This window comes from Carassius carassius, chromosome 7, assembly GCF_963082965.1.
Source record: "Carassius carassius chromosome 7, fCarCar2.1, whole genome shotgun sequence".
Lineage (NCBI taxonomy): Eukaryota > Metazoa > Chordata > Actinopteri > Cypriniformes > Cyprinidae > Carassius > Carassius carassius.
In genome coordinates, this window is record NC_081761.1 from 34,495,757 (window position 1) to 34,567,845 (window position 72,089).

The following is a 72,089-nucleotide window of genomic DNA, read 5'->3' on the forward strand; positions in this document are numbered from 1 at the left end:
TTAAATCCTGCCGTGGATACGCTTCAGGATTATACACAACGAAACGCAGCGAATGTGACGCATGCGTTTTTCCTTCATGTTTGCCAAGGACTGTGCCCGCCTCCAGAGAGCGCTGTTGGACTGCTAATGCACATCTAAGCCTCTCACTGCAGTTTCCACACTCTAACATTTGACTGTCTCGCAACAAGGGCACCTCGAGCGTCATTTAACTGAGCTATCATTTGAGCGCCCCCTCAGACACTCTGCACAATCCAGCCTTCAGAGTTTGAGGGACGGCGCGGAGGCTGGCAAAGATGGCCAGCGGATGACGGTTCACACGGCCGCCGCATTCTCGCTAGCGGCGTGGCCCGATGTTTATCTTGTTTGATTAAATCCTGCCGTGGATACGCTTCAGGATTATACACAACGAAACGCAGCGAGTTTGATGCATGCGTTTCCTTCATGTTCTCTAACATTGACTGTCTCGCAGCAAAGACACCTCGAGCGTCATTGAACTGAGCTATCATTCGCGCGCCCCCTCAGACACTCTGCATAATCCAGCCTTCAGAGTTTGAGGGACGGCGCGGAGGCTGGCAAAGATGGCCAGCGGATGACGGTTCACACAGCCGCCGCGTTCTCGCTAGCGGCGTGGTTCGATATTTATCTTGTTGGATTAAATCCTGCCGTGGATACGCTTCAGGATTATACACAACAAAACGCAGCGAGTTTGATGCATGCGTTTTCCTTCATGTTCTCTAACATTGACTGTCTCGCAGCAAGGGCACCTCGAGCGTCATTGAACTGAGCTCTCATTCGCGCGCCCCCTCAGACATTCTGCACAATTCAGCCTTCAGAGTTTGAGGGACGGCGCGGAGGCTGGCAAAGATGGCCAGTGTATGACGGCTCACACAGCTGCCGTGTTCTCGCTAGCAGCGTGGCCCGATGTTTATCTTGTTGGATTAAATCCTGCCGTGGATACGCTTCAGGATTATACACAATGAAACGCAGCGAGTTTGACGCATGCATTTTTCCTTAATGTTTGCCAGGGACTGTGCCCTCCACCAGAGAGTGCTGTTGGATTGCTATGCACATCTAACCCTCTCACTGCAGTACCCACACACTCTACATTGTCTGCCTCGCTGCAAACGGTGCTTCGAGCAGCATTGGATTGAGCTGTAATGCCAAGCGTTCCCTCAGACACTCTGCGCAATCCAGCTTTCAGAATTCGAGGGGCGATTCAAGGGTCCTGCACAGACGACCCATTTATGACGGCTCGCACAGCCGCCGTTTTTCGCTAGCGGCAGAGCCCGATGTTCAATCTGTTGGCCTAATTCCTGCCGTGGACACGTTTCAGGATTATACACAACGAGACGCAACGGCTCTTATACATACACTTCCCCTGTGCACGAACGCCACAAGCTTTTCGTGCCCGGACATTTTAACATGTATGACAGCGTTGCAGGAAGCGGAAATTTTGAGACCGCTAGTATGGTCTCGGGCCGTGTGTGAACGCTTGCCGACATTTCTCTATGGGTGTTACGCACGATTTGTCATGGATACACCATTCAGTTTCAATAAGGCCCGCCTCCTTTCCGCAGAATTCTTTCCACGGCATGGAAATAGCGGTGCTACGACAGGAGATGTCAACTCTGCTGAGCAAAGGGGCTATAGAGGAAGTATACCCCTCTCAGATGGAGGCGGGGTTTTTTACAGCCGTCATTTAAAAAAAAAAAAAACACGGTGGATTACGACCCATTCTGGATTTACACCATCTGAATCTTGCACTCAGGCTGAGGAAATTCAAGATTTTGATGATCATCAGGAGACTCAGGAAGTTCCTCAGATTCGCTTTAGAGAGCAAAGTGTATCAGTACTTCTCAAAGTGCATGGATGGATCTCTGGCCCCGTTGCGGCTCCAGGGCGTTCGTGTTTGAATTATTTTAGGCGATTGGCTGGTGTTTAGCGCAATCGCAGACTCAAGCACACTCTCATGGGGATCTTGTGCTGAATCATTTAACTGCCTGGGCTTACGCATGGAATGTTTCACCCCGTTGTCTCCGCATCGGACGATTCCGGTGACACGGCGATGTGTGATGTCGCTAAAACTATGTATGTCAACCGAATTCTCCTGACCGGAGTCCGGCTGGGGATTTGCGCTTCCCGAGAGACTGTCACGACGGATGCGTCTTTGACCGACTGGGGAGCTGTTTGTCAAGGGAGTTGGCACATAAACAGGTTGGAATTACTGGCTGTTTTTCTGGCTCTCCAGTATTTCTCGAATCTGCTGATCGGCCGTCATGTGCTACTCAGATCAGACAACACAGCGGTTGTGTCATATCTGAATCATCAGAGAGGATTATGCTCTCGCCCCCTGTGCAGGCTGGCGAAACATGTTCTTTGTTTTCAGAACTAAATTCTATCGATCCGAGCTGTTCATGTCCCCGGACGTTGGACTTTGGAGCGAATTTGCTATCCAGGCAGACTCTGGAGCAAGCGGAGTGGGGATTGCACCCCCAAACGGTAGTCTCCTATGGCAGATTTTCGGGGAAGCGAAGTGGTTTTGTTTGCGTCAAACACGACTACGCATTACCCGCTTTGGTTCTCCCTATGCCCTCCAGCACCCCTGGGCTTGGATGCATTAGCCCACAACTGGCCCAGGACCAGTTTGTATGCGTTTTCCCCCAATCTGTCTGATTTCGGCGGTATTATGCAGAATACGGGTGGACAGGGTGGAACAGCTGCTGCTGGTGGCTCAGCGGTGGCACACACACAGCCGTGGTTTGTGGATCTGATCAATCTGTTAGCAGGCTCTCCATGGGAGATTCTCCTCAGACAGGATTTATTATCACAAGCACAGGGACGGATTTGGCACCCGAGGCCAGATCTATGGAATCTGTGGGCGTGGCCTCTGAGCGGAGTGAGTTCATATGTCCCGGTCTTTCTGCTGAAACTACCGAGACTATACTGAATTCTAGAGCAACTTCTACGAGACGCTTATATGCTTTCAAGTGGAGACTGTTTACGGCCTGGTGTGAAACTCATAATATGGATCCAGTTTACTGCCCAGTGGCGTCAGTACTGGAGTTCCTTCAGGAACGTTTTTCGGATGGAGTGACACCAGCTACCCTAAGGTTTACGTGGCAGCCATTCAGCTTACCACGAATATATAAATGGTGCCTCAGTGGGCCGTCATCCACTGTTTCTCGTTCATACGACGGCTGAGGCCTTTTCCGCCCCGTGCGAGTTCCTTCATGGATTTTCCATTGTGCTGCATGGTTTATCAGGGCATCTGTTTGAGCCCTTGGAATTTGTTCTGGATAAATCCTGACTTTATAGCACAGACTCTGTGGAAGTGTTGTTGCGACCAAGGCCTAATTATGTCCCTAGGTCGCATCTATCTCTTTCGCTTTCAGCAGGTGGTCCTGGAGGCTTTTTCCCCTGCTGTGGCGAAGTCTGGAGATCTAAGTCTTGCCCTGTGAGAGCTTAAGACTTATTTGGATCGTACTACCCCATGGTTAAGTCTGACCAGCTGTTGTCTGTTTGGACAAAGGAATAAAGGCCATGCGGTTACAAACAACGCATGTCCCATTGGCTGGTGGAGGCAATATATTTAGCCTATGAGGCGCGCGGGCTCGCTTCGCCCTTAGGAGTAAAAGGTCATTCCACGAGAGCAGTGGCTTCTTCTCAAGCCTTTCTCAGTGGATCTTCTATGGATGATATCTGTGCTGCGGCAGGCTGGTCCTCACCGAGCACTTTTATCAAGACTTACAGTCTGGATGTGAGGATGGCTCTTGGCTGCCGGGTTCTCTCCGTTGAGCAGATGCTTCCTTGGATCCCAGCTATCAGGTACGTCAGGCGTGATGGTATAGCGTTCCCATAGCGGTGACGTCACCGCAGCATTGAAGTGACCTATGAAAGGGAACATCTCGGTTACGTATGTAACCTTGGTTCCCTGAATAGGGAACGAGATGCTGCGGTTCTGGCCGTGCCGTACCTTGATAGCATTCTTCTTCAGTCATGAAATCTGAGTGAAATGGCGCGCGGCACCAGGTATATATATGCGTACGCATGCATGGGCGGTGCCACGCGCTATTTGGCCAATAGGATTGGCGGGATGGTATAGGGCTTCAGACATTCGTCACACCGAAGGTGTTCCCATAGCAGTGACGTCACCGCAGCATCTCGTTCCCTATTCAGGGAACCAAGGTTACATACGTAACCGAGATGTTTTTTAAGGATGAACCGACTCATTAGAATGAACGTCTGCTCTGGTCTTTACAGATGCTTCACTGCATATGTTATGGCTACTGTTCAGAATATTAGTCCGAGTATTACCCAAAGACATACTGCCCTCTGGTGGAGGCACAATATGCATAACTGTCTCCCACTTCACATCGTGTTATATTGTGAAACTAAAACAAATCAAATAGTTTGTGAATAGATGCCAACAGATCCCATATAACCGAAGTGTTCAAGATGAAATACAAATGAAAGAAAGACATTTTTATTTCATTTTTTTATATACCAAAGCATGTAAAAACTTAAACCATATATATAAAAAATAAATAAAACTGATTTTTTTAATTAAGTTCTAACCCTAATCCTAACACTAACCCTAATGTAAAAAATGTAAATAGATAAAAGTTCATTCAAAAATATGAATACATAAAATATAGTATTTCAAACTACATAAACTAAAATTACAACTGACAATTTTAAATTAAAATACATAAATACAAGCTATACATACAAAAACAGATTGTAAATAATACTAAAATAACACAGATTTAACATGTCCCTCGCATGTTAAAATATATGTAAGACATGACGTTTATTGCAGCATAGCAGTAACAATGTAGCAGCTGAATTAACCTCAAACATCCTAAACTCAAGCCTTTAATCATGTCTCAGTTTACATTCCCGCAATAAAACCAGTTTTTTCCTGTCATGTCTGTATGTTAATGAAATCCAGACATCTTATTGTCTGCGATGGCTCTGTTTCACACATCCGTTTCCATTCTACATGAGCATTTGCTCAGGATGTGATCATCTCGAATGGTGTAGAAACACTGAAACTGCTGACTTTGTTCTTTTCTATGATAATTCAACCATTTGGGGGGATGGCCATGATTTAACACCTATCTACAATACAATGAGTAAAATGTAAAAGGCACCCTGCTCCATTCACCAATTAAAGGGTCTCTTGCCTTATCGTATAGGCCTATGTCTGATTTTCTCAGGGTTCCCTGTAGCAAAACATTTACGCCTGGTTTCTGTTGATAATGTGAAGTGTGTGCTGTCATACTTCTGCATCTGCATGAGTTTCTCCAGAAGTGAAACATCCACCGAGCCAACACATTTATTGTTGATATTAAAGATGTGCAAAAACAGGAACACTCTGGTTTAACAGTCAGACTGTGAGGATATTTATGATTCATATATTCTTATAGATGACTCACACGAGCAAAAATAGAAAAAAGTAAAGATTTCATCGTTTTGCGTTTGGTAATGTAAAGTTGTTGTGGTGAGCAGACATTAGCAGGGGAAAGTCATTAGTCATCAAGAAAACCCTCAAAACACCCCCTAACCTGATGTAAAGACTTCAATCAAAGATTTTCACAAATTAAGAAGCATTTCATAATGACACAGAATAGCATGTGTGTTAATATCACTGTAGGGTGCCTTTTGGGGTCCTGTATAACTAACTCAATTACCATAATAACAGAAAAATTACTGTGAAAGGGTTTGTCATATTAGGCTAAGTTTTTATATTCATAACAAAAGCATTATTTGGCTCTTTCGATACATTTTATAGATTTTTATTTTAGTTTTGTGTAAAAGAATGCATGTTATTTTTCTATGTCCTATGCACCACTCGTTAAACTTGAATAATAGTAGAAAAGTCCAATCATAATTTATTTATTTTTTTCTCCTAATAATATTTTGTTAAATAAGAGATTACTCAATTTGAGTGTATTGATCACTTGGTAATGGAAACTATATTTTTATTTAATAAAATAAAATAAACATTTGACCCATGTTTGTCCATGTCTCTTGAATGGCTGTCCACCCTTTCATATTAGGGATACCGCCTCTTTAAGAAAAGGCCACCCGCTTTAGTGACATCAAGACAATAGATTTTTTGTCTCTTCAGTGGCAGGAATTTCAATAGCTGAGGTGAATAAGTTGGTGACTTTTCAGTTGACAAATTTTCTTCGTCTGAGTTTAACATGTCCACCCTGTTGGCATAAAATATGCCAAAAGTGATTATAATACAGTATTTTCAAAATATGCAAGCTTAAATATACCAAATTCTCTAGATAGTTATCAAGTCGCAGTTTGTTGGAAGCTAGTATGCTAATTGAAGGGTGGACATAGCATTCATTTGTAGTAAGCCTAATATTATTGCTGAAATCTAAAATGAATAGGTGGGAGGGGGTATATCATTGTGACTGAGGATGTACTTGTATTATTTATTATTTTTATTATTTTTTATTTTTTCAAAGTTGAATTGTCATATTTTGTCATGCTATGTGCTCTGCATTATGTGTCCGTCCCGTCATGTGCTGGTCCACCCTGTCATCTTGATATTTCACACTAATATGATTATAATAAAGTTAATACATTATAGTACTTGAGTGTCTACTGGCTATTTATGATATGACACAAAGCAAATGGGAAATTAAAACCAACATTTTGTATACTGTGTTAATATGCCAGCTGGGAAATAAGTGGCCTAATATAACCCTGTAAAGCCTATAATAGTCTCAAAAAGTAAATAAGTGAAATCTTTATAACAGTCAAGTGGACTGCTAACATCAAATACATGTAAATATTAATTTTCACTCTATATCTCCCAATAATGTCTTTGTAAGGTGACTTCAGTGGTTAGTTTTATGATCAAAAGATCTGTAGTTTTCCATGTGGGGGGAAATATATATAATCTGATCTAACAAATAAATGTTCCTCAAAGATATTTGATACTCACATTTTAATATAATGTTTCTAAAATGGTTATTTCTGTATGGATAATTAAGTAAACCAAATTGCTTCAGTTCAGTAAGTGTTCATCTTGAAATATTGCTAAAAGTTATTCTGACATTACAGGCCTTTTAGAGATTCATGTACGAGACATAGGCCTAGGTTAATTTACTGTAGGTCTAAATAAAACCTTTCTTGTTCTGTTCTGTTTCTGATTTGACGTTATGTTGATGTAATGCTTGCAATGCGTCATTTAGGATTTTTTTGATCCGTTTGTCTCTGAAAATTAAGTTAGTTTCACATGCAACACAGAAAAGTCCCACATTTTCTTTATGAAGTGAGAAAACGAGTGAGAAATGCAACACAGATGAGTCATTCAGAGCTGACTGAATCTCCACAGACTTTACTATTGAAGGGTATTTTGTAAGAAATATTTGTATGATTTGATGGAATTATAAAACTGTCCGAGTTGACGTGAGCACACAGAACATCTGCTGTATAATTTATTACACGGCTCTCTGGAATACTAAATTCTGATTGGCTAAGTTGAAACAGACTCTTTTTCTGATCTTTAAGCTATAATGTAAGCATGACAACACAACGCCATGTGACTGACTGTACATAATCACTTATTCCAAGATCACAGCACTTTCCAGTTGAGTTTCCTCTACACCCCCTCAGTGCCGCCAACACTAGCTTGTTTGTTTTCTGGCTGTGGTCTGGTTTAGGAAAGTCTGGTTTGCTCTCACCAAGCAGCGGCTGACAAACCACCAGAGTAGCTGTGCAGTAATGGATGACCTCTGTTTTCATGCTGTGAAGCTGTCGCTGTGGGTGTTTATGTGGTTGTTTCGCTGTGTTCTTTTGAACTTCAGCCTGTCCCACCTGTGATGCTGAACAGAGCTGTTAAACCTACCGACAAAGCGGTTAGCCACTCGCAACAACACACTGCATCTGATCCTTCACAGCCGACCGATGGGGAAACACCTCATGCAAACATCAGCTACTGCTTTATTTACTTGAAGCATATGGGCTTCACCTCAACCCGATGAACCTCATATAAAGTCAATTACAAAAATAGAAATTGTGTCCCTTTGTTGTAAAACTTAAAACCAGATGACAAGCATGATATGATTGTTTATTTGAAAATCAGCCATTAGCCAAAAATGATATGTTTACTTTTATATTATCCTGTAAATGATATATTATAATTAAAAAATGTATTTTAAACATTGTATTTTAAGTATAGAAAAATATTATATTGTTTATATTTTAAAAATAATGTATGTATGTGTGTGTTTCTTATGATTCTAAATTATATAACCATCTTGTACATCTTAGACAGATAGACAGATAGATAGATAGATAGATAGATAGATAGATAGATAGATAGATAGATACTCTTGTAATTCTATATATATATATATATATATATATATATATATATATATATATATATATATATGTTTGTGTGTGTTTGTATATATATATATATATATATATATATATATATATATATATATTATTTTTTATTTTAAGAATACTTTCAATACATACATAAATAGTATGTGTGTTTTCATTATTATTTATTAAACATGATTGATGGTGACAACTTAGTTGAACCCAGTTTTTAATCCTAAAACACCAAAAATATATATTTTCAATTTATTTTAGTCAAATTTTAGTCAAAATTTAGTCAATTTTTTTTTTGTTTATGATCAATCTTCTCCCCGCCCACAGCCTTGACGTCACAGTGGCCTGCCCGTGACGTACGCTGCAGTGGCGCTAGTGAGTTAAATAAGCATGATTATAGAGGCACGGCAGAAATGTCAGGCATTGTTTATTTTGCGTGCTCGTTTAAACGCTGAAACTATCCTCGCCGTTCATTATTAACCCCTGGAATACGTCAGTCCTGCTCTTCGCAGCCTCTGTCAGTCATCGCTAGGCACTAGAGCTGCTGTCGTCCTTTAAGAAAGGTGTTAATGCTGTTATTTGTGTAGAGTGAGGTGCGCGCGCGTCTCAAGAAGCCCCAGGAGGACTGTACACATTTTTAAATGGAAATATTTTAATATTGATCTATATGCACGGTACAGTAAGTGTTATATTCTACTGACAGCTGATACGTTTGCATTATACCGCCGCCGTCGCTTCCCAATATCTGGAAAAGCTCCACACTGGACCACGCATCTGAGGTGTGTTTGATGTCCTCGTGAGGAAGCCGAGCAGAAGATGTGGGTGAACCCTGAGGAGGTGTTGCTGGCCAGCGCGCTGTGGATGACAGAGAGAGCGAATCCCTACTTCATCCTGCAGAAGAGAAAGGGCCACGGAGACGGCGGAGGAGGGCTCGCTGGTAAAGCCGTGTTTACTCAGTCAACCGCATGTTGTTTATGATGACAGCTTATTAACACACAGGTGTGTGTATGTGTTCATTCATGCCTGCACACTCAGGTGGACGCCAGCTGTTATTGGTCACGCCGCGTGCAAAGAGACGCACCTGTGCGCGCGAGCCCGCTCTTACCTGTGTGGACGGGTCACTAAATAAAATAGGATTTACTTTGAAACAGTTTTCACTCAGATATTGCTAGTGAATTCCACAAATAACTACATAGAAACGAAATATTTCTCACAACATATTTTTTCTGTGTATTATTAATTAGCAATTTTGTTCTCAGCAAAATATTAAAATAACAGGAATTTCAGTGTTTCATGTTTAGAATGTCTGCATGGACAAGTTTGTGTCAACTTGCTGATTCATGTTATCCAGCATTATTTGAGCATTTGTACAAAGAAGTTCCTTTTTCAAAATTTAAAATTAAAAAAAAAAAGTCTAAATGTCTTTTGAATGGACAATAAATATCCTGATTTGATATTGATAGAAAGTTGGTTTCCATTCAGATCTACCAGCCAGTTCCCCTGGACAATATCATGACTGATCAATCAGAGTCAAGTATATATTTGATGATTGTGTGTATGTATGATTGTACATAACATAGACTTACATGGATTATACGGCCTCATATTCATATCATTTCTGTTACTGCTGTGAACAGGCCATGCAAGAGATGTATAGATGCATTCAAGAACCATAGAAATGGCTCATTGTTGTTTCTGTGGAATGTTTTTAATGTGGCCGTGGTTGACCGATGGGGTTTTTTCAGTGGCTGATACTAATTTTGAGAGTTTTGGTTGACTGGGAAAGCTGCTGAAATTAACATTCATTTTCATGTTCTCAGACTTAGTTACAGTAAACCTAAATATCCCTTCTATTGCTTTGACCGCATTAAAATGGCCAAATATGGTCCAATTAATCAGTCTGGCTTATATATGCATCCAGTAACCAAATATAAAAGTCCTAGCTTGATGTCAGTGACCAAACAGGCTCAATAAGGTTCAGTTTATTCTCAATGCCTCAGGACAGGAAACTGAGCTGGTCTGGTGTTGTGAAATACCCTTTACTGACCTCACCTGGTGAGCTGACCTGTATTTATAGCTGGACAGGTGCTGATTGACAGATATTGTGCTGGAGCCGAAACGGTGCCGGTATTTGTGCGTCTACCTCTTTGTGTCTGTCAGTGAGAAAAGACAGACACAAAGCATACACTAGCGAGGGAAGATGATGTCATTGTTACATAAATGTGCGAGCTGTGTGCCAGTGAGTCGGTGAGCCTGGCACGGCCCAGCAGACTGACCCACAGAGTCTTGGGTAGCCGGCGTTCGGCCAGAAGTACTAGGAAAAAAGCAATGTATGTGTTTGTGTATGTGCCTACAAACGTCAAACTGACCTAATATCCTGTGAAATTTTTATTCAGACATGAATTTTTAACAGAAGAAAAGTGGAATAGGCAAAGACGATGTAGTTGTGCATAATGATTAGCCTATATGGGTTTTGAAACCTTTTCCTATTTTTTGATTCTTTACATGTGTAAATATTTTTCCATTTATTTACACATGAGCACAAAAAAATCACACGAGATCTCCCTAATGTCTCACGTTTCTCATTGAGAACAAATGCTTTTGAACAGCGACTTTTGTTTTGGTATTATTACCTTAATCTTACCAGAATTTTATTCTCAGTGGTCTCCATAGAAACTCATCAGATTCTTACAAGAAATGTATCGAGCAATAATCTATGTGCCAACTCATTTGAGTCTATTTTGAAGGCAACATTTGAAACAAATGCCAAAATGATACATGCTTTAAAAAATAGTCGTGAGCTATTAAAAAGGGCAACTGAAGGTAGCATACTTTAATCCAATTATAGCATTAAGACGTCCAGAACAGTTGCATCAGATTGACCGATAATCGGTTTTACCAATATTTTCCCTGACATTTATGCATTTTTCCATAAACGGATATCAGTTTTCTAATATGGAAACCAAAGATAAATGGAGAATTGCACGCTAGACCTCCATTACGAACCTGTTCAAATTCGAACTTGCTTTGCTTTATTTACTAAACTTTATTTAACATAACTGCCGTTAATGTAGAAATGAAAATAAATGCCTGATCTATAGTTTAAGCTTGGCGCTATGAAATGCTCAAGTAATCTGTTAAATCATGTCCCAAAGACATAACTTTACCTAATATGGAAAGAAAAAAGGCTTCAATGAGTGCAATTATTATAGGTTCTGCATATCGGTTATCAGGCACATAGACATGCAAATTATCGGTTAAAAAGCAAATATCAATTTCATTTTCATCTATTATCCACAGGCCCAGTGGTCTGCATGCACCCAGAAGGAGCCTAAATGTCTTTTCTAAGGCTAAATACGGGTGAAGTCAACAGCTTCTTTGTGTTTTTTTGCTATTCAATACAGTTGTATCAGGTTGATGCTGTTCAGGAGAATATTGATTTTGTCCATGTGCTGGTAAGGCTGTTTTTGTCAGAGCGGAGATGAATTCAGTTGAGAGCAGAACGTTCTATATTTAGAATGAGAAAAGACAACAATGAAATGTTCCTCCCACGAACTCCTTATCCAAGCATCCTTACAAGAATGAATTGTGTTCCCAGGATTCACATATATGCCAACAGGGAAACATAAGCATATCTGTAAAAGGCTAGTGCACACTGCGTAGTGTCTCCCATGATGCAGTGCACTCGACTGGACCTTCCACGTGCAAGTGGTTGAAAAGCATTGGATTAAAAATGCAGAATTTTTCTATTTTATAAACACAACAACTGGATGCCACTTGCTGAATTAAACACGTTCCCAAAGATGTCTTGTGACATTAATATAGAATACTACTATTGAAACAATTATTGTTTCTTTTTTTTTTTTTATAGTAGGCAATGTGCGGTGCAAACTGAGCAGTTTGGCCAAAAGAAGATCTAAACGTTGCAGATTGACCACAACACAAGGAATACAAACATCCAGTCTTATTTAAATATTATATATATATGTATATGTTATTATAGTATTTATTAATATTTTGAATAGTTTAGTTTAATTGGAGTAGTTTTATGTAGGCCAACATTTTATTTTTATTTTTTTTTGTAGTAGTAGTTTTAGTGTAATTTAAACAATTGTAGTTCTTTAACGTCCACTTATTTAGTTAGTTTTTCTTCTGATATTTATGCTTTTGGCTTTATTTAAATTAACAGAAACATTAGTTAACAGTCATTAATGCTGCTTGCTATAGATGGTATGTTTAAACTTTGCATTCATTATTACCTATTATTTTTTTATTGTTTTTATTCATTATTTGTTAAAAACCAAAACCCTAGCGTATGATTTCATATCCTGTTGCTCGTATTCGTTGTGGAGTGTGAAGTGATTTTTCTTGATGGCAATCTAGTGTGATTTCACCCTAATAGAAAATAGAAAGTGTTCAACGACCTTGCTACTGTGTAACAGTGTGAAATTGAGCCTTATCAATTCTGGCAGTCGTTGCTTGGAAACCTTTTGGGACTGTCCAGTCATGCAGCTTAATTAATATTCATGATCCAAGAATAGAATATTTAATATTTATTGCAGAGCAAACTCGATTAATATAATTGAATGTGTCTGTAATATAATTCCCATCAATCATATTACAATATATCAATAATAATAATAAATAAATTAAAAGAGGCTTATGGAATGCTATGTCATGAAATATGTCAAGTATTTGACAGATAAGGCAGTTGCTGTCAAAGGAACTTGAAATACTGGAACTGGAAACGGTTTGTTTAAGAATGAACTGAGTGTTGTTGATGTGCACTTAAACAGCGCTCAACGCAGGGCTCTGCCACTGAATAGATCACGTGATCCTTACAGTACTCTCAAATCTCTGCTCTCTTGTTTCGCAACCAAGGAAACCGTGGCTCATCCGAGCATATGAAAGCAGGAACGGAAAGTCATGTGTTCAGGAGGGGGGTGTTAGTTAGTGCACATATGAGCTCCAGCAGAAACAGGAAGCCAGATTTGTTTGGAGGTTCATGATTCACACATTCAACTTTGGCTAAATCTGTGGTGTCAGAAACAGCTTCATGGGTGTTTACTTGCGTAATGCACATTCCTGGTCTTACTGTGCATGATCGCTCTGTTATTCCAAATAAACGAATTCCAACTAATTCCATTTTTTGCTCGTGCATGTTCAAACTGGCTGAACCTGCCTGGTCCACACTGGATTGTAAAAGCATTGGAGGTTTTGTGCTGGAGATGAGTAGCTCCTCCTCTGATCTGCATGTTTTACAGGTGTCTGATGCTCTGATAGCGATGCTAGCGCTAATGCTCCTCAGGTGGATTCTTCAAAGCCTACACCTAGTTAGAGCTAAACTACACCTTCTGAAGCTGTATGTCAGTATGCTAAATGCAAGGCTGCATTTAAAATATAGTAAAAACTGTACTTTATTCCTGTGATGCGCAGCTGAATTTTCAGCATCATTACTCCAGTCTTCAGTGTCTCGTGATCCTTCAGTAATCACTCTAAAATGCAGATTTGCTGCTCAAGAAACATTTATTATTATTATTATAAATGTTGAAAACAGTTGTGATGCTGCTTGTTTGTATTTTTTGTGGATACGTTTTTTCCAGATTCTTTGATGAATAGAAGGTTCAAAAGAACAGCGTTTATTTGCTTTAGAATCTTTTGTAACATTCTAAATGTGTTTACTGTCAATTTTGATCAATTTAAAGCATCCTTGATTAATAAAAATATGGCATTCTTTAAAAAAAATCTAAATAAACCCAAGCTTTTGAATAGCATCTTTAAATAAAGTATATAAAAATATAATACAAAAATTATATTTTTGTATGTTTGCTTTGAATTTGCTTGAAAGATTGATGATTATAATGATCAAAGGAACCATCTTTTTGACCAAACAGCCACAGTTTACGATAAGAGACCAAAACAAGACGCAAAACTAAAATGAATCAATTCATTGAAACAAACATTCTGAACTGACTCGCTAAAACTTAACTTTACCAACTGTAATACCATTTTTGTTGCTAATACTTAAATCAGGGATGATATATTAAATAATCTCTTTCTTAACATTCTCATGTTTGCAAGTCCCAAGACAAGGATCACAAGATTACAACACGAGTGAATCTATTGATGTGCTCATTAGGAAACATTAGATTTTACAAACAACTCTGGAAATATTCCCAAATATATACAACCAACATGAAAAACTGAAACTACTGTAATTCATAAATGAAACTAGTTTTTTTGGAAAAACCGATATCTTGTTTTCTGAGTACTGTTGGTTTGGTCAGTTTTCTGCAGTGGTCATTCTGAGCGTGTGGTCTGTTTTCTCACAGGTCTGCTGGTTGGTACTCTTGACGTGGTGCTGGACTCGAGCGCCCGTGTGGCCCCGTACAGGATCCTCTATCAGACCCCCGATTCCCTGGTTTACTGGACCATCGCCCATGGTAACACACTTCCTCCGACCCGTTCTGGAGTACTCTGCTCCCTGATGGCCGGAGCATTACCTCATGCTCTAGTGCCTCTAAAGTGCAAGCTGAAGTCAGAAATCAATCTCCACTTCTCTTTCAAATGAAGCCGGATGAACATGATGTTCACTCACTGTCTCGCTGAAAACGTCAGTGCAGGAATCAATGTTTTAGATAACATGGCGTTTGTTAGGGATCAGTATTTGTGCAGGACTACGAAGGGTTTTGTAATGCAGGGCAGTGCGGTTAATGTGCAATTAAGAGCACTTAAGATGAGATGAACAGAAGATCTGTTTAGAGTAACACAGACATTAGGCAGCAGGACATCACACACTGAAACCCAAATGTTATAGCTTTTTTACTGTGGTAGATATATTTTGCACAGGTCTGCATTACGCCAGTTGCACGTGAAGACACATGATATCAGTTGTCACAATAACAAAGTTTTTGTAGTTGGAGCAATACCAGAAACATTTCTCTAAAATTGAATACATTTTCAGTAAAGTTTCTCAGTACCAGTTTCACAACTATTGATATTGCAACATAATTTTTCAGTAGTGGACTATTTTTATTTTATTTTATTTTATTCATTAAATATTTTAATTTATAATTCTAAATACACATACATTTGTTTATATATTACTACAAATTAATATTTTTTAAATAAGTAATACATTAAAACAATGGCAAGTAGCCTTCAGTGTTTTTTCAGTTAGAAATAAATAAAATCTAAAATCTACTATACAATTATTAAGAAGGTAGATATATTTGTGCAAGAGTGATACCGTATATTATGTATATGTTATTTACACATACTGCTCAAAATTAATAATTTTAACTAAATAATGCATTAAAACAATGGCAAGTTGCCCTCAGTATTTTCAGTTTTTTATCAAGTAAAAATGGCTATAAAAATGAAAAAAAAAAAAACCACTAATTAAATCAAACCTGTATAGATTCTTCTGTGCAATTATTGGCATGGTAGATGTATCTGTGTATGTGTGATTTATGTTATTTACACTTAAAGAAATAAGTAGTTTTGTCAAAATACCAAAATGCTCATTTTTGTAGTCAAGTAGCAAAGCTAAAGAAATTTCATGATTTTTGATGCTAATTTCAGTACCACTACAAAAACTAATTTGATATTGAGCCTCAAATATTTCACCATTTTATTGTAAAAAAAAAAACCTTTAATTATAAAAAAAAAAATACAGATTTAAATATTATTGCAATTTTTTTTTAAAGAATAAACTATGCTTGACAAAGACAAATACACATTCAGTAATAAAATGAAAAAAAAAAAAGATTCAAGCAATATGTGGAGACATACTGAGAGTGAAAATACAGAGCTGAAAACAGTCAGACATCAAAAGAAAAACCACGCTATTAATGGATGGCACAACATGAGTTGAGTTGAATGCAAGATGACTGTATCAGTAAGATTTGTATGGTCGCCTCACAGTATTTACGGTAAGAGTGTCCAGCCCCAGCCCAGAAGCCGAAAGAGAGAGCTGGCTTCCCAGAGGAGCGGAGAGTGCTCTGTTTCTCAGCTAATCTGGTTTACGGGCCACTGCGAATCCTGGTTCATATTTCACAAGCTGTTACATTGCTAGCTGCAAGCCATTTGGTAAACCTCTTTATTTAAGGCGAGAAGCCCATGAGCCTGCTCTGATGTGTGTATGCTCTGTGAAACGCTTCAGCTTGACTCTACATAGGGACTTTTTATTGAAAGATATATTTTCTAGAAATACTCCTAGGCTTCATTAACAGTGTAAATTTAAGTTGTGAGAAAATTTCTAAAAGTAAATACATTTATAAATACATAATTTAATAAAAGTTTGGTATTACTTTTCTGTCTAACTATAAAAATATAGTTATAAATATAACATTATAATATTAATAATAAATGTTTACCATTTAAATATGTATTTGGTTGTCAGACATTATAAAAAAATTATGTATTAATAAATAATTGTGTGTACATAAATTATAATGTTAATTTTAAATGAACTATAATATTACTATAGACAAAAACAACTAAATTAATTTCATGTTATTAATATTTAATATTAAATTCACATGTATAATATATAAAATAATATTCAGATTAAATTGAACATTCTATATAAATCGTTGGTTTTCAGACATTAAAAACAGTTAAATTAATATAATATTATTATAACATACAGATGTCTTAAATTGTATTATTTTTTTTTTAAATTAATAATATTTATATTTTAATTTAAGCTTTCATATACATATATGTGTGTGTATATTAAATGTATTTGTTTGTTTTTGTGAGTTGTGGTTAAATGGCAGATAGAGCGTCGATAGTTTATTTTTTGAATAATTGTGTTTTCCATCTTTACATAATTGCGGGCCACTCGTCACAGAGCGCTCTTAATGAATCATTTGGCTTGCCTGTAATGTGTTTGATGAATTGCCTGAGGAGAGCTGTGCTAACACAGAGCTAATTAAACCAGGAACCCCAACCCATCTGCTGTTCAGCTCTGAGCAAATGAAGTCGCTGCAGATAAAGACTTCAAATGAAATTCATTATCCTAAACGCCTGGATGAGTATTATTTGACTTTTGTTTCTGGCAGGGAGCTCTCGTAAGGAGATCACGGAGAACTGGGAATGGCTGGAGCAGAATCTGCTGCAGACGCTCTCCATCTTCGAGAACGAGAACGACATCACCACCTTCGTCAAGGGCAAAATACAGGTGACACATTAGCATTTCTAACACAGATTGGTGCTTCACTATAAGACAGATTGCTAATAGGGGTGTATTTGTGTTCAGGGCATTATAGCCGAATACAACAAAAGCCATGATATCAGAGAGGATGACGACACGGATAAGTTTAAGGAGGCCATCGCTAAGTTTCGCAAGCTCTTCGTCATGCCGGAGGAGGAGAAGCTGGTCAACTATTACTCCTGCAGCTACTGGAAGGGCAAGGTGCCGCGGCAGGGCTGGCTGTACCTCAGCATCAACCACCTCTGCTTTTACTCCTACCTGCTCGGGAAAGAGGGTGAGGAGGATTTTTCTGATTCTGATGGCAACCACATTTACAGAAATTCTGCACATTGTGAGCAAAACTGCACTGAACAAGTAGTTGTTAAGGATTTATTTAAACATATCACAGTTGTGCTGCAAGAAATCACAGGGAATGATGTACATCTCGACTCAGTGTTGCCAGATATTGCTATAAAAAAATAAACCGAAATTAAGATCCAGATGTGTCATTTTTACTAATAGGTATACCACATACCAAAATATCATGACTTGCACCTGCCTACTTCATTATCTCCATAAGATGGATCGCATTATGAGCCAAGTCGATCCTAAACAACAGGCCCAAAGTCATTTAAGAAGTATTGTTTATAATAAGAGGACTTGGCAACCCTTCAAGAGCACACTCTGCAAAGCAGCCTTCCTAACATTCCCACTTTTAACCCAAACACAGTGGCTCTGGCGACAGCGGTTTAGTTAAAATTAGCAAACATAACAAGTCCTTGGTCATTGTATTTTTATATACTGTATATAAAAAAATAGTGGATACTGAAAGCATTAGAAGGCAAACTGTTTCTACAACAATGATCAGTGAGTTCTGTTCCATACTCACACAAAGCAATACCGTAAGAGATTTACCACTGTATGTTAATGTGGTTGTCACTCCTGAAACTTTACAGTGTGTACAGTGTGGCTATTGAGTATGTATGCTGAATAAATAATATTTCCATTGATGTATGGTTTGTTAGGATGGGACAATATTTGGCCGAGATACAACTATTTGAAAATCTAGAATCTGAGAGTGCAAAAAAATCTAAATACTGAGAAAATCATCTTTAAAGTTGTTCAGATGAAGTTCTTAGCTATACATATTACTAATCAAAATGTAAGTTTTGATATATTTACGGTAGGAAATTTACAAAATATCTTTATGGAATATGATCTTTACTTACTATCCTAATGTTTTTTGGCATAAAAGAAAAATCAATAATTTTGACCCATAAAATGTTTTTTTGGCTATTGCTACAAATATACCTGTGACACTTATGACCAGTGTTGTGCTGCAGGATCACAAACAGATTTTAATGATAACTCTTCCTCTGTGTGTGTGTGTGCGTGTGTGTGTCTGTGTGTGTGTGTGTGTGTGTGTGTCTGTGTGTCTGTGTGTGTGTGTGTGTGTGTCTGTGTGTCTGTGTGTGTCTGTGTGTGTGTGTGTGTGTGTGTGTGTGTGTGTATGTGTGTCTGTGTGTGTGTATGTCTGTGCGTGTATGTCTGTGCGTGTGTGTGCGTGTGTGTGTGTGTGCGTGTGTGTGTGTGTGTGTGTGTGTATGTGTGTTTGTGTGTCTGTGTGTGTGTGTGTATGTGTGTTTGTGTGTCTGTGTGTGTGTGTGTGTGTGTATGTCTGTGCGTGTGTGTGCGTGTGTGTGCGTGTGTGCGTGTGTGTGTGTGTGTGTGTGTGTGTTGTTTCAGCTAAGCTGGTGATCCGCTGGGCTGACGTGACTCAGCTGGAGAAGAGCGCCACGCTGCTGCTTCCAGACATGGTGCGTGTCAGCACACGCTGCAGCGAGCACGTCTTCTCCGTCTTCATCAACATCAACGAGACCTTCAAACTCATGGAGCAGCTCGCCAACATAGCCATGAGACAGCTGCTGGACAACAAGGGCTTCGAGCAGGACCGCTCTCTGCCCAAACTCAAGAAGAAGTCGCCCAAGAAAGTGTCGGCCCTCAAAAGGTCTGTGACTGCAACACTCGGGACGATAAAGTAGATCCATCAAGATCCAGTGATGCTAGAAAACTGGTGTTAGGAGGTTAAGACGTCTACAAAACTATGAAGAAATATTCATCTTAATATTCTCTCTCTCTCTCACTCACTTGTATATATATATAAAATAAATTTAAATAAAAAGTCAAAATGAAAATTAATTCATCAGTGTTAATAAATTTAAATTCAATTAAATTCCTATTGTGATGAGAAAAATGATTTTCGAAACAAGTATTTTTGTCATTTTAATGTATTATTTATTATATTTATAAGCTTATTTTATAGCCTATTTTATTAGCTACATTTATTTTAGAAGCTAAATTACTTAAGATATGACGTATATAATAAAGAAGTATATATAAAGATATAATAATAAATATCTGCCAATGAGATAAGAAAAATAAAACATGTTTTTTTTTTTTTACTAAGTGAATTTTTTTTCTACCCCATTTGCAGATTGTTTTTAAATTTACTTAATTTTGCAAATTTGTTTCAGAAAGCAAGGCTTAGTACCTTTCAGGAATACAGCTTCTCAAGAAAATGCTTCCTGATTTTAGATATTTGTGCTGTAAAAGAAAAAAAGGTTAAATAAATGCTGAGCAAGAAAAAAAAAATGTCACAGAACTGTTGCTTATCGAATTTATTAAATAATTGTAATTGCTTTTAAAATGGGAGCTGAAATACTGTGTGAAACTGAAAGGAGCAAATCTGGTTTTCCTTCAGAGCGCGCTGAACACCGTCTGAGCAAACTAAGAGGATTAATGCTCTGATGTGCAGAACAGTGACAATACTGTAGAGTTTAGTTCGCTGTATGCATTTAAAAGGAGTTTAGGAAACTTTCAGAGGCCTTTTTCAATATTATTTCTGTTTTTGTGACTTCAGGGATTTGGACGCCAGGGCTAAAAGCGAGCGATACCGTGCACTTTTCCGCCTGCCGAAAGACGAGAAGCTGGACGGTCACACAGACTGCACACTATGGACCCCCTTCAACAAGATGCACATCCTCGGACAGATGTTCGTCTCCACTAATTACATCTGCTTCACCAGTAAAGAGGAGACCACCTGCAGTCTGATTATCCCACTCAGAGAGGTAAAACACAAAAACAGTCAAGTTTAATTTGATTTTTGTTTAAGCATTTATCATGCATTCTCCACCATCTTTCACAATGCCGTCAGTTCCTGCAGCATAAAGACTTATTTAATTATTACACTTTGTGGAAGTAAAATGAGTTGTGAGTTGCATTTTGCATCGTTCTTCACCAGGTGACCATCGTCGAGAAAGCCGATAGCTGTAACGTCCTTCCCAGCCCCTTGTCAATCAGCACCAAAAATAAAATGACCTTCCTCTTCGCCAACCTCAAAGACCGGGACTTCCTGGTGCAGAGGATCTCAGACTTCCTGCAGCAGACCTCCTCCAAAATCTACTTTGAGCGGGAAATCACGGGCAGCCTCAGCAGCTCAGACGACGAGGTGGGAACAGATCTGTGGATTAATCTACCTGTATTTATTACTAATATTCTTTACTCAGCTTTTGCTCAATAAGCACACATGAAAATTTTCAGTGATTTCAATTCTATCGATCAAAGAATCTTGAAAATAATTTTTTCTTTTATCAAAAATGCAGCAAAACAGTAACATTGTGGAGTATTATTGCAATTAAAATAACCATTTTCTATTGTAATACATTGTTAAATGTCATGATCAAAGCTGAATTTTCAGCATCATAACTCCAGTGTTCAGACTCACATGATTCTTCAGAAATCATATGCATATATTTGCAGCTCAAGAACATTTATGATTATTATCAATGTTCCGTTTTTCAGGATTCTTTTCTGAATGGACCGTTCAGACCAGAAATCTAAATCTTTTGCAACATTATAAAAGTCTTTACTGACATATGTTTAATGATTCTTTCAGAATATATGTCTTATTATTATGTATTAGCTGTATGTGCTGTGCTGTGTGCAGGTGTGCTCTCAGCAGGGCAGTGTGTTGTCCTGTAGTCCCCAGCGCAGTGCTCTCGGCTCTGAAGGGGACAGTGACAGACAGTTCAATCTCAATGATAACAGGGTTCCCACTGCGACACAGGCCCTGATGACCATGTACCGCCGGCGTTCCCCCGAGGAGTTCAACCCCAAACTGGTACACCACCGACATTCACAGATACACTCAGCTCACAAATCAACAGGATTAGTAGAATAGAAATGTGTCCTGACGAATTCTGTAAGAGGCTGTGCATTATAGTGATTTGACCATGATTAAGAGCTGCCTTTCCCCATTAAAAAAAACACAGTTAAACCATTGCCATACATGAGCTTGAGTGGCTTTTTGCTTTTATAAGAAACATGAAGATATCAACAGTTATATTTGTGTTTATAAATTAATCTTAACAAATCGTATGTGAAGCTACACAGTTTTTGAGCTTAATTATTAGCATTTTACAAATAACACAGCTTCTTGGTTCAGTGTTGTTTTAGTATTTTTTATGTACTCTTATAGTTTTAGTTAAAGTATTTTAAATTACCTCTTTTGTTTTCATTTTCATTTTAGTTGTATCTTTATTTATTTTTGTTAAATGATAGGTAAAAATAAGTAAAAATTGATGATTGGTGCCTGAATGCACTAAATGTCTGCTAAATGCACACATTTTATTTAAATTTAAATGTAATTTAATTTAATTAAAATTTAAATGTCTGTGTAAGTTGTATTCATTTAAATTTTTAGTGCTAGTTCATTTAGTTATTTAAAAAAAAAAAAAATTCAAAGCGAAGATGTGCTACTTGATTTTATATATTACAAAACATAGCCATTTCTAAATATTAATGTAAAATAATATACAAAATATTGTTTTATTTTATCTTGTATTATATTAATATTATATTATTATTATATCATAAATAAAATAATTATATAAATATAATAATATACAAATATGAAATAAATATCTATATATACTTTTTTATTATTATTATTATTATTCATTATTTTCATATAGTATTTCAGTTAACGTGTATTTTATTTAAAGTCAAAAAAAGGTTTTAGCCCTGGTGCGGTCCCAGGTGTGTGGTTATCAGCATTTGAACGCACCTTGTCCAGTCAGAGGTCAAAGCCTGAAGTCAGATGCAGGTTATTGAGTTATTTTAGTAGGATACACACAGGAAGTGCAACTGACGAGAAGGCCATGTACAGTACATTTAGTTTGCTGACCCTGCAACAAATGACCTGAAAACCTGCTTATCCAAGTCATTCGCTTTAAAACTACTAGACTGTGTTCATTTAGTCACAGGATCAGTGCATGAGAGAGAAATGCATGTAAATCTTGCAAAGATTTAAACAATTTGCATTCAGAATAATATTCTAGTCATTTTTGGGGTGGATTTTGCTTGCAAGATTGTCTAATCTAAAGCTTTTGTATACATTAAATGCACCACATTTAAAATTTGAGAATAGAAAGTTAATTAAGTTCACGGTTCATTGGTTTCGCTTCTTTGCCAGAGCTTATTTTTTAAAGTCCAAGTCTCCTACATCAGCACTTGTGAAGTTGAAGTCAGGGCGGCAGATGAGTCGTTCTCTTTATACTCTTTATATGTTTTCAGGCTAAAGAGTTTCTGAAGGAGCAGGCCTGGAAGAATCACTTCACAGAGTTCGGCCAGGGAGTGTGTATGTACCGCACAGAGAAGACCAAAGAGCTGGTGCTGCAGGGCATCCCGGACAACATGAGAGGAGAGCTCTGGCTCCTGTTTTCTGGTGAGTCATGCGTCCCACAACAGACAGACAGCAGGGAGAACAGCTAGACTGGATTCAAGCGAATAAATACAACTAACAAACCAGATAATTAGTCTTATCACCTTCTGTCTACTGATATCTGGTGTTGTTGATATCAGAGAGCCTGTGGCCAATTAGTTTCTACACATTTATCACTTGGTTGAAGCTAGTCAGATTAGATAGATATGCCAAGATGAATAAACTGTGTTAACCTCATTCTTCAAAAAGTGAGCAAAATATGATCCAGACTACATTAAATATGATTTGCATGGAGCATTATGTATTTTATGCAACCAATTATTGTTCAAATATATATATTAAATTGTACTACGTATTATTATTTATGATTATTTATTTTTTTTTAAATAATGAAAATAAAGGGTTTGAATTTCAAGAACATATTTTATTGCACTTTTATGCAATAAACCATTATCAGCACACAAAAATCTGAGCATGTTGAAAGGTGTTTACTCTCTTTTGCATGTGCATGCACCTGTTGTCTTGTGGTTCAGCGCAGTGAGCGCACGTATCTGTATCTCTAATACAGTGCTGGTTCCTGTTTGTTAGAAATGAGTGCCTTATTCAGACGAGTCACACATGCACACTTCAAAGCTGTCTAGACCAGTGCAGGAACTGAAACACATGACTACACAAGCACACTTCTGTGCTAGTAAACAAATAGCTGCTTTGTTTCCTTCACAGTTTAGCAACATTACAATGTGATGAAATCACGGTATTCTAGTAACTTTGAAACTTGCGAATTTACACGCTTCCCATGATTTAAAGCAGCTCAGCTTATGTGCAAATTCTCACATATATCTCTACACGCACATGCATGTATATATTTAAGAAAAAAATGTTACGTTTATACATTTTCAAATATTTATATATAATCTCAATTATATTACTATAAATATATGCATGGAAATATTTTCAAAATATATAATGTATGTGTGTGCACTTATATAAACATAATAAATATACACACATATATTATGTAAATAAAAACGTTTATTTTGGATGTGATTAATCGTTTGACAGTGCTGCTGTTAAGTGTGTATATCGGTGTGTCTAGGGGCGATTAACGAGATGGCCACTCATCCTGGTTATTATGAGGATCTGGTGGAGAAGTCGATGGGGAAGTATAATCTGGCCACCGAGGAGATCGAGAGAGACCTGCACCGCTCTCTTCCAGAGCATCCAGCCTTTCAGAACGAGATGGGCATCGCTGCCCTGCGTCGAGTCCTCACTGCATACGCCTTCCGCAACCCCAACATCGGCTACTGCCAGGTGCGATGCACAACCACACACCGTCTGCAATAAATGCAGCCACAGCTTGCTCATAATGCCAGTCTGTCGTCCTCCGCAGGCCATGAACATCGTGACCTCCGTCCTGCTGCTGTACGCTAAAGAGGAAGAGGCCTTCTGGCTGCTGGTGGCCTTATGTGAGCGCATGCTTCCCGACTACTACAACACCAGAGTCGTAGGTGAGCTCCTGCTTCCTCCAGCTTCTCCAATGCATCAGCGAGCCAATGACTCAAATGACCACATGGACTAGTATCGGTGAACGTTAAACCACAAAAGACTGCTGTGTAATTTTAAATCTGCATCTTCTGCACATATCTGTGGTGCAGTTACATCTGTTAGACTCTTACTCATAAACTCATAAAACTATCGTCAGATACACACACAAACTCAAAGGTCTGAAAGGACATATATATATATATATATATATATATATATATATATATATATATATATATAAATGAGACAAATATATTATGAAATAAATGAGAAAAATAGAAAAATGTAAGTAGAAAGCACTGAATTTAGGAAAAGTAAAACAATTTTAGAAAAAAATGTGTGTGTGTGTGTGTATCTAGGGGCTCTGGTGGACCAGGGTGTGTTCGAGGAGCTGGCTCACGTCTACGTTCCTCAGCTGTACGACTGCATGCAGGCCCTGAGTGTCATCTCCACCATCTCTCTGTCCTGGTTCCTCACGCTCTTCCTGTCCGTCATGCCCTTCGAGAGCGCCGTGGTGGTGGTCGACTGCTTCTTCTACGAGGGCATCAAGGTCATCTTCCAGCTAGCGCTGTCGGTGCTTGACGCTAACATCCATCAGCTGCTGAGCTGCAAAGATGACGGAGAGGCCATGACCATCCTGGGCAGGTAGGAGAACCGCATACTAATGTGGTATACTTCATAATGAGTATGTTGTAGTATGCATAGTATTATGCATAAAGTATGTACTGTTCTGCAAAGTCATAAGCTGCATAGGATATACTAGTGTTGTCAAAAGACCCGGTACTTCGGTACCAAGTCGGGACTAAAAAAATGAAAATGTCAGGGTACCAGGTTTCTGTAAGTACCGGTGGTACCGAGGACCCGTCCAAACCCGGTTCTTGACGCATACAGCGCTATGATTTCCGCAAAGCAGAAAACGCAGACGGAATCTCAAAATGCAGTCATGAAAATGAAACTTACATTTTAATATGGACAGTCACGAAATTTGTCAAAGTTAGCATAAATTAATCAAATCAAATCTCCATATGGACCAGTATCTGTAAATGTTAAGCCGCAAAAGTTGTTTGAAATATGAATCCGTGTTCTGTTCGTCTCTGTGTGAATGAATGAATGGCAGGGATGTGTGGGTTTGTTTACTACATATAGACTGAAGCGCGTGACGCTTGCAGTAATTTCAGCATCTGCCATCTCAATGAGGACATTAATACATAAACAACATCACCAGAACTGTTCTGCGTCACTTCATAAGCATTTTACCATTTGCATTTGAGTAAAACCAGTGTCAATTTAAAGGTAATCACGGCAACCCCTCAAAACAGCTTCTACATTGCTAGTAAATCACTCGCATATGTGAATAAATTTTACTCTGGGTGACTAAATTATGTCTATTGTTAGCCATTGGCTAATCAATTAGATTTTACTCGCCAGTGTGTGTGTGTTCGAGGCTATTATAAGATTGGCGCAGATATATTTTCACTCGCTGAACACTGAGCGCTTCAGAGTTCTCTCTCCATCAAGCGATCTGTACTTTTCAATTCATCTCAATGGACGCACAGTACACCTGTATTTGCCTCTTTTACTGTCTATGGTATTTGCCGAACTGTAAACTCTGTGTGAAGGAGCACGACTCGCCGTCGCTTTGCTGATAGCTCTGTTTCTCACACATGCAAAGAGAGAGAGAGCGAGAGTCTTACCACGCTGAATCGACATGCTACATGTAAACTATATTCTTTGTCTTCTCCTGTCAAAATAATGGACTTCATTTAGAATTATTCATATTTTCGAACAAGCAGAAGATATGCCGGTTTCTCCTGGTAGTGGGCGGAGCTAATGCGCAAATGACAATTTCATTGGCTGGCGCTCATCTTTTACCGTCCCTGTATTGATTTCAGCAAATCAGTTCGACCGAACGCAGACAACGTGATTAATATTCATGAACCAGCAGCTCATCAATCCATAGTGCATTGTATATATATATATATATATATATATATTGTATAATACTGTTAGTATGGTAGTAGAATTTGTAGAAGTATTATCTTTTAATTATAATTAATATGATCTATTACAATATTTATTTTTTATACAGAAACCCTCAATGACCAAAATATCTTAAGCATCACCACCAGTCTTAAGTTCAGTTAATATGACAAATATGCATTAAATGCATTAATGCATTAAAAGTTCATTTTTACATAAAGGCATTGTGCTAGAAATATTACTATTATTTAGTAAAATGTATGTGATACTGCTACTACTGTTAATTAAAAATTAATCACACAATATTTCTTCCATGTTTTAATTTTAATAGCAAATCCCCTTTATTTACAAAAAAATAAAATGGTTAAATTTCATAAATTAAAAGACAAATTAAATTTGGGAGAAACTCGTTTACTGTTTTTCATAATTATATTATATTACTATATTTAATTACTATATTTACACAATTGTAAATAAGTATAAAGAATGGCATTGGTTTTATTTTTTGTGATAAAAAGTTATTTTTTTTTAATTAGCATATTTTTGTGTTTTACTTTGGTACCGAAATTGGTACCGAGAACCGTGGATTTTCACTGGTATCGGTACCGAATACTGAAATTTTGGTACCGTGACAACACTAGGATATACCATACTGCGAATTAAGTGAATGTGACAGTATATACTACATAGTGAGTATATAGTCTGTAAGAAGTTCATGTTCGTAGCATACTGCATACTAGTATACAGTATATTTCAAATGTATTGGATGTAATACTATAAAAGGAGTATATTTAGTCTGTAAGCAGAGTTTTTTGTGTACTACAGAGTGGTTTTATGCTGGATACGACGGAGTACACATTGTACAACAAATTAAGTTTGTATTATACTACGTATTATGTAAATCATGTTTGTTGTGTGATTAAATGCGATATGATTATATGAGTATACAGAATGCTGAGTACTGTGTATATAGCATACTATATAGTGAGTATGTGTACTCTGTAAGCACAGTTTGCTAATGCTTTGTGCTGAAAAGTGATAAATATACTGCACACCACATAGAATATACAGTACACCGGGAATTGAGTGTTTCTAGTATACTGCGTAGTGAGTAATCACCATCTACAACATGAATGTGTGAACCGCAAAGTTATTATATGTTACATACTAAATAAGACTTAGTATCATACTTTCATTATCATTACAGTATCCTGCAAATTTAGTGTGTGTAGCATACTTTATGGTGTATATAGTCTGAATATGTACTAGAAAGGGACTGTTGTGTAGTATGTGTGTATGTAGTGTACTACATAGGGACTATACTTTAGTATGTAGTGTACTACAAAGTGACTAAATTGTAACGTGTGTGTGTGTGTGTGTGTGTGTGTGTATAGTTTTGGGACTATACTGTAGAGTATAGTGTACTACAAAGGGATTATTCTGTAGTGTGTTTGTATACGGTGTACTACAAAAAGACTATTTTGTAGCATATGTATATGTAGTGAACTACAATGAGACTATAATGTAGTATATGTATATAGCATACTAGAAAGGGACTATTCTGTCATGTATGTGTATATAGTTTGGGACTATACTGTAGAGTATAGTGTACTGCAAAGGGATTATTCTGTAGTATGTGTGTATACAGTGTACTGCAAAGGGATAATTTTGAAGTATATGTTTATATAGTGTACTTCAAATGGACTATAATATGTGTATATAGCATACTAGAAAGGGACTATAGTACTACATAGGGACTATACTTTAGTATGTAGTGTTTTACAAAGTGACTAAATTGTAACGTGTGTGTATAGTGTGGGACTATACTGTGAAATATTGTGTACTACACATAAGGGAATATTCTGTAGTTTGTGTGTATATTATTATTAATAAATATTTATTTGAAAAGGGACCATGTACAATTTTAACATAAATGTTTCCACTTCATGCATTGTACTGAATTCAGCCAATGTTTAGTTTTTAACCCGGGCAGGTAATCACAGTCACAGATAAACATAAGAACAAAACATCAAACACATACAGTGTCCTGTAGCTCAATTGGTAGAGCACTGCGCTTTCAAGCGAAAGGTTGGGGGTTCGATTCCCTGGGAACACATGATAGGTAAAAACTGATAGCCTGAATGCACTCTAAGTTGCTTTGGATAAAAGCGTCTGCTAAATGCTAATTTTTTATTTAAATACAGTACAGTAATGCTTATACACACATATAGTGTACTAAATAGGGTATATGTGTGTGTATTTATAGTATACTACAGTGTATATTCTGTATATATGTGTGGATCTATGTATGAAACGGTGATGATGATGGTGCAGATTTTCTTCGTTCTGCTGACACAAACGAGTTGTGTGTGTTTGTGTATGTGTGTTGTAGGTATCTGGACAGCGTGACCAATAAGGACAGCACTCTTCCTCCGATCCCTCATCTTCACTCTCTCCTGACGGATAACGGGGAGCCTCATCCCGAGGTGGACATCTTCAAACTGGTGCGCAGCTCCTATGAGGTGCGTTCAGCTCCAGTTCTCAGCGTCTATATCATAAAGTGTGTTCACGTGTTGTTGCGTGTTTGCTGATGATCACTGTGATCTGCAGAAGTTCGGCTCCATCCGGGCAGATGTGATTGAGCAGATGCGTTTCAAACAGAGGCTGAGAGTGATCCAGGCCATTGAGGACACCACCAAGCGCAATGTGGTAATCAGACAGTACTAGTGTAGTATTAGCCCTCATTCGAAGGATCTGGGAGTTTAATATCTGTGATTGCAGGTGCGCACCATCGTGACGGAGACACCCTTCAGCATCGATGAGCTGGAGGAGCTCTATACACTTTTTAAGGTCAGTCACATGATGAGGTCATGAATCAGCCGTACAGTAGCATGTTTACAGCGAGTGTGCTGTGATTTCAGATAATGCAGGATCTGATGTGTGTTAATATATTTCAGATGGACGGTTGAGTTTTTATTAGAGTCGTGTATCTTCATCTTAAGCAGTTTTTCAGGACATTCATTAGCACTCATTGACACAGAAAGCGCTCTGAGGGTTTCCTTGTATCTGGATTAAAGCCATGTCTGTCCCAAATGTCTTGTTATTTCAGTCATATTTAATGGTACCTACATTTTTAACTCATCTAGCCCTATACCAGTTACTCCTCAAATCATACGGTCTGTTGTGTTAAACTGCAGACAGTAAAACAGATGAAACACATTAGTTATGACCACTGCCCTCACTTCAACAGACAGGCTCCATGTCCACTGACTGTGTAACGTGAGTGTCATGTATCTCTGACCGTCAGGCTGAGCATCTGACCAGCTGTTACTGGGGCAGCACCAGTAACCCCATGAGCCGACACGACCCGAGCCTGCCGTACCTGGAGCAGTACCGCATGGATCTGGAGCAGTTCAAAGTGCTGTTTGCGCTGCTCTTCCCCTGGGCCTGCGGCACACACACAGACGACCTGGCCCTGCGCGTCTTCCGTCTGCTCGACCACAACGCAGACGCACTCATAAACTTCAGAGAGTTCATCTGCGGCCTCAGTGAGTGCCAGTCATGACCAATCCCATGTTTGAAGTGGCAATCTTTTCGTTCCATATATATATAATTTAATCTTGGTCCTTCTGGAATGGATTGTCTTGTTGGATCACTGCAGAAGAGAAGACATGTTGTTGCAAGAGGGAGGGAAAGTCATTTTGGTTAAAGATGATGAGGGGCATGCATTATTTAAAAAATTATTTGCACTGTTAAATTATTTATAATAAACTCTGCAATATTTCATATAAAAAATTATTTTGATTTTGAAGTTAAAAAAAATAAAATAATAATAATTATGCTATATTTTGACCAAAATATCTATAAGTGGACCCTAGGGTAAAAAAAAATGTATGTGTGCATATGATTTAAAAATGTAAAACATTTAAATTCAGACTACATATAGTGTATAAAGTTGTTTGATTTTGTACACATTTAAAATGATTAACTTGCTTTCTATTGTTAGGTGTCCTGTGTCACGGTGACCTGACGGAAAAACTCAAATTTCTGTATAAGATTCACGTTCTTCCAGGTGAGTGTAAAAGAGAAAATAAAGTGTGAAACATTGTTAACATGGTGCTAGAAATGAATACAGTTGAGACTTATTTTCAGCTTTTCAGATTCACTTGTTTGCCTTTGCATGATACCTGTAAGAATATTAGTTGTGAGCGGAAATATGGATAGAAAGCAGAATTGAAAGTAAAGACGGATGTTTTCAATTACTTTACGTTGTCACAAACATGTCAAATTTAACAACAAATCAAAAGAATGATCCTTAAAGAAGATTCAAGAAAATGCAGCTTAATTATAATGTCTAGCTGCATGTTTTGTGATTAGGTGTTATTATCTGAAATTGACTGGGCTCTAGAAGAGACTGAATGTTGTTGTTGTTGTTTTCAGAGTTGCACCATGAGCATGAGGAGCCCGACTCGGCGTGTGAAGCCACGCAGTATTTTTTTGAGGACATCACCCCAGAGACCTCCAGCGGTACTGCTGCATGCTCACACTTACCATACAGAATAGATTGTTGCACTGAAACAACTGTGTAAATGATGCTTGGTGCCTAGTCCAGAGACTGTGGTCACCGGTGCTGATGCTTTGACCTCTCGTTGATAGGCCTCGACCAGAAGAACAGAGCCGAGAAGGATGAAGGTTTTGTAAGAGTCACCTTTAAAAGTGAAAGAGGTGGGAGAAAACATCCTCTTCTTTGAACCAGAGCTGATGTTTGATGTTGAAGAGCTGTTTAAATGTGCAACACTCTGTCTTCTGTTTAGTAAAGAAAATGCAGACTCCAGATTACCGCACGTATATGCGGCTGTGGAACCAGGAGACCAAAGAAAAGTTAGAGAACATGAAGGACCTGCCCAAACTCAACCAGGTACATCGGGAGACCTCCTCAGTGTAGCTCCTGTTAAAACAACATCATTCTCTGTTCAAAACCCATCAAAGGTCGAGGGAAGTCACTTCAGAGGCTGAAAATAAACCTTTTCTTTCTTCTAAGTGCATTGCGCAATGAGAAAAATGAAAAATGTGAATTAAAGAGACATTTAAAATTCATGATCATATAAACCTGATAATCTGTCAATGGAAATTATGATAAAAATAACTACTATATATTGCTGTTTACATTTAAATATTTTTAAGCTACTTTACAACAATTTTTTTTAATATATATATATATATATATAATGGTTTCTCTGATTTGAAATATGCAGTAACTCATGTATATTGTCAAGAATGTATATGAAATAATTTGTAAAAAATGATATAGAAACAAACAATATTATAATTATTTAATTCTAGTTGTAGTAGTAGTGTAGATTATTTTTAAATGAATACATTTTTAGGTACAACTTTATATAATTCAGGTTTTATATAGATTTGAAGTCAAAATTTATACATACATGTATACAAGTATATGATAAGGGGCATCATAAAAAATGCATGTTATTGTTTATTTAGTACTGAACTGAATAGATCAAAAAAAGATCAAATCATAGAAAAAAAGCTTTCAAATATATTTATCGTTTGATTTAAAATAGTACTCGCAAACGATTAATCGCGATTAATCGCATCCAAAATAAAAGTTTTTGTTTACTGTAATAAAGTAATAGTTACACTACTTATTACATTTAATCTGTAGCCTATTACGTTTCCAAAGCATCCTTCCCAGAATCTGTTGTCTCTGCTTCTTCAGAGCCAGTTCATCGAGCTGTGCAAGACTCTCTACAACATGTTCAGTGAAGACCCCAGCGAGCAGGAGCTGTATCACGCCACGGCCACGGTCACCAGCCTGCTGCTGGAGATGGGAGAGGTGGGCAAGCTCTTCTCTAGTCCGGTTCACAAGACAGACGAGGAGGACGTGGACGAGCGCATGCCTGTCCCAAGCAAGAGCAAGCAGGAGCGCCATCAGCCGGAGGACTCCTCGCCCAAAGACACGGCCACGTCATGCGCCATGCTCCTCTCCGACGACGACACCTCAGTGTCCTCCTACTCCGTCCTGAGCGCCGGCTCGCACGAGCTTCAGTGCGAGGACATCACCGAGGACACCGTGCTCATACGCAGCGGCGCAGCGGCCGCCGGGCATCATGGGAGGAGGGCCGGTTTGCCTCACAGCGCCAGCATCGATAAGCACTGGGCCATCACTTTTGAGCAGTTCCTGGCCTCGGTGCTCACCGAACAAGCTCTGGTGCAGTACTTTGAGAAACCTGTGGAGATCGCCGCACGAATAATCAACGCCAAGAACGTTCGCAAGGTGGGACACCAACACATGTCCCTCAGTGACTATGAGATCTCGCTATCGGGCTAAAAACTGTGACAGGAGTAGTTATCCAAAACACAAGATTTGGACATCGATTACTCACTTTTATGTTAATGCAAGTTTCTCCATACAATGACCATCTCTGTCAAGCGAAAACATGACAAGAAGCACCATAAAAATAGACTTGGACACTACACAGTGAGCTTTCTGAAGCCATATGCTAGCAACTTAAACAAACAACAAACCTCACATTTTATGACGTTTATGATGTTTCTTTTGTGATGTTTCATGGTCAGCTTGAAATGTTATATGCACTGTTTGATTGTATTATGCAGCAAACAGTTACACAAAAAAACACTGAATTGGTGTGATTTAGCTGTTTCCTGCAGTAAATCTCAATATCAAATGACGTGATATAAGACTTATTCACTACGTATTGAGTTTTTTAAGCCATATGCTAGCCAATAACGACTTAGATTTAGTGCGTTTCTCACACAAACCTATTTTACCTACTTTAGATGTTTTGTAATAATCACATTAGCCACTTTTATGATGCTTCATTGTCATTTTTTGGAGCTGGAAATCTTCCTCAGGAGGTCAAAGTGTTTTATTTGACATTTTATGCAAGGCTTGCAACTTTTGCAGCACTTGAACATTTTTGGGTATTGTCTATAGACAGTTTCACCCCCCAAAAAACCCTAATTGATGTATTTTATTAGCAGTGCACCTAAAGGTCCAATGAAATAACATACTTGTGCACTATATAATGTGTTTTCTGAAGCCATAAGCTAGCAAATAATGGCTTAAATTTCAGTGTGTTTCTCAAAAAACCTGTTTTAGATGTTTAATGCCCATTTATATGATGTTTTAGTGTCCTTTTGGAGCTTGAAATCTCCTTTCCCCAATGAATGGAAATGAGCAGCCTGGACATTCAGCTAAATATCTCCTTTTGTGTTCCACCTTAAGAAATGCAGGTCTGGAACGACGCAAAGGTCAGAAAATGATGACAGAACTTTTATTTTTGGCAGACTGTCCCTTTTATTATATCTAATCTGATCTCCTCAATCAACGGGAAACTTCAAAGGCTTGAGGTGAGCTCGTTAGTGACCGGACAGTAATGAGTTTTCCCAGACGCTTGTCTTTGATCTGAGGACAGAAGGACTGTGATGTGACCGACATGATGACCTTTTTACCTGTACAAAGTCTGAGAGGACCTGTTGTATACTACAATGCGCTTGATGTACTTTATATTCAGAAATGGTTACTAATAATATCTAATACAGTTAGATGTTTATCATAGTCTAGAGTGTCTAGAATAGCTCACTAGTCCTGATTGGGATAAAACACATCCTTAATCTGTATTATTGTTTAAAGTTCCAATAAAAGTATCTAAATCTCTTTAAAATATATATATATTAAGTGACTTAAGAAGCAAACTGTGTGCAAGAATCCTCAGTGGGGGAAACTTAATTTAAATATTTATGCAAAGAAATATCAGTACATTTATTACTCCATTTATATGGAGTTGCTTCTCAAGTATCTTAAGATTTAGATATTTTTGCTTTGAAATGAGACGTAAATACAGATTAAGAGAATGATTTAGGTTGTTTTTTTGTACAGGTGTTTAGTGTTTACAGGGATAGTGTGGAAACACGCCGGTGATATTTAACACTGGGAGCTTAGATGTGTCTGGGATTGATGTTTTCTAAATTATCTGTAATTTCCCCGATTTCTCGTTTCTCTCTCCCTCTCTCGGTTCCTTGCACCTGCACTTTGGGTTTGTCTTCTTTGTAAACCTGTCAGCGCTGAAATGTCAGATATGAATCGGCTGAGAGGCGACGCAGTCCAGCTGTGTTTGACATCTGTTTGCTGAAGACCGATTGTGTACAGTTTTTATTTTATTTTACCGTGTTCCCACCAGGCATGTGGCATGTCTGTGCACCTTCTCCTAAGTTATTGTTTGATTGTTTAGTTTTTGTAAATAGAGCGAGTTTCTACTGTATTTCATGCTGCTGTTTTAAAGTTGACGTTTTAATGTGAATGGTTCAAATCGACTTGTAAATGATTGAGTTCACTTCCAGCAATTAAAAGTTTAAATGGAAATATCCTGTCCCTGTTATCAAAAACTCTTCTGATTCATTTATTGTTTACTGTATTGCAGTCCATTTGGGGTCAAACTATGGAAAGTGTGTGTGTGTGTGTGTGTGTGTGTGTGTCTGTGTCTGTGTCTGTGTCTGTGTGTGTATGTTGTTTTTTTTGTTATGTGAAGTGTCAGTGAAAGGATCCTCAGAAACAGGGCTCCCGTGTTATTTAACATTATATATAAGGTTTGTAATTTTTGCAACACTTAGACATGCTGTCATTTCTATCAATAAACCTTAAACATCAGATGAAGTGACACCTCAGCTTAAGTTTTAATAAGATAACATTAAGCCAGAATGGGTAACATGGATGCAGATTTAGGCTCAATAAAACTGTCACAGAAGTAACATCTAGCTGGTTGATGTAGACCTTTTGGTTAGTAGTTAGTTAGTAATAAACTTATTTTTCTGATCAATTTAAATTTATTTAAAATTAATTAATTTCTTTTGTTAAATTTGATTAATTTTAAATTGTAAATTTGCATGAAAATATATATTTTTTTTATTAAAGATAAATTTTATTTAATGTATTTTCTACAATTAATATTATTTTTTTTATTATTATTTCATATGAGATTTTACATTTTTCCTTTGTTATTTTTTTGTTCATTTACATTTTATTTGTTATTTACTTTTTATTTAACCCCAGATTGTTGTTGTTATTACTTTTTATTATTTATTCCTATTTGTTTATTATTTGATGAACTTTTTTTTTTCTTAATATTAGCTGGTGCTGAATGTGGCTGTTGTCGAGTGTTATCCTCTAGAGGCTCTGTGGCTCGCAGAGATTGGACCGAGGCCTTGTGTTTGCTGTTGTTCAGAGTTCAGAGCTGTGTCTGAATGAAGCGCTGTGACGTTTGGAGGGTGTGAGAACAGACGTCCAATCACACGCCGCTGTTCTGGAGATACTTGGCACTCACATAATGACAGCATGCTGTCTCAGTAAACTGTCCTGTGTCATTACTGGGCGCTCTTCTTGAGAAAACCGTTCTATCAGCCTCAAAATTACATTTCTTAGGATCCAAATATCTTTTAAATAAAGCTATTTACTACTTACTAAAGCACTTTACCATCACTAAGCACTTGATAAGTCAGCTGTTTATCTGTTCCAGTTATCCACTTACCCTATCAAGTATTGTTTTATCTTTAGCCTTGTATCTTTTGTACTCCATCCGAGTATTGTGCCATGGATTAGCAACGCAAACAGTAAAAGCCCTGTACATTTGCCATTTATGAATGAACCAATAAAATCAAAGTCTACTGCAATAGTGCACAGTCAACCCTCTGCAGAGTAGCACTCTGTCGCAATATAACACTGTCAGCTTCATTAATGCGCTGATGTGGGGATTTCTTACACAGGAAGCTGTGTTTGAAATATCGCATAACGTTTTTACATTTTAAGATAGTGATATATTTAAATGCCTTTATGTATTTCATTTTTTATTGTTAATTTTGTATTTATTTATTATTTTAATATTTACTTTTAATAATATATTATTCATTTTTATTTACCTTTTATTTTTATTTAACTGTTTAATTTATTAATCTCATATTAGATTTTTGCAACCCCATATAAATATTATAAATATATAATATAAATATGACATAAATAATAAATATTATGCAACTAATAATGAAAATACTAATAATATTATAAATTATATTATAAATTTTGCATTATACTTATGTATATTTTAAAATTTGCTTAATCATTTAATATTTACTTTTATTACTCACATTTATCATTAAGTTTTTATTATTATTATTCTTTTTTTACCTTTTATTTGTATTTATTTTTATTATTATTAGCTTATTTTATTTGAAACTATTGGTTGAATTTATATTAATATGATTTAAATTATATTTATTATTTATATAGGTTTCATTATTTATATATTTTTTTATTCTTATTAAACTTTTATTTCATAGGACATTTTAAATTTTTGCAACCCAAAAATGTATTATTATTAAGTTTTTTTATTATTATTACAGTAATATTGTGATTTGTTGTTAGCATGAATATTTAATTAATATTACATATTACATTTAATTTTATATATATATATATATATATATATAGGTTCACGGTTTGTGATATTAATCACTTCAGCATGGTGATGTTTTAAAAATGGGTTATTATAAGTCTAATTGAGATCTTCCTTGTTTTTGACATAGAAATACTGTTATATCTGTTTAAAAACGTTACACAATAGTTCATTATCTTTTAAAGAGTTTATATTTAGTTAGCTAGCTTCTAAAAAAAAGTTGACATTGCAAAACTGGCTCAGCCAATTGCATGCATTTGGGGTGGGACTATCTGTTTGTTGACCAATGGCAGACGGAGGAGTGTTTTCGGGAAGCAAAAAACAAACTTCAACTTAAACCACTAAAAAAACAAACTTTATCTTTGTTCCACTTGGTGATTCAGCCGTGGAGAAATCACAAAGCTCAGTTTAATTCACATTTAACACTTCTTTGATGATATTAACGGTTCAGTTTAGAACCACATCTGTCTGAATTATTATCATCATCATCATCCTTATTTTTACAGTTTTTGCATGCAATAACATTATTATTACTATTTGTTTTATATTTTGTATTTATTATGTTTAAGTTTAATATAAAAATAGATTTTGCATAATGACTTTGGTGACAGTTAATTCTTTTTTTTATGAATGGTTCAATTAAGTACCATATTTGTCTAACAAATAATACTAAATTAACAAAATATAATAACTGTATTATTGTTAATTGTTAATATTTTTTACACTTACATTGAAATTAAATCTTTAATTTTAATGGTTCAATTAAGAGCCATATCCATCAGAAGAATTAGGATAATAATAACAATAAGAATTATTATTCATATTTATACATTTACATTGAACATAAATTTCATTTATTTAGTATTTTAAAAATGTTAGTATTTTTTTTATTTAGTTATTTAATATTAATAGTTCAATTAAGAACCATATCTGTCTGAAATGTATATTATGATTGTAATAAAATATAACTGTATTATTATTTTATATTTACTATTATTATTCATATTTATACATATAATCTAAATGTAACAATAATTATTTTTTGTGACTCAGTTATTACATGATATCTAAAATTTAAGGGTCCTTTAATTATATTAATGGTTTAATTTATAAACATATCTGAGGATCCCATAAGGTCCTTGACTTTTAAAGAGACGGGTTTAATGTTTAGCTTGTTGAGAACGGTAGCTGTTAAACAGAAACTCTCATAGATTCTCAGAGCTTTGTGATTCGGCTCATATTTGACTGTTTTCCTCCCTGCCTTGAGGCCAATCATCTTTCAGAGCCTGCAGGACTGTCCCGGCTCTGCTATTGGTTGACAGCTTTGTCCAGCTCTTTCAATGCATCTGCCGTTTCAGTAGCTGTATTATACAGTTTGCAATGAACAGATATATTTAGTTTAGAGACCAATTCTCACTATTAACTAGATGCTTATAAGCATGCATATTACTAGCACATTTGTTTATTGAGGGAAAACTTTAGTTAATCGTGAATCTGTGTTCCCTAAAGTATTACCACATATATTAGTGCTTGAATATATTGCTTAAAAGTGAATGTTTTTCCATGCAGACTCATCGGGGGATGATTGTTAAGCATGCATTAGTCATTTATTGCTGCTGTGCATGTTAATGTGCCTGTTACTGACAGCAGCATCTTCAGACGGTTCAGCTTTGTGTTCACTTGTTACCTAACACTTGTTTATCTGGATGTGGGCTGTTTGTGCTGGAGGGTGGACTTTGTGTCCGCCAGTAATCTTTCCCAGAGAAACACCTCCCTGAGCACAGGAAGAAAAGCCCCTCTTGGATCATGATATATAGAGAAGGACAGAAGTCCTCGTCCCTCCAGAGCTCCAGTCGTCATCCTGTCACTCCATCAGACAGAGGAACCCAATCACAGGTCAGTTCACCCTGTTTGTGAGGCATCCACAATTAATAATAGTACTATATCATGTAAAAAAAAAAAAATATATATATATATATATACGATTTTTTTTTTATTAATTATTGTATAAACATAGTCTTTTTAAAAGAATGTTTGACATTGTCTGAATAAATGATAGTATCATGCAAATATAATTTAAAATCATGTACCTTTTTTATATTGTGCAGAATTTCTCTTTCCTGTAGACACAAATAGTATACAAAAATAAGCTGAAATATTTTGATCCTTACTTTGAGAACATTTGCATAAATATTTACACCAAAACTTTGAAGTGATATTTCTGATGGTTTTAAATGCTTTTGATCAAAAGGCTTCTGCTGACATGCTTGAAATTTGTGTTATAGGCAATTATAAAACTGTGCCTACCTTATAAAATAATTTTTAATGGAAGAAAAATAGAGCCTGCTTAATGCAGCTTAATGCAATAAGTGTAAATTAGTGCAGCTTAATGCAAATGCTTTCAATCATCTCAAAGCATCCCCTGTGCCTCATGCATTTGGCTGATGAAGGTCCAGAGGAGCTCAAGTATATGAGTTTTAATTTGTGACAAGTGTTTGGGTCTCTCTGTCCTTTCGTTTGTATTTTTATAAAAGTTTTCATGACTATTAGTCATAATAAAGAATGAGTTGGTGTGTCTAAACTTTTGACCTGCAGTGATGTCATGCATTTTATTATAGCAAGCGCTGTAATGCAGTGTGTGTGTGTGTGTGTGTGTGTGTGTGTGTGTGTGTGTGTGTTTTCAGCTGTCAGTATGGTGGGTCTGAAGCCGTCAGATGTTCCTCCTCCTCTGGGCGTGAAGGTTCTCAGCGCAGGAACCGCCGCATGCATCGCTGATTTAGTCACCTTCCCTCTGGACACCGCAAAAGTGCGACTACAGGTACAGACTTCAGCCTGATTACTGAACAACCCACGACTCCAAATATGTCGTGTTTGCACGGTTTACGGCTTGATTATTGTAAATGTATTGGCAATGTTTTTTTAAGATTAATGAAGAAGACAAAATGGTGTTTTCTATCATGCATATAATTGTTTTAAATTCTATAAATATATATAAAATGAAATATTATATATTATATATTGTATTCAAATATGATCATATATTATGTATTTTTGCACCAACAATATATTGTATGATCATAATAAAATTATATAAATAATTTGGGTAGTTGTTAGGAATTTTGTTAGGTATTCAGAATGCTATTTTTTAAGATTTCTGAACAATAAAAATATATTCATTAATATATATTTTACGTAAGATCTAAAAATGAGTGTATTAAATTATATTTCATGTTGAATATAATATATGAAAATACACCTTATTATATATTTTTGCACAAATAATATATTTATGATTATAATGTCATAGAAATATTTTTTGCAATTGTTTTAGACTGAAAATGTATACCTTCTTTTTTAAGATTTCTGATGAAGAAAAAATATATTATCAATATTAAAAAAATCTACTTAAAATTATTAGAATATATAATTCTGTTTCTAAATATAATTTGGCTGTTTTGAATGTCATATTATAGCACATTATTATATTTTTGACACCAAAAATCTATTTAAATATTGTATATTAAATATCATGTTTTATAATCTAATCAATTATATTAATTTCTATTAAATATTCTTTTAAAATATTTTTTCAAATGGGTAATTGTTAGGAATTTTGATAGATATTTGTAAATCTATATCTTGGAAAAAACAAGATTATTATTATTCTAAATATTTTTTAAGTAGTATTATCATTTTTTCATTTATTTGATAAGTATTACATACTTGTAACTGTGTTCTTCAGTAGCAGTATTATCTCCCGTCACAATCTCTCTGTGTTCTCCGTGTTTTCTTCCAGATCCAGGGAGAGAAAGCGGTGACAGGTGCAGCTAAAGGCATCCGGTACAGAGGAGTGTTTGGGACCATCAGCACCATGGTGAGAACGGAGGGGCCGCGCTCGCTCTACAACGGCCTGGTCGCCGGTCTTCAGAGACAGATGGCCTTCGCTTCCATACGAATCGGCCTCTACGACAACGTCAAGAGCTTCTACACGCGCGGCAAAGACAGTGCGTTCAATATCACCACTTTTCATTAGATACAAACACGAGCTGTTTCTCCCAGACAAGAACGAGAATCCTGGGATGAAGGAGAAACATCTGAGACAAAGCTGATTCTTGAATGAAAGTGTAGGGGTCTCTTGTTTATAGATTGGTCGTTTTCGCCTTGCAGACCCCAACGTGGGCATCAGGATCATGGCGGGCTGCACCACCGGAGCGCTGGCCGTGTCCGTGGCTCAGCCCACAGATGTGGTGAAGGTGCGTTTCCAGGCCCAGATGAACCTGCAGGGGGTGGGCAGACGCTACAGCGGCACCATGAAGGCCTACAGGCAGATCTTCCAGCACGAGGGGCTCCGGGGATTGTGGAAAGGTGTGTTTTCTGTTCGTTTCTATGAAACTATGGAACAAACAAAAAAAACTTCCAAATTTAAGATATTTTGGATGAAAACCGGGAGGCTTGTGACTGTCCCATAGACTGCCAGGAAAATACATTGACAAGGTCCAGAAATGTATGAAAAACATCCAAATTTATATAAAAAAAAATATGTGTATGCTCTTCTGTGTCAGCCGTGCCACAAAGATGCACTGTTTTCTTTCAAATCAAAGCATAAATACACATAGAAACAGCTGATATTTTTGTTTTCTTCGCTTACTAAAAGTTTTCTCATCACTTCATAGCGTTACAGTTGAAAGACTATTCTGATGATGCATACTTTTCTGGCCCTTAACACTGTAACTTACTTGACAGTCAATGGGACAGTCACAAGCCTCCCAGTTTTCCAAAAATATGATGAATGAAGCTTTTACGGGTTTGGACCGACATGGGGGTAAGTGATTACTGACAAAGTTTTCAGTTTGGGGTGGAGTATCCCTTTAAGTACTATCTAGTGTTATTCCATTATTATGTGGGTGGAGGTATATATCATCAGAAGCATGTGTTTTTGTCTTTGTTTAAGCAGCAATGATGACCCTAATGAATGTCTTAGTTATATCTGATGTGTTTTCGTTCAGGAACTCTCCCCAACATCACGAGGAACGCTCTGGTCAACTGCACTGAACTGGTGTCCTACGATCTCATCAAAGAAGCCATACTCAAACATAAGCTCATGTCAGGTACAAAATCTCACAGCGGGAATGAGAATCAGAAACCTTAACAAGTCAGACAGAGAATTGAGTAAACAGGACGAGGCCTTTCTGACTGTTCATGATAGATAGATGACCAATAATCAGATAGATAGACAGACGGACGGACGGACGGACGGACGGACGGACGGACGGACGGACGGACAGACTGACAGACAGACAGACAGACAGACTGACAGACAGACTGACAGACAGACAGACAGACTGACAGACAGACAGACAGACAGACTGACAGACAGACAGACAGACAGACAGACAGACAGACAGACAGACAGACAGACAGACAGACTGACAGACAGACAGACAGACAGACAGACAGACAGACAGACAGACATACAGACTGACAGACAGACATACAGACTGACAGACAGACTGACAGACTGACAGACTGACAGACAGACAGACAGACAGACAGACAGACAGACAGACAGACATATAGATAGATAGATAGATAGATAGATAGATAGATAGATAGATAGATAGATAGATAGATAGATAGATAGATAGATAGATAGATAGATAGATAGATAGATAGAAACTCTTGAGTTTAAGCACAAACTCTTACAGTAGGTGCAGCAGAATCTAAATCAGAATCAAAATCTCACAGCGGGAATGAGAATCAGAAACCTTAACAAGTCAGACAGAGAATTGAGTAAACAGGACGAGGCCTTTCTGACTGTTCATGATAGATAGATGACCAATAATCAGATAGATAGACAGACGGACGGACGGACGGACGGACGGACGGACAGACAGACAGACAGACAGACAGACAGACTGACAGACAGACTGACAGACAGACAGACAGACAGACTGACAGACAGACAGACAGACAGACTGACAGACAGACAGACAGACAGACAGACATACAGACAGACAGACAGACTGACAGACAGACAGACAGACATACAGACAGACAGACTGACAGACAGACAGACAGACTGACAGACTGACAGACAGACAGACAGACAGACAGACTGACAGACAGACAGACAGACTGACAGACAGACTGACAGACAGACAGACTGACAGACAGACAGACATACAGACTGACAGACAGACAGACAGACAGACAGACAGACTGACAGACAGACAGACAGACTGACAGACTGACAGACAGACTGACAGACTGACAGACAGAAAGACAGACTGACAGACAGACAGACAGACAGACAGACCGACTGACAGACAGACAGACAGACAGACAGACAGACTGACAGACAGACAGACAGACAGACAGACAGACAGACTGACAGACAGACAGACAGACATATAGACAGACAGATAGATAGATAGATAGATAGATAGATAGATAGATAGATAGATAGATAGATAGATAGATAGATAGATAGATAGATAGATAGATAGATAGATAGATAGAAACTCTTGAGTTTAAGCACAAACTCTTACAGTAGGTGCAGCAGTGATTTAATTTCAGTAAGCTTTGCTCATGTTTCTGTTTCCCAGACACTCTTCCGTGTCATTTCGTGTCTGCGTTCGGAGCGGGGTTCATCACGACAGTGATCGCGTCTCCTGTGGATGTGGTGAAGACACGCTACATGAACTCTCCTCCCGGACAGTACCGCAGCTCCCTCAACTGTGCCTGGACCATGATGACCAAAGAGGGGCCGACCGCCTTCTACAAAGGGTGAGCACCACATACTGTGAACGATAAAGTGTTATTTGTGACCCTGGACCACAAAACCTGTCATAAGGGTTCACTTTTTGAAATTGCAATTTATACATCATCAGTAAGCTGAATAAATAAGTTTTCCATTGATGTATGGTTTGTTGGGACCGGAAACATTTGAACGAGATACAGCTATTTGAAAATCTGAAATCTAAATACTGAGAAAAACTGTTTTAAAGTTGTTCAAATTAAGTCCTTAGCAATGCATATTACTAATCAAAAATTTTCTTTTGATATATTTTACAGTAGGAAATTTACAAAATATCTTCATGGAACATAATTTTTACTTAATATCCTAATGATTGAAAAACTGATCATTTTGAATCATACAATGTATTGTTGGCTACTGCTACAAATGACTGTTTTTGTGCTCCAGGGTCTCATTTAATGTGGTTAAATGAAGCAAACTTTAATAACGGGTCACGCCTGAAATGATCTCTAAGCGTTGGTGTGTTTCTTCTTCAGGTTCGTTCCATCTTTCCTGCGGCTGGGCTCCTGGAACGTGGTGATGTTCGTGTCGTTCGAGCAGCTCAAGCGGGCCATGATGATGTCCAGGAGCAGAATCGAGGCCACCACCTAGATCTTCACCTCAGACTCACATGAGCGGCCGTTCAAACTCCTCTGACAGGACGAGAACCGGAACAGCTTTAGTTTCACTCTTCCGCTCTGGAAGTTCAACAGGCAACAGAAGGGAATGCATCAGTGAGAATCTGCCGGAAACATCAGAACCAGATCATGAGTGTCATCCTTTCTCAATCACTATAAAGAACGGCTGCTCAATACAACGATTAATCATACAACGCACACATTGAAATGAAAGGATCTTCCGAACCCCCTTGATATCTTAATGTACATAATGTTTATGTAATATTTATATTTCTTCATTTTTTAAGCAATTAATGCTTTGTTTAAAGCAGCTATTTACCTTAATGTCTATTTAATCCTGAATATCCACCACATAACCCTGGGATGACCTAGAGAATGAGATTGCCTCTTAACTGGAAACTTATAAAGATAAGCACACACTGTATGCGTCAATAAAACACCTTTGAACTACTCTTGGATGTCTTTGTGGTGACTGTGTGGACTTAGGTTGTGTACCTACAAATGATTTACTTTAAAATTTAAATATTTATGGTACCATGCATTTAAAAACTTTGTGATGTGCAAATGTATAACTTTGAAAAAGCATTTTGCTTATGCATGCAGTGGTAGTTATGTGAATTTATTTTCAAAAACATATCCATCATAAAAATCTTTAAATGGTTTACTGATACAAATATGTTTAAGTACAAATTATTCAATTCAGTATTTAAATGTTTAGAGTATGATGCATTATTCACACAGATGTTCTTTAAGAAAATGTAAACATTTAAAATTATAAACCTTGTTTTTGTGACATGCAACATTATAATGTTTAAACAGCATTTTGCTTATGGCCAGAATTTATGACCATATTAAATTTATTTTATGTGAAAAAAAATTTATTTTAAAATATGCATATGTATCTCACTTCAAAACATTTTTAAATGATCTTGATAAATTTAAGGAAAAAGTTCAAATGTTTGAATTAAATATTTATGGAATCATGCATTAGACAGGTTACTATGCATGCAGATTTAGTGATCATATTTGTCTAGTAACTACAATAAAAATATTTGTAAAAAATTCACAGAATGAATTAAAATGAAATAGTAAGGCCCAAAAGGTGACAAAATTATTAAAAGTAGTGACCAATTCTAAGACGGAAAAAGTATGCATTCATTTGGATCTTAAATCTGAAAACATTCAATGCATTTATAGAATTCAAATTACCCACTTCAGAAAAATCCATTATTTTACGAAACTTAAAATCTATTTTTATTGTAAACCTCTAATGAAAAGATTCAAACACTGTATTTCAATATTCAGTCACTAATTTTATTCTTCAACATTAGGTATGTGTCCAACACTATAAAATTAATGAGGAATAAAAAGTTACATCTTCAAAAGCAAACACCGTTTATAAATAAGACAACGACACAGTGTCACATCGACATTTGTGCACACGAATGCTGTCCTTTGGAATTGAGTTGAGGTCTGAATAACAATATTCACAAAACAGATTAGTTATTAAATACTCGTTATAGGCATGACGGCTGCGGGGTTTAATACAACTTAAACACACTTTAACATGCAAAGAGGTCGAATCATCTGCATACAGAAGAATAAACAACTTCCTAACATCTTGTGAACATAAACGTCAACTTCCTGAGATGGGTAAACATGAAGAAACAGGAAGTCACATGACCACGACCAAAACACTCAAGTGTGAAGGATTCCAATCTGTTCATTGGAGAGTTTTAAACATCACTTTGAAAGTATTATTAGTAATACTTAACAGTGTAAGTCTTTTCCCCGACAAGGTCAATGTAGCTAAACAACCAGCTATGTACCCTTGATGTACAGTTTAAACAGTTGTTTAATTATTAATATTCAAATAAAGTTTCATGAACGTTGTACATTTCCCAACTAAAAACTATTGTGAAGTCAATGGAAAAAGAAAAGAAAATCAACTGTTGCGGTTTCCTGCTGGAATCACTTCTCCTGGTCCACAGTCATGATGAGTTTGACCTCAGGCTTCTGAAGCTGACCTTTGACCTTGTCGTGGAACTTCTCCCTGTAGCAATTGAACTCCATGATGCTCTCCGGCTCCTCTTCCAACCAGAACTTGTCGAACTCGTAAGCCAGGTAACCTGCCAACATGACATGGAAAAAAAACCAAACAAATAGATTACTTTTTACATAAAGAAAATTAAGCCTATTTGGGGAACTTTAATGCAATATTTACTGTAATATACTGCAAAATAAATAAAGATACAAAAAAAAGTTCAGTATAACAAACTTTTAAATATATTATTATTATTAATTTCAATAATAAATAACAACAAATGAATAATAACAAAACAATGCATAACAAATATTTTAATATATTTGATATTGAATACTAATTATTATTAATAAAAGAAAATGGTGGCAAAAATCTGCACTGTCCGAAACTTTGGCTTTACTTTCCTTAACCTAAATGTAATTTTTATTTATTTATTTTGGAATTGAATATGATGGAACTATGATCTTACCAGGCTTTGTGAGACTCTTTGCTCTTCATACTTATTTCTCAAAACAAAAAAAAAGTTAATATTTCATTTTATTACCTAAAAAATTATTTATTATTTTTTTTAATTATTTATTATTATTTAGACATTTTATATTTATATATAAGTGCTGTCAAATGATAAGTCGCATAAAAAATAAAAGTTTTTGTTTACATAATATATGCACATGTACTGTGTATTTATTATGCATATATAAACACACACATGCATATATTCAAGAAAAATGTGTTACGTTTATATATTATATATAATCTCAATTATATGAATATAAATATATACACATCTCAATATTTTCTAAATATATACTGTATGTGTTTGTATTAATATATACACAATAAATATATACAGAACAGTACACACAGATATATTATGTAAACAAAAACTTTATTTTGGATTGCGATTAATAGTTTGACATCACTAATATAATATAATATAATATTATATATGTATATATGTATATATGTATATATATATATATATATATATATATATATATATATATATATATATATATATATATACACACATATATATACTATTTTTATTATTATTTATTTATTTACTCACAGTAGAAATGATGGAAGTGTTGCATTTGGGGTTTTCCAGAGACTGTGTTGTAGAAATGAGGCTTCAGAGCGTCACTCTTCATTAAGCTGTATGCCATCTCTGTCAGATTGATGCCCACAATGGCATACGAGTACCTGCAACAACACAAAGCATGCTATGATGAGAGTATATTTACTCATTTGATCAGTTATGATGGCAAGAATCACTAAACATGACCCAATCCCATGTGCACTCACCCTAGTCTGGGGTGACTGGCGTGTGACAGGACCTGTCGGGCCGCATCTGGGTGATTCTCACTGAAAAAACTGCACAAACAAAAGAAAAACCTGAACTTAAATGCATCTAGGAAACAATGAAGCGTCATCTTCCCAGAAGCAGAGACGCTGCACTCACAGGAGGTTCGTGAGTCCCAGCATCCCCATCCCTCTGAAATCCGTCTTGGGATCCTCGCCCTGGAAACCAATGTTTCCCCACTGCTTAGTGACCCTCGATTCCAGCTTCTCTGACGGCATTAACAGATCCCACAACTGACAGAAAACAAACACAACTCAGAACCTCTGCAGCTCAGTCATCTGAAAATGGTCCTAAAAACGAGATCACTCACCTTCAGAAGCATGTTCTCATGTTCTTCATTTTCGGAGTCAAACACTTGTTTTCTCAGATCCTCCACCTCCTCAAACAACTCGCTGTATCCGTTGATTCGAAGCAAACACTGACGGAGGTTCACCTTAAACCTGTAAGAGCGATTTCTGCCTGTGAAACTGCAAATCTTGAATACATGCTAAAAATAAAACAATGATCAACCTTGAAAACAAAAACTGTGAAGCAATCAGACAAGACTCTTGACTTTCATTTAATTTGATTAAATAATTCACTTTTAGCATTAATGTTCATTCAAGTACTAATGCATTTATTTTACTGCTGTCAAACGATTAATCGCATCCAAAATAAAAGTTTTTGTGTGCATAATGTTTGTTTACTGTGTATATTATGTATATTTAAAGACACACATACGGTATATATTTAGAAAATATTTACATGTATATAGCTATATTCAGATAATTTATATTATATATATATTGAATAAGCATTACATATTTCTTTAATACATACATGCATGTGTGTGTCTTATATATCTAATATATATAATAAATATACACAGTACATACACATATATTATGCACACAAAAACATATAATTTGGATGCGATTAATTGTTGCCCAGCACTAATTTATTTACATTTATGCATTTGTCAGATTGAATTAAATAATTAAAATTAATATCTAAAATAGTTTATTTATTAAAGAATTTTAATATTATTTTGATATATATTTAGGTTTTAAATACAAAAATTATATCTATCTGTCTTATACACATACAACCCGAATTCCGGAAAAGTTGGGACGTTTTTTAAATTTTAATAAAATGAAAACTAAAAGACTTTCAAATCACATGAGCCAATATTTTATTCACAATAGAACATAGATAACATAGCAAATGTTTAAACTGAGAAAGTTTACAATTTTATGCACAAAATGAGCTCATTTCAATTTTGATTTCTGCTACAGGTCTCAAAATAGTTGGGACGGGGCATGTTTACCATGGTGTAGCATCTCCTTTTCTTTTCAAAACAGTTTGAAGATGTCTGGGCATTGAGGCTATGAGTTGCTGGAGTTTTGCTGTTGGAATTTGGTCCCATTCTTGCCTTATATAGATTTCCAGCTGCTGAAGAGTTCGTGGTCGTCTTTGAGGTATTTTTCGTTTAATGATGCGCCAAATGTTCTCTATAGGTGAAAGATCTGGACTGCAGGCAGGCCAGGTTAGCACCCGGACTCTTCTACGACGAAGCCATGTGGTTTTGCATTGTCCTGCTGAAATAAACAAGGCCTTCCCTGAAATATACGTTGTTTGGAGGGAAGTATATGTTGCTCTAAAACCTTTATATACCTTTCAGCATTCACAGAGCCTTCCAAAACATGCAAGCTGCCCATACCGTATGCACTTATGCACCCCCATACCATCAGAGATGCTGGCTTTTGAACTGAACGCTGATAACATGCTGGAAGGTCTCCCTCCTCTTTAGCCCGGAGGACACGGCGTCCGTGATTTCCAACAAGAATGTCAAATTTGGACTCGTCTGACCATAAAACACTATTCCACTTTGAAATAGTCCATTTTAAATGAGCCTTGGCCCACAGGACACGACGGCGCTTCTGGACCATGTTCACATATGGCTTCCTTTTTGCATGATAGAGCTTTAGTTGGCATCTGCTGATGGCACGGCGGATTGTGTTTACCGACAGTGGTTTCTGAAAGTATTCCTGGGCCCATTTAGTAATGTCATTGACACAATCATGCCGATGAGTGATGCAGTGTCGTCTGAGAGCCCGAAGACCACGGGCATCCAATAAAGGTCTCCGGCCTTGTCCCTTACGCACAGAGATTTCTCCAGTTTCTCTGAATCTTTTGATGATGTTATGCACTGTAGATGATGAGATTTGCAAAGCCTTTGCAATTTGACGTTGAGGAACATTGTTTTTAAAGTTTTCCACAATTTTTTACGCAGTCTTTCACAGATTGGAGAGCCTCTGCCCATCTTTACTTCTGAGAGACTCTGCTTCTCTAAGACAAAGCTTTTATAGCTAATCATGTTACAGACCTGATATCAATTAACTTAATTAATCACTAGATGTTCTCCCAGCTGAATCTTTTCAAAACCGCTTGCTTTTTTAGCCATTTGTTGCCCCCGTGCCAACTTTTTTGAGACCTGTAGCAGGCATTAAATTTTAAATGAGCTAATTAAGTGGATAAAAGTGTAAAATTTCTCAGTTTAAACATTTGCTACGTTATCTATGTTCTATTGTGAATAAAATATTGGCTCATGTGATTTGAAATTCCTTTAGTTTTCATTTTATTAAAATTTAAAAAAACGTCCCAACTTTTCCGGAATTCGGGTTGTATATATATGACTGTTTTTCCTATTGATATTTACAATACATCCCAAAAAAAATTTTGACACCACTTAATGTATTTCACTGGGCCTAGTGTGGTGAGAAAGCTTAGCAATGTAAAAAAAAAAATCATGTCTCTCAATAACAATGTTTCACTGTTGCAGAAAAAGGTTCAAGTTCTGAATGAAGGTAATGCAATCTTAAAGAGAGCCTCACGTAGGATCTTTCTGCTCCTTGATTCTCTTCTCCTGGATTATTTGAGCCAGATGCTCATCCAAATCATTCTCCTTCAAAGATAAAGCTGCTCACAACACCTGATCAAATGCAAACACACAGCAGAGAACGAGGTTTACCCGTCAGACCGATTGGTCTCGAGCGAAGAATCTGGTCAACATGAATGTTTAGCTCAGATAAGAAAGTACTGAAGCAGCCAGAAATCATCATCACACTTACCTTGCTTTTAGAGCACTTCAGAGAATACTCTACAAGAAAAACAATGAGAGGTTTGCAAAAGTGATGCATGACAACTTTAGCCCCCCAAAATAACTGGTTAAATGATTCTTTAACTGTTCTCCCATGAGTGAATATATTTATAGGTATACACAGATGTAGTCCACGTATGATGATCATCACCTATCTGTGCCGTCCTCAGCGCTCCAGCTTTGCATCGGGCACAAATACGCTGCAGCTTGCATCTTCCTGTGACCAGCCGGAGGAACCATTTCAGCCAGAAGCGCAGACATGAGGAATAGAAACACTGCCAGATATACCCCAGCATCCTCTGAAACACAAACAGCATCAGACAAAAATGCATGAATATGCATGCAACAGGGACACAACACGGACACTTCCCGTGTGTTTTCTTAGATGCATACAGCTTAACACTGCCTTTAGAGCTGCACATCAGTAATGCAGACTTTACTGAGTCCAGATAAACCCTGTACTGTGTGAAGTCTGCTAGGAACAAGCATTATTAGTAATCTCTAACAGATGAGATCAGTGCTGAACTCTGTTTACACTGTGTCCACCACCGAAGCACACAGACTAGTCATATTAGATGACCGATGAAGCTTAATCCTAAATCAAAACAATATTTAAGACATCAGCTGCACAACACAACAGGTTGTTCGCGAAAGAGACATAGTAGACATCAAAACCAACCATTAATTATCAAATAATTCAACTGGTGACGCATTTCACGTGACGCTACAAAAGTTTATTCGGTTGGCTCGCCGTTTTTTCTGGCATTTATTATGTGCTAAAAATTTTGTTTAATAACTGTATGGATCGCACTTACCAGCAGCCTCGTCGCCCGGAAATGATTCGTGTTTGTGCGCATGCGCAGAAGAACCGAACATGATGCGAGGATCCCAGAGGGCCGCTTTTCTCTGACAAAACACTTTTTCGATGCCTTTCAAGTTCCCCAACACTGTCAAAATGTATTTGTATTAATTTAGATTAGGCTATAGACAGAAGTATATGTTGCAGCAGTACCTGACAAACACAACGTTAACTGTTTAGATATGGTTGGCCCTAAATGGGATATAAATAAACAATATGCTTATCTGGGCGAATATTTCTCTGACTTGTCTAAAAAACGAATATACGGGCTTCTTAATCCTTTTAATTTTAAAGCCTTTCAAAAAGCTATACATTTTTAGAGCAGGACATAACATTTACTAGCCTATGGTTATTAATCACAAGACTAGTGCTGTTAAATGATTAATCGCATTTGTTTACATAATATATGAATGAGTGTGAGCTGTGTATATTTATTACGTGTATATAAATACAAACACATTCATGGATTGAATATATTTAAGAGAAAATATGCTATGCTTATATATTAAATGTATTTATATATAAATGTATATACATGTAAATATTTTCAACATATATACTGTAGGCCTATGTTTGCGTATTTATATAGACTATACACAGTAAACAGTGCACATAGGCCTACATATATTATGTAAATAAACACTTATTTTGGATGCGATTAATCGCGATTAATAATTTATTATTATAAAAGAAGATATGTGGGAATATAAAGGATAGAGAAAAGGAAAGAAAAAAAAATCGCATTTTACTTTCTGTAATGTCCTCCAAGCTTTTTTTTTTTTTTTTATTGGAGGTGATTTTGTTAAAGTTTTGATAACAATAGCTATGTAGATCAGAAGCTAATATTTTGCAGCTGGTTTAAATTTAAGGTAGCCTTTCTAGCTTTGTGGATTTGGTATTTACCCATCACATAAAGGTTAAGACATCATTATTGTGAGAAATATCAGAATGGAAAAATAACCTTACTGACGGAAGCTACATGAGCTGGAGAAACACAAGAAACAGAGAAGCTGATATTTGATGCCAGAATGGTTTAGAATAACAGAAATAGAATAAATGTGAAATAGATTCTTCCTCCTCTTGGCAGAAAGTGCTGAGAGGAGAAATATTATGGTTAAATTGACTTAAAAATAAAGAAAAATTCAATGCTAAGTTCCAAACATTTTGCCTTTGCTGTAATACAATTTTATCTTAGCTTCGAAAAAAAAAAAAAAAATTGTTAGTAATGAGAAAATTTCTCAAAAATAATTAGAATGTTTAGGATCCATTTATAAAAAAAAAAAAAAAAAAAAAAAAAAAGTAATTTTTTTTTAAATTGAAATTTCACAAAAAAAAAAAGAAGAAAAAAAAAAAGAGCTGAACATACCTAAATTACATTTAATTTACAACACATCTCTGAAGCGATATCCTGTGAATGTGCAAGACTTCTGATTCTTTAGCAGCTAAGGTTAAACAGTACAGTAAATGTTAAAACCATACTACAAACCAGTTTATGATTATGGTAATAAGTTTGGAGTTTGAAACTTTTTGTACAGAAGCGATTGACAACGGAAGCTTCTTGCTTATACTTATACTAAACTAAGGTGGATAATTACTGCAGATTTCCACGGCTTGTCCAGATGTTTTAGTCTAAAAAAAAAAAGAAGTTTTTATGATACGTCTACGTTTATTCTCATGCCTGTAGGATCCCAAAGTCCTTTAAACCTATTGGCCTTCCATCAAACACACTCAGTGTTGTGTTTTACAAACACATTTAGCTGGACAAAACCACAAAGTGCTTTTGAGTTCGGTTCAGTTCTATTTTTAAGAGTGAGAAAGCTTCTCTGAACAAAAATACAAGAACAGACCAAAAAAATAAATAAAGGCGTTTTTTTGTCCAAAAAAACTCAATAAATCATAAAATAACAGAAAATAAATATACAAAGCAGCAGGGAAATAAAGGACTCACTAATACAGATAAGACACACTCGGTGAGGTGCAGTGTATTTAGTGACAGTACTCTCAGACAACAGTAACACTGTGAAACAGTCAGAACTGGCGTTTCTCTGCAGGTATTTTACTCCTGAATCCATCAGGAGGCATCAGAGAGCTGAAGCCTAATAAAGGCAGGTCCAGAGAGCGGAGGCCGTCTTTGCCCATCCTCATGGATGGATGTGGAGGGGGGAATATGGAGGGGTTGGCACCACTACCATCACTTCCTGTGTTATTGTTGTCACCATGACTGGCAGCGGCGTCCACGACACTCCTAGCACTTGATTTCTGACAGCGAGGAAGGAACGAGCCTCTATAGTATCGATGATACAGAAGAAACGCCACCAACAGGAACAGCACGATAAGCAATGTGATCAGGCCGATGCTGGCGTAAACGCCCCTGAGGATTCTGGGAGATGATGATGTCCAACTACAGTCTAGAAAGTGAGTGGAGACAATGAAATAAAGAATTTTTGGGATTAACAATCCTTTTAAAGTGATAGGAGAGCGCTGTCTGAAATCTCCAACAGATGTCAATATAAACCTCTGACTATGTCTCTTACAAGGTTCAGCAGACGCCACACAAACTCTGGCTCCCGGCCCATGAGGAACCTCATGATAACCATGGATGCAGCGACAGGAGTATGATCCAAACTGATTCACACACTCCGCGTGAGCGTCACACACCACCAACTGCGTCTCACACTCATTGATGTCTGTTCAAACACACACAAACACACCCTTTTATTTTATATAAAGTATTTTACAAAATATTGTATTTTTACAAAATATTTTGGAACCAGAAGTTGGAACCAGAAGTCTAACTAAGTTGTTTCAAATTTGAAGTTTATATCACAAAGATATAAGATCTTGTTTAGGTGCTATACCAAAAAACAGCCACTGGGTGACATCCAAACTCCACTGAATATTTAATGCATTTACCAGTCACAAATTCATCAATTTATCACAATATTATTTATATCATAAAACCGTCACTAAATATAGAATCTTGAGACTCCGATCTTTCCAATGATAATCTTTTAAAGAATAGAAAAACATTTTTTTGACTAAAGTAAATTTCGTAATATGACACTTGACAACGCTCTCTACGAGGAGGAGCCCAGTCAAATTTCCAAAAGTTTGAGTGTTTGCGCTTTCAAATGATATCTAATTTAGCATGATAACTAAAATATACAAATCACGAAATAAAAAAAAAAATTATAATAAATTAGAGCAAAGCGCCTCACTATTAAATATATATCAAATATTTAATTTAAATAACATTTTAAGTAGTGGTCTTGTCCATCAAATCAATGTTAGAAATAAAGTTAAAGAGCAAAAAAAAAAAAAAAAAAAAACAATACATGCTGTAATAATTGTGGACATAATACTTAATGACTGTGTTTTAAAATAACGCTAAGATAATTTACTAAAACTTTATAGACAAAAAAAAACAATGACAAATACACAACAAAATTACAAAAATTTCAAAATAAGAAAAAATATTAGAAAAACAAAAAAAAAAAACACTATACTAAAAAATTAAATTAAAGTGATTTAAGCAGTCTATGCAATTGGCGCCGGGTTGACCTTTGGTTAAACTCTATACCCTAGTAAGGTCCCAATACAGCAATAGTCCTGCAGTGTGTGTGTGTGTGTGAGAGAGAGAGAGAGAGAGAGGTGTGTCTTTGGCCAGCATGTGCTCAGAGCACCGTTTCTGTAACTAGAGGAACCTGAAAGACCACAGGACAAATCAATGTGTGTGTGATCTGAAAGCACCTTCACTAGAGATGGATACAATGACGCCCTGTGTTTCAGAGGTTTGGGATTTGACGCTTCTGCCCTGAAGCCCCTGCAGTCTGGACTGAAGATCCCCGTGTGTCTGCTGGTCTACAGTCACCTTCTCAAACTGCAGCCACACGATGAACAACACGCCTGAACTCAGCCTGGACACAGATTGATTGACAGCCTGTGAGCAGACTCCAATTATTTAGCTTTAGGAAGTGAGCTTTGTACTTACTTTTTTATTCTTTTGAAGTCCATGCTTTCTGGAGAGAGACGTCCAAATACTTCTCGTATCTATAAACCAATTTTGAGCCCAAACGTTGCGCAGTTGACAATATTCTGATAATCTATAAAGGGAATCATAATGTTGAGCCTCACCATGGTCTCCAGAGCAGATCTGAGAGAAGAGGATTCTTCACGATGTTCAGGCTCCAGATTGATCTCGACGCTCACCTCGAACAAGAGCTCTGATTGGACGGATGAAATGACATCTGAATGTGTGCTGTACGTCATTATCACTTGTAAAAATGAAACATAAATGCTAGCTGCATTATTAGGTTGTTGTGTTAAACCATTTGAAAGCACATCTCACCCACAGGAAAATGCCTGTCGTGGGTGACATTTCGTGAGGTTTGCTGGTAGAGAGCTTCCTCTGTAGAACGAAAAAGGTTAATGCAAGAAAACCTTAGAGATAATTAAGATGCATGGTTCATATGCAAAAATTATACAAATATTCATTTCATTTATTTGTACAGGGACAACGCACAACAACAGTGTTGTGCCAGAGTTAGCTATGAAGCTAATTTGAATCTGCAGTCCCTGGGCAGGATGTGGTTACAAAATAACAATATTAAATGGCAAACAATACAATACATATAATACATACAATATCACATCATACTACATTAGATTACAAAATAAAAGTCAATGATCACATTAGTAGTAGTATTAACTTTTAAAAATATTTAAGATTGTTACTATTACCCATTGCAGCAAAGTAACAATGAATCCTATTTTAGGGCCATTTTAAGATCCTGCTCATGTTCAAGCAAAACAATGAAACTAATGTACTGAAATGGTATAAAACAAAGAAATTAAAAGTGAAAACTTTTAACAATCCTATTTTAGGCTAATTGTGTGGTAAAGTGTACTTAAAGGCAGAGTAGGTAAAAAAAAATTATAAATAACTTTTTTTCCAAATTTGTTTAAACTTTATTTATATATCAATACATAATTAAAATGTAAGTACTCTGAAAAAGTATAAAAATCGAGTGTCTGTAGACCTCTCACGACTGTTTTAATTTCCATTTTATTTCCATTCACTCCACCCCCTCCCTTCTGGGCTCCTTCCAAAGCCTCTACTATGGCTCGCTAAGTAATGTTATGTTAGCTATATTACGCAGCTACGTGTGCTAATGACACATGCTTCATGAAAAAAATATGTATGATCAAAATACAAAAAGAAAGATTTACCTGTCCAGCAGAAATAAAGCCATCAAGGAGTCACTTTTCAGCCCCTTGAGTTCCCTCAGTTCTCGCCATCGCTGGAAAGCCACGCCGATATTAACTCAAGTTTTATTTCTTTGTTTATCCAAAGACTTTTTGTTCATTGCCTTTTCTTGTACTGTTACTGTCTTCCTTTTTTTGCCTGGTTTGCCTTCACTAACTGCATAGGCTGGTACTGTGAATTTTGCTTGCTGTTTCTATGCCATTGTTTTTGTATTCCTAGTATCCGTGCCTGTTGAATTCCTCAAATCAAACGTGCACGCGCAAGTGGGCAGGTCATGTGTGGCAAAAGGGTGGTTGCCATGGTTGCGAGAGAGTGACAGTCGCCTAAGCCAATCCTATGTTTCGTCCCTAAATGGAAATAATGAGCTGTGTTTAATACAGATTAAACGGTCTAGAGTCACTCGATTTTTATACTCTTTTTATCAGAGTACTTACATTTTAATTATGCATTGATATATATAGAAAGTTTAAACAAATTTGGAAGAGAGTTGTTTATACATGCATTACCTACCCTGCCTTTAATTTTCATGAAAATGTTACAATGCAAAAAAAAATAAAACATCCTATACAGGCTTCCTTTTCTTATTGTTAAAATACCTTTTGATTTGCGTTGTATTAGAGGTAGTGTGACGCTGCTCTCAGTGGAAACACCTTCCTCATCGCCCTGCTGTCCCAGCTTTACCCTCCTCACTCCTCCAGCATCAGGCTCGGTTTGACCAGAGGAGTGTGCATCCACATTCCTGCGCATGGCGGACAGCGAGCGGGCGGCGGGTTTGACCAGTGGCATGCGTGTGTGTGCACTGAGGGTCATCTCGGAGACCCCTGCGTAAGCCGCTTGATAGCTGGGCCGTATTTGAGCCGCTCCACTCGTGTGTTGGTTGTGCTCGGTCTCAGCGGCCCACCCACCAGCTTCTTCTTGTGACGCTGCCAAGAAATGATCATCGTAGTATGCATCATCATCATCATCATCAAGCACATCTTCACTGTTGTAACCAGGAGATGAATCCCTGGAGCTCTTTTCACCGGTCACTGAGGATCCAGACTTCACAGAGCTGGTCAGTCCAGCAGAAGAGGTCTGTGTGTTCACTCCTGCGATGTCTCTCTCCACAGCTGGTGGAGAATCTGTAATGGTTTCATCTTCATCATCTCTTAATTCCGCTTCTATCACGTCTACAGGAACGTCTGTCAAATACGAAGAGTCATGTGACACCAACAGACCCCACTCCAGAATCAGATCACTGGGGGGGGGGGGGTTCTTGAACTAGTGAGGGTGCTCTAACCTTAACGAAAAAAGCCGTCAGTCACACGGTCACTCACCTTCATACATGGTATCAGAATGGGATCTGAAAGCTTTATAGCGTCCGTAGAAGCCCCTGTAGGGGACGCGGCGGTCCCCGTCGATGAGCAGCACCACCTGAACCGTGTTGGACACGGAGGTGTACCTGGCCTTCCTCCAGCACCTCTCCAGGATCCTCTGCCCTCCTGCAGCCGCCGGAGACTCATCCAGGTGGATCTGATCGCTCTTCTGCTGACAGGCATCCGCAGGAGTCAAGTCCTCCAGGTAGAGCTCCAGACGCTTCCCAGGAGGCACCTGGATGGTCCAGTTGCACCACACGGGGGGGTGAGAGCACAGGTAATCAGGGGAGAAGAGCTCGCCGTGGTCATCGCGGAGGACTTGATGGCAGCTGCGCAGGGCAAAGAACGCATATCGCTCGCGGCCTACACCTGACCAGAGACAACATTTACAGCACACACATCCCTCAAAACATAGAACCATTTTAACTGAAGAGGAAAAGTTGCAGGGTGATTAAATTACCAAAAATAAAGATTAAAATTTGACATAACATATTTTTTTAGAAGTATAATAATAATAATACGTTTATCCCCCAAAATACATACTTTCATTGGATGATAAATAAGAGAAAATAAAATCATTTTAAACATATTATTTTCAATAAGAAGACATGAAATAACCAGCATATTAATGATATTAAACCATTTATTTCACCAAAATAGCAACATATTTTTTATTGGAGGAAAAATTACAAGTGATTTTAATTATAAAAATAAGAGAAAATAAAATCATATTAAATATATAATTTTTTATAAGACATGAGATAGCTAGGATATTGAGATTTTTTATCGCCACAAAAAAATAAAATAAAATAGTCAAAATATTTTCATTGGAGGGGAAAAAACAGGGGACTTAAATTTATATTAAGAAAAAATAACAAATAGATCATATTAATAAATATATTCTTACAAAACAGATTTTAATAATATGAAATAAGAGGACATGTATTTTAGCATATTTATCTTCCAAAACATCTAATTATTCTTTTAAAAAAGATTTTTTTTTAATAAATATGCAAATAATAATAATACTCCTAATGAGATATCTAAACAAAAATTATGAATTTTGTATAAAATATTTTCCTCCTTGCACGAAATATATGTGTATTAAAGCGTGTTGTAACTTTTTAGGATTTAATTTTTTATTATTATTATTCAAACCGTATTTAAGGTACTTAAAATAATAATAATAAAAAAATAGCAATTAAGCTGATTTTATGATTTCTTTAAGTTTCACGGATTTAGCAAAAACCTTCTCTTTCTTCCGCATTATAAAGGTCTTTCTTTACACATACTGACGCTTGCAAATTTTGCTTTAAAAAGTTTGAAAACCCTAGGACACAAAATAAACATGTTAAATCTAAAGCAAGAGGAAGAGGTACAGTACGTCACAAAGATTGCATTGAGGTAAATGTGACTGCCAGCTGTTTACCTGCGGATGATTGTCCGCCATATCTGTTGATCTGCCAAAAACAGAGAGATTGAGTGAAACATGCAGGGGTCAGAGCACATCAGATGACCAGCAGCCACGAGTTACTCACCTCAGATCCGCTTGTCAAACCTATCAAATACATCAATGTCACAAGACTGTATGTACTCAATAAATGCCGCCGTGGCATTTTGGATGTATGCTCGTGAACTTTCTACGCTGTTGTCAGATGCTTGTTTGTAAAACTAAACGGAAGAGGCCTGCATCAGCTGTATTATATCTGTAGTTAATGAGGTAAGTTTACCTGAACGAGCTTTATATGACATGTGACTCGCTCGTGATCCGACAGAGGGCGCGCGCACACATAAATGTGTCATATAGCCTATGGGTCATTGTTATTTTCCTTTTTTTTCTTTTTTTTTGAAAGCTTTCCATTGATGTATGGTTTGTTAAGATAAGACAATATTTGGCTGAGATACAACTATTTGAAAATCTGCAATCCCTCCCAATTATTGAGAAAATCACCTGTAAAGTTCAAAATGAAGTTCTTAGCAATGCATATTAATGAGACAAATTTAAGTTTTGATATATTTATAGTAGTAAAGAAAAATCTATAATTGTGACCCATACAGTGTTTTGTTGGCTATTGCTACAAATATACTCGTGCTACTTATGACCGTTTTTTATCGTGACCATAGAATACTAGTGTACATATTACTACACACTGAGCAGTATTTACCTAACCTAATTATGCATGCTTTTAAAAATAGAATGAGAAATGCTGATCATGATATGAGTAATAAAGAATCATAATATAGCAGCACAATTAATGCAAACAATCTTCACATGAATAATACAAATGTAGCATTTTGTGCTTAGTAATGCTAAACTATCTTTTTTGCATGGGCTTTTTACATGATAATAATATAGCAGTAAAACTGATGCTTATTCAGGTGAAGATTGTTGTAAAAAATAACCTATAATAATAAAATAAAAGTTAAAATCAAACTTGCCCCCCCCCCCCCAAAAAAAAAACAACATATAAAATCTCAAACAAATGACCTCAGTTTTGAAAATGAGTGAGGGCCATGTGATACAAAAACTGAAAAATTACTCCCAGTTATCGACATAACTTTATTACCTGCTACATGTACATGACACTGCTTACCTGGAATGATAAGTTTCACTCATCAAGCCTATTTCCTGTGTTTTCAGGACAATCTAATTCTATCCATAATCACACATTTGCACTCATATTGAACAAATTACTGAACTTCACATAAAATATGACATGGAAATCCTTTGTGCTCATCTTCCATATGGAGTTAAAGAAGATGTTTACAGTAATTGATTTGGATTTTGACTTTGCACTTTGGAGACTGGTTAAGTTCACTGTGTGCAGTGTAAGTGTCCTACAGCATGTTGCCCTACAACAAAGGTACAAAGGTCACAGCTTATTTGCACAAACAGAATATAAAGTAATAAAACTTCTATTACTATCCTGATGCTAATAGTGTAGTTGGAGAATGATCAAACAGCAGCTTCCTGAGAATATAGAGGTTTAATGCAAGAGAAACAGCTCAGCCGTAGTCTTTCGCACACCAATGCGCACATAGAAAGTAAAACAACAACATAAAAATACACAAACACATCAGACTCGCTATTTCTGTTATGAAATTGCACCCTGCTTTTTTTGTCAAGATGCATCATAGTGCAATAATCGTGATTCGTTGCATCTAAGTGAATGTGTGCAAGTATGTCCCAGCTAACAGGGAATGTTCTCAGAATGTTCTAGCAAGGTTCTCTCAAATGTTCTTCCAGTAACATTCATTTGTCCAAAGTTCTCTGGGCTTTATTGATGATCTCAAAACGTTAGCACGGAAACATTAGCTCATTCACTGAACTTTTTTACTGTCATGTTTAAACTGTTCCATCTCATGTTTTTAAAATGTTACAACTTCTTTTAGAATGTTCAAAGAACATTCAAAAATAAACATTCCTATGATATTTGATTCAGTGGAATGTTCCCTTAATGATTGCGTAAGCAAGAAAAAATGTTTTTCACACTATTTCTCCCATAAGCATGGGCTTGTTGTTTTATGGGTGTCATTTCCTTCCAGTTGTTTTTAGCTGTACAAAACAGCTCGTTGTGCTGTTGATATTGCAAACTGGTGTTTCTTCCCATAATATTTTAATGTATTATCTTAATTGGAAAAACTATTATATTATCTTATATTAAAACTAGTATATTATCTTAATTTTAAAAACTGTTTGCGTTTACAGTTTACTGCACTTTATTTTCTCATTATTTCCGTACTGCAGCTAATGCAGAACATTCGGAAATAGAGTTTTTATAACTTAATGGGAACATTCGCAAAATGTTCTTGGAACACATTTTTGTAAGCTGTACATCAATAATAGAACAGGGCTTCAGTTTTACTGTCATTGGGTTCTATTTGCTTTGGTTGCGTCGCATTGCACCCTTCGTTGTAGGCGCGATGTAACATTTTGCTTTTGGGTCATTAATCCAAGACCAGATCTTTATCATGTCCTGTGGGCTCCTGGGATGGACCAGAATCAGAGTTTTGTATGCACAAGGATTCTCTCTGTGCTTCTCCTCGATGTCAAAGGTCTTAAAGCCCATGTGTTTCTCCGGTACTAGTCCCAGTCTCTTCAGACACATCCCAGTGTAGACGTCGTCTATCGGGTACAATGTGACCAGACGCGAGATCGTTCTTAACCGCAGCCCCAGATTCCCAGAATACAGGTAACCTCCGCCTCCGGCGTACGGTGGGTAAACTCCTCGAAACACGCTCTCGGGGATGTAATACTTGAGGTGTCTGGTCCGCTGTGGTCCAGCATTGGCGATCACATCCCCAACAAAAAGGTCCTGTGTCTTGGACACATTGCCCAGGTAAGCCAGTATATGCTGCGTATTGACGAAAACGTCGTCGTCACCTTTGAACACATACTTAGCAGAAGCGCAATGAGTTCCAAACCACTCCAGAAAGAGGATTTCCTTTAAGGTGAGATTGAAGAACGAGTCTCGATAATCCCACTGCAGGACGTCGCCGTACAACGCCGCTTCGTGCTTGACCATGTCCGACAAGTTTGGGAAGTGGTCCGTTGCTGCCATGCTTCCAAGTAGGAACACCGTCACAATGCGCCGGCCGTCGAGGATCCCAGCGCGGCCCCATGATTCCCGGATGGCCTGCCGTCGGTCGAAATGTGCCGCAATGGACTTCACTGCAAGCAAGAGGTACGGCGGTTCAGAACACACGTTGGGTGCGTCCGTTATCAAGGGGTACGACCTGCATCCCATGTACAACAAGAAGTCCTGGAATCGCTGCGGTAGAGACTTAAAGTCTTCGATCTCTGTCGTCACCCTGCTGTCCGGCTGGCAGGGACTCGTGCGATTCAGCCAACGTGGGATTCCCTGAAAGTCCGGAGGGGCCTCGCTGCCATTTGCAAGTGGCAGGTAGTAGATGTCATCGAGACGGTCCTGCATACGATTCCAGAACGCCAGACTGACCTCTGGCTTCTTCCAGAACTTTTTGGGCGTCAGTTTCCATCGACTGTACATGTCTCGGCCCTGCCCGTAGCTTCGGGACACTTCCACCACGACGTAGATGAGGATGTTGGCTAACATCAGCAATCCCAGCAGCTTGGTGGTCTTCCAGCTGCTGTTCATCTTGAAGATGCCCTTACCACCTGAAGACACAGAAAGATAATTATTATATGTTGGGTTAGAGTCTGGGAACAGAGGTGTGGAAAGGTGAAGGTCGACAGAACATGGTGGAGAAAGTGGGATGGGCAAACCACAATGACCTGGAAAGTGGAGGAAGTAATGTTAGTAACTATGATAGTTACATTAGTCAAAGCCAGTTAGTATGGACTTGAGCTGTGAGTGTTTGATCCAGCAGCATACAGATTATGTTTCAACCTCAACCATACACCAAAATAATGTTGTGGGTCACATTTAAAAGGGTCAAAACTGCTAGAGGCTTGTAGTGTTTTTGTAGCACATACCTCACCTCAAAAAAGCAGCAGGCAGAAACTAACCACAACGATACATTTCCCCAACCATGAAGTGCAATGAACAACCTTTGCATGTCAGTTTTAGTAAATGAATAAAAAGATCTTAAATAATTCATCCAAAAATTAAACTTCTATCATTAATAATTTTAAATGCTGCATTTTTTTTCCATGCAACACAAAATAAAATTTTTATTATTAGATTTTTGATTAAATTTACAGTTGTTTTTAACATATTAATGCTCCAAAATTAATACAATAAAACACCATAAAAGCACAACTGGTGCTTTTGAAGTGAAATCATAGCTCTGTGCATAGAATAACCTGAAATGTAGGTCTTTTGTTCTACACACAAAGCTGTAATATGATTTAATAAGGTTCAGAGAGAGAGAAAAAAACTTCTAGGGTGAGTAAAAATAATTTACATTTCTGGATGAACTTTTTCTTTGATAAAGAACATAAATAGTAATAAAACAGTACAGTAACGGCTGGTCCGTTACTCACAGCGAGGACATCTGCAGGGTAAGTCTAGGGTGAGATCCATGAGTGAGTCCGGTGGGACACGTCCAGGGTTTCTCCTCCTGTAACTGTACCTGAACAGTAACGGATGAACCTGCAGCATATCAGCCAATGTTCGATATACAGAACCCAAGATTTCTCTCTGTTTCAGACTCCACGCCATCTTACATTGTGCTTCCTTCTCTCATTCATTCATACACATCATGTGTTCCTCATGACACCAATTACAGATGTGCAACGTCAGACTCTTCCTAGTCCCCTACAGTCAAACCTTTGACATTGCAGTTTATTTTGACCCAGTAAGACAGTAAGAGCACATTTAAAATGTGTAATCTCAGTTTGTGTTGATCAAATAGATAGTTTATGGATGGGTTTATGTGAAATACATTATATATCTCAGATTCTGTAATCAGTCCAATGATATTCAGTTTCAAAGATCTGGCATCAGCTTTTCATATTGTGCTTTCAATATGCACCAGACGGTTGAAGGTGGGTATTGTTGACTAAACTCTTTCAGATCACAGGAAACCTTCAATAGCATACGACAAATCTATTTTATGAGTGCACTGTAGATCTGACCACATGCTATCATTGCCCTACTTTAACACTTTTAGTAACTGGGTGACAGCGTATTAGCACAGTCCAATCCAGACAATGCATTTAGGATGCTATCACTGATTATATTGTCAGAAAGTGTCTCATTCAATCACAATTAAACTCTTTAAAGCCTTATTTATTCTGAGACATATAGGCTATTTGTGATATCTATAATAATTAGTGTTAGGGACTTTTATAAGTAGTAAGTTACAGTAATGAGTTACTCCCTAAAAAAGTAACTGATTGTGTTACTTTTACGAAAAAATTATCATCTGGGCACGGCTTGCTTGTTAATTTTTTTGTATGAAAAGTTCTGTTTTATAAGCCCAAAAGTGAAATGAAAAAGCCTCAGGCTGAAGGAAATGTAAATTCCCATCTGTACAGTAGAGGGTGCAGCTCAAACAACCTTTGAGCTCTGCTGCTTGCTGGGTTGCATGAAGAATAGAATGCAGCAATGAAGAAAATGAAACAAATGTTAAGTTTATCTAAAGTAATTTTTGCTTATTACCATGGTTGAACTGGATCATCAGATGTCAGCAATAAAGACACTGGTTAATAAAAAGGGATTAAATACATAAAGGATATTTGTGCCATTTAATATATTTAAATACTGCAAGTTTGCATTTCATTGTTTTTATTCATTTGAGGTAAAACTGAATCTGTTTTCCGGCAGGTGAGATGAGAAAATGCTACTCATGATTTCTCTCAACATGGGGACAAGACTGGCATTCATTAAATGGGAAACAAAGTCACTGCTCATTTATTCATAAATTAATAAGTAATGTGCTACTTTGCTGAAAAAAGTAATCTGATTATCATAACTCTGATTATAACACAATTCATAATAATGCCAGTAATGGCCATGTACCGCCTGGTAATGCTCTTAACAAAAACTGCTTGAGTGGCTTACTGTTGCTATTACATCCTCAGGTGAATGCAATTTGTTCACCGCTAAGTAAAAATGGAACAAACTGAATTCCGTATGGATTTAAATGCGGATTGGAAAACAGTGAAATTGCTTTCAGCTGAATCATTTAGACCACACACTCACTCTTTGGTAAATAAACAAACAAGGTAAGAAAACAAAAACACTGATGTATGATAAAAAGGGAAAATGTGGTTTTCATTTAGATGTATTTAAACTGTGTTTCATCAAGTTCCTTGATGAAAACTGTGATTTTAAAGGTGTAGTCAACATCCTGAAGACACAAGCTAATGCTTCTGTACAGACGCTGTACTGTAAACAGCAAATAAGTTGTGTACTGTACATTAGATCTTTGACTTGCTAACAAATGTGTTGATACTCTTATCATTACTAGGAATATTTTTACAGACGTCATGATTTATTTCCTAGAACTCAGGTAGCCTGTTTTTGTAAGTGTAAGCTTTGTGCGAGTAACAGACTGAAATCCAATAGCCTATTTAGAGCAAATCCTCTATGATCAAATATGACACCGGTTGTTGGACAACAAAAGAAATCTCAAATCTGTCCTAACTCGATTTCATGATGTGCACCAGATCTTATTAGAGATCAATTCAGTTGTTTTCTTCTCCCACGTAACTATTGCATGACTGATGGATCATGGCACACATACTGTACTTTTAGCCTACACTCTTAAAAATGCTTCAAAGCGATGAACCATTATTGGTTCCACAAAGTACCATTCAAGAACCAACTCTTTCTTACCTGTTTATAATATGAAGAACCTTCAGATTATAAAGGTTACTTATAAAGGTTCTTTATGGAACCATTTAGTAAAAAACATTTTCTATTGCATCGTGAAGAATCAGACATGAGACCTTGAGGAAATCACAACATTTTCCGATTTTTGTTAACTATCCCTTTAAAGATCTGACAGAAAGATAAGACAAATCTTTCAATTGCCTTAATAAAAAGATAAGGGTGATGCAGGTGAGCAACAGAGCTTCGTATCATGTAGTAAAATACATTTGATTAGCTTTTTTTCATCATTTCAACATGTTCAACCTTAGTTTGGCATTGTTAAGTCTTAACTCGTTGTGTAATCTTGTCTGAATGTACCTGTGCGTGAAGGTGTGCGTCTTCTCACCAGTATAACAGCGGTTTCTTCTTCAACAGTTTCTTCTTCACAGACATTACATTTTCCTCTATCTTTTGCTCTCAGTCCGCCGAACGGATCAGTTGTTGTTGTTTATTTCTGTACTGGATTTCTGAAGTGCCGTTTAAAGTCAGTACTGCAACTGAATGTGCCGCGTGTGTTTGACTCAGGTCAGAGTCTCATCCGCAGACTGCGCGAGCGCCACCCACACGACGGACGCGCGCACGCACGCCTGCGTACAGGCTTGACCACGCGCGCCGGGGTAAATTAGTCAAATCTATTCACCAGCACACTGGTCAAACACACTTGTGAGGATGTTTGATATGCTCGTGAGTCGTGACTATATGCAGTGCTCACAAATCAAATCGTGCACCGCTGAGAGCAGCAGGTTTGGGGTGGAGTGAGGGTTGGTGTTCTTCAGCAAATATCACCATCTCCTTGTAAATATCATTGTCCTTAAAATGTCCTTAAAATGTATTTGAATTCAGATTAAGGCTTAAAACTTGCCTCAGGGTAACAAAACGATTTTCTTCACTTTGCAAGCAAATGATGCATTAGGCCTATGCTTAAATTTTTTTTTTTTTTTTCCAATAAAATTTGATTGCATTTTAAAATGTGTTTTCTTTATATATATATATATATATATATATATATATATATATATATATATATATATATATATATATATAATATGTGGAAGTGCTTAAATGTGTTTGTTGCCTTTGGAATACAGCCACCATAAATATTATTGCACTTATGTAGAATTTTTAATTATTGGTATATCCATTCAAATAAGGCATAAGAAGATCATTCTCTGCTGTTTTTAATTTTAGTATTCTGACAGCAAACTGCATGACACTCATTTTGCACAACAAATATTTTGTTAAAACTCTTTGTTATTTTTTTATTAATGAGATCAATTTTATGTAAGAAAAATCTATTAAATTTTTTCCCTATCAAATATTTTTCTAACAATATTCTATTCTGTTCCATTCTATATTCAGCACAATAACGCAAGCATTACTAGTTAGTTCTGTCAGTATCATGCCTACTAAAATGAAAAAATTACTCATTATTTAATTGTGACCATTAGTTAGCAACATATTGACATAAATGCATGTCCCTCTGTAGCTTTATGCTGACTGTCTAGAAGGCTTCACGTGCGATCATCACTAGTAACCTCATAGGATACTTTTCAAAGGCCGCAGCTATTGTCTTCTCATCTGAATAATTAACAGGGCATCCACCAGCTTTAAAGCTGGTTAAACTAACATTTGCTGTAAATGACAGAACGGGAACCATCTGTTTGAGCTGCACCCGGATCAGTCCTCATCTGGTTCATTTCCATGTATTCACACCTGTGAGACAAGAGACACGTCTCAACCTGTTCCCCTGAAGGGTAGATGGATGGTGTAAACTCGTTTTAAATATTTAAACAGGATGGGTGGCATCCCAATCCGTTAACAAATACTGAGTCTCCAAACATAGACTAAACATGATACAGGAAAGAAAAATAAAATAAAAAAGGGGTACAAAATAGCTTCCAAAACTGTTCAAAATAAACTCAAAAATTCAGTGGATGTTGTCCTGTCACCTTAAGAGGAAATCACATGAAAGCTAAGTCATTTTATTTTTTAATCGTATAATTTATCTTTTTTTGTTCTAATTTACTGTATTATTACAATTATAGTTTTAAAATGATCAATTAACATAGAAATGACATATATAATATTTATGCATGCTGTTTTTTAAATTACAGTAAATCAAATCTTAACAAAAAAAAAAATCACATTATTATTATTTTTTTAAATACTACACAGAAATTATATTTGTGTCATAAGACACCAATTTTGCCCCTAATCATGAACAATATGTCATCTAGGCTTTTTAACATGCAGTATGGGGACAACTCTTCTCAATATAACTTTGACTTTCAGAATGATGACCTTTGCTCAAAAACACAGCAGTGATAAAGGGTGGATTATGATATTAGTATCTCTGCCGTTCCTAGAACAAGAAATCATTTGTTACACATAATAAACATTAACTCAGATGAATTAAGCAGATTTACAGGTTCACGTCAGGTCACTGAGTCACCTGCGCTGCCACTGCTCACCATTTATCTAGTTATTTAGTGACTACATAAAAGCGCCATTAACCCTGTGAAGTGATTTAAAGCACAGCAAATAAATCTTGAAACAAGGACTGAAACTGATACAGCATTAGCATAGCAGGATCATTAGCTGGATTCACATTGGGGAATCAGATAGTCTGCCAAAATGTGTAAAAAAAAACATTTTTGGGTTTCTCTCATACTGTATTTACATAGTTAAAGCATAAAAGCACAAGTGTTCACTTAAAGGAATAGTTAAGCCTTAGGCTGCAACAACTAATCGATAAATTATCGATAAACTAATCAATTACAGTAGTTAGTTCTGCCCAAAGTGCATGTACAACTGCAGCCATCACATCAAATTACAGCACTGAATAAAGCATTTCTGTGGACAAATTCACCTAAAAACATTGGAGGAAACAGAATGAATTCCTGCAGGGAAAAAAAGTATGTGACCCAAGCTGCCCAAAACATGAGAAATCTTTATTTTAAGCTTCATACTGATGCATTAGTGTAATGGATTGCCTGTCAGACGCTTTTACAGATGCGTGTCTTCGGTGCAAAAAAAAAAAAGAAATCTCTTAGTTAACGGTCATATCCTTATCTGTAAATGTCACAAATTTACACAAGCCTTTCCAACAGCCTTTCAATGGGGTAAGCGGGTGTTTTTTTGTCAACAGTTCAGAAGACGTGAAATAAAGTGCACGCATCTGTAATAAAGCATTCCTCACGTGGCTCCAGGGAGTGAATGTAGCCCCCCTGTAGCGAATCCATGCGTTTATGTAAGATACATATCCAGATTTCAAATGTTAATAAACACTTTTTTTCTCACTTCTGCCAACTGTGGGGAACCAGAAGACGTGCAGGTGGATGTTGTAGTTTGTCAGCGCTGCGTGGTTAGTGACGAGCGCCGAGAGAGAACAGAACAAAATGCTGGTCATGCATTAGAAGCAAAAAACGAGGATTTGTAAAGAAATACGTCGGAGGATTTCGAAATAAGACAAGAGGAGACTGGATTTCCTTTGCTAAAGTAACAAACACCTGCTCCCATTGAGAATGGGTAACAAATTTGTGATTTTTGAAGAATTTGCTCTGTGTCTCATCTGGTTGCACACTGATGGCAACATTTCCCAAAGTTGCCCGGCAAAACTGCTCAAAACATTGTCCAGTGTATCATCAGCCTAACACGGAATACAGAACCTGAAATCCTGTATGAGGAAGTAATCCTGAATTTAAAAATACAATTATAAACTCACAGATATCCAAGTTTGAGGTTTGACAATGATTATTTATGAGGAATATAACTTTATGACAATACAGTATATAAAACAAACACATTCTCTCACTCTTTCTCTCTCACACACGCACAACTATGAAAAAGCAGATGAGCTCTAGCTGCGGTGCACAATGCTGTCGATGCTTTCCTGAAGTTCTGCCATCTTCTTCAGCACCAGATTCACCTTCTGCTCATCAAACTCCAAGCACACAAACTCAGAGCTCTAAAGAACAGAGAGAAAGAAACAGAGGCCAGTATGAGCAGTGAACCTGAACTGACCCAAATGCACTTTAAACAACACATCAGTGCTCAGTGTCGATGTGTAATTTCAGTACCGCTGCTGACACACACCTGTTTCAGAGTCAACCTGCATCAACACTGCGGTGTAAGATTCACTATACGGGAAACAAAGCAGCTGTCACTCAAAGAAAACTGACATCGAAAATCCTCAGAATTCTGAACTTATTATTTAGAACCAATTCAGAGAATGTTTTTTTCTTTTTTAAACATTTGAATGACAAAAAAAGAACTAGCTTAGCATTTCCTGAATTCAGGGTTTCCTGGAATTCTTGATTCCGATTCTGTGAACACATTTTTCCATGGTGATGATGCTAACTGAATAATTAATCATTGTCTGAGCGGTCTTCCTACTTCGTTTCTTATCTCTCTGTCTGCACTCTTTCATCTCACAATATTGAGAATCAATATTTTATGTCCATTATGTCCAAGTGGAATATTGCACATTCAGCCTTCAATTCTCGCCTGAATGTGGAAAAACACTCTTGATTTATTTTCGTGATAACGACCTGCTGACTGCTACACTATACCATAATTACAGAGCAGCAAAAGAACAGTGTCAAAGCATTCTTTTGTAAAATGATCCAGAAAGGCAGAAGAATAGGACTCTGATGACATCAGCAGCTAAAGCAGGTTATGATGACATCATCATCAGATACCCGAAGTGGCTCCTACGCTGTGTTTCCTTCAAGCACAAATACAGCCTTAAACCTAAACTAAACTACAACATAAACACTATGTGCAAAATAGAGAAAAAGTGATAAATTAGAGATCAGTAACTAGTAGGACTCGGATATACATAATAAGTAGTGGACTGTGCTACATGCACACAGATTATGACAAGTGCATTTAATAACAGGCCTAACTCTCAGAACGTCCTGTTCAGATGATGCATGAATGAAGGATCTGATGTCAGGTTCCT

At 36.9% G+C, this 72,089-nt stretch overlaps 4 protein-coding genes and 1 pseudogene across 7 annotated transcripts; 2 read left to right on the top strand and 3 right to left on the bottom strand.

Moving 5' to 3' along the window:
• The first annotated feature begins 8,738 nt into the window (after window positions 1–8,738).
• Window positions 8,739–33,727, top strand: LOC132144024 (TBC1 domain family member 9-like). Its single transcript, XM_059554729.1, has 21 exons — window positions 8,739–9,307; window positions 14,703–14,813; window positions 17,439–17,557; window positions 17,636–17,864; window positions 19,316–19,577; window positions 20,490–20,697; window positions 20,871–21,077; window positions 21,576–21,749; window positions 23,204–23,354; window positions 24,448–24,662; window positions 24,742–24,859; window positions 25,256–25,541; window positions 29,269–29,398; window positions 29,487–29,585; window positions 29,658–29,726; window positions 30,184–30,424; window positions 30,883–30,948; window positions 31,317–31,403; window positions 31,533–31,601; window positions 31,691–31,794; window positions 32,614–33,727. The coding sequence occupies exons 1-21, from the start codon at window positions 9,187–9,189 to the stop codon at window positions 33,223–33,225; spliced, it is 3,678 nt and encodes a 1,225-aa protein (XP_059410712.1). The 5' UTR covers window positions 8,739–9,186; the 3' UTR covers window positions 33,226–33,727.
• A 5,372-nt stretch (window positions 33,728–39,099) lies between these two features.
• LOC132144026 (mitochondrial uncoupling protein 2-like) lies at window positions 39,100–45,248 on the top strand. The gene is made up of 7 exons (XM_059554735.1): window positions 39,100–39,259; window positions 40,048–40,181; window positions 41,160–41,367; window positions 41,531–41,728; window positions 42,370–42,471; window positions 43,969–44,149; window positions 44,657–45,248. The coding sequence occupies exons 2-7, from the start codon at window positions 40,056–40,058 to the stop codon at window positions 44,769–44,771; spliced, it is 930 nt and encodes a 309-aa protein (XP_059410718.1). The 5' UTR covers window positions 39,100–39,259; window positions 40,048–40,055; the 3' UTR covers window positions 44,772–45,248.
• Window positions 45,249–46,089: 841 nt separating this feature from the next.
• On the bottom strand, window positions 46,090–52,222 carry LOC132144252 (ELMO domain-containing protein 2-like; annotated as a pseudogene).
• Window positions 52,223–54,156: 1,934 nt separating this feature from the next.
• LOC132144027 (uncharacterized) lies at window positions 54,157–60,554 on the bottom strand. 3 transcript variants are annotated; one of them, XM_059554738.1, is made up of 10 exons: window positions 60,354–60,554; window positions 60,256–60,278; window positions 58,788–59,195; window positions 58,068–58,592; window positions 56,554–56,613; window positions 56,340–56,428; window positions 56,197–56,255; window positions 55,956–56,122; window positions 54,740–54,892; window positions 54,157–54,613 (listed from the first exon to the last, which is right to left on the bottom strand). In XM_059554738.1, the coding sequence occupies exons 1-10, from the start codon at window positions 60,440–60,442 to the stop codon at window positions 54,234–54,236; spliced, it is 1,953 nt and encodes a 650-aa protein (XP_059410721.1). In that variant the 5' UTR covers window positions 60,443–60,554; the 3' UTR covers window positions 54,157–54,233. The 3 variants fall into 3 exon arrangements, with proteins under 3 accessions (XP_059410721.1, XP_059410720.1, XP_059410719.1); XM_059554737.1 differs by having other exon boundaries at window positions 58,068–58,640; window positions 60,256–60,286; window positions 60,365–60,551; XM_059554736.1 differs by having other exon boundaries at window positions 58,068–58,640; window positions 60,354–60,551.
• Window positions 60,555–62,344: 1,790 nt separating this feature from the next.
• LOC132144028 (N-acetyllactosaminide beta-1,3-N-acetylglucosaminyltransferase 2-like) lies at window positions 62,345–67,771 on the bottom strand. Of its 2 annotated transcripts, none has more exons than XM_059554740.1 (2): window positions 67,473–67,771; window positions 62,345–63,963 (listed from the first exon to the last, which is right to left on the bottom strand). In XM_059554740.1, exon 2 carries the CDS (start codon window positions 63,941–63,943, stop codon window positions 62,705–62,707), a length of 1,239 nt encoding a protein of 412 aa, XP_059410723.1. In that variant the 5' UTR covers window positions 63,944–63,963; window positions 67,473–67,771; the 3' UTR covers window positions 62,345–62,704. The 2 variants fall into 2 exon arrangements, with proteins under 2 accessions (XP_059410723.1, XP_059410722.1); XM_059554739.1 differs by having other exon boundaries at window positions 67,445–67,771.
• Between the last annotated feature and the right edge of the window lie 4,318 nt (window positions 67,772–72,089).

Coding starts and splice junctions, on each gene's coding strand:
- LOC132144026 (XM_059554735.1), top strand. CDS start 40,056: ATGGTGGGTCTGAAGCCGTCAGATGTTCCTCCTCCTCTGGGCGTGAAG. Junction 41,729..42,369: donor GCTCCGGGGATTGTGGAAAG/GTGTGTTTTCTG, acceptor GTTTTCGTTCAG/GAACTCTCCCCAACATCACG. Junction 42,472..43,968: donor CAAACATAAGCTCATGTCAG/GTACAAAATCTC, acceptor TCTGTTTCCCAG/ACACTCTTCCGTGTCATTTC.
- LOC132144024 (XM_059554729.1), top strand. CDS start 9,187: ATGTGGGTGAACCCTGAGGAGGTGTTGCTGGCCAGCGCGCTGTGGATG. Junction 20,698..20,870: donor TGATTATCCCACTCAGAGAG/GTAAAACACAAA, acceptor GTTCTTCACCAG/GTGACCATCGTCGAGAAAGC. Junction 29,727..30,183: donor AGCTCTATACACTTTTTAAG/GTCAGTCACATG, acceptor TCTGACCGTCAG/GCTGAGCATCTGACCAGCTG.
- LOC132144027 (XM_059554736.1), bottom strand. CDS start 60,442: ATGCCACGGCGGCATTTATTGAGTACATACAGTCTTGTGACATTGATG. Junction 56,429..56,553: donor CGACAGGCATTTTCCTGTGG/GTGAGATGTGCT, acceptor CCGTCCAATCAG/AGCTCTTGTTCGAGGTGAGC. Junction 56,123..56,196: donor GACTTCAAAAGAATAAAAAA/GTAAGTACAAAG, acceptor ATCTGTGTCCAG/GCTGAGTTCAGGCGTGTTGT.
- LOC132144028 (XM_059554740.1), bottom strand. CDS start 63,943: ATGAACAGCAGCTGGAAGACCACCAAGCTGCTGGGATTGCTGATGTTA.